Source organism: Lethenteron reissneri, chromosome 3, assembly GCF_015708825.2.
Source record: "Lethenteron reissneri isolate LAM-NWPU_2019-01 chromosome 3, ASM1570882v1, whole genome shotgun sequence".
Classification (NCBI taxonomy): domain Eukaryota; kingdom Metazoa; phylum Chordata; class Hyperoartia; order Petromyzontiformes; family Petromyzontidae; genus Lethenteron; species Lethenteron reissneri.
Genome location: NC_083781.1, coordinates 9,113,863 through 9,174,810, shown reverse-complemented (window position 1 = coordinate 9,174,810; position 60,948 = coordinate 9,113,863). Strand labels below are relative to the sequence as shown.

The 60,948-nt window shown below is 51.4% G+C and overlaps 2 protein-coding genes across 2 annotated transcripts in view; both read right to left on the bottom strand.

Moving 5' to 3' along the window:
* Window positions 1–657: 657 nt before the first annotated feature.
* Window positions 658–52,022, bottom strand: LOC133346090 (cholesterol transporter ABCA5-like). The gene is given in 39 exon segments (XM_061557455.1): window positions 658–3,384; window positions 3,800–3,855; window positions 11,972–12,051; window positions 13,447–13,611; window positions 14,755–14,874; window positions 15,617–15,711; window positions 18,809–18,884; window positions 19,553–19,707; window positions 20,382–20,473; window positions 20,987–21,113; window positions 21,432–21,543; window positions 22,358–22,449; window positions 23,158–23,247; window positions 24,625–24,765; window positions 25,786–25,899; window positions 26,272–26,442; window positions 27,995–28,108; window positions 28,725–28,856; window positions 29,363–29,481; window positions 30,144–30,319; window positions 30,976–31,249; window positions 31,923–32,051; window positions 33,963–34,102; window positions 35,522–35,612; window positions 36,387–36,525; window positions 37,005–37,124; window positions 38,353–38,531; window positions 39,603–39,713; window positions 40,610–40,668; window positions 41,968–42,172; window positions 43,185–43,332; window positions 44,167–44,355; window positions 44,827–44,968; window positions 47,072–47,298; window positions 48,082–48,191; window positions 49,295–49,453; window positions 49,791–49,980; window positions 51,369–51,413; window positions 51,415–52,022. Coding segments are annotated over 39 exon segments (5,043 nt in total). The 5' UTR covers window positions 51,475–52,022; the 3' UTR covers window positions 658–3,285.
* A 3,334-nt stretch (window positions 52,023–55,356) lies between these two features.
* Window positions 55,357–60,948, bottom strand: part of LOC133346470 (collectin-10-like) — a 9,499-nt gene continuing 3,907 nt past the window's right edge. Inside the window, exons 3-6 of the mRNA XM_061558082.1 lie at window positions 60,715–60,813; window positions 58,359–58,448; window positions 57,309–57,395; window positions 55,357–55,812 (exon numbers count right to left, since the gene is read on the bottom strand). Of these exons, the coding sequence (XP_061414066.1) occupies window positions 55,448–55,812; window positions 57,309–57,395; window positions 58,359–58,448; window positions 60,715–60,813 (641 nt within the window). The 3' untranslated portion in view covers window positions 55,357–55,447. The remainder of the gene's footprint in view (window positions 55,813–57,308; window positions 57,396–58,358; window positions 58,449–60,714; window positions 60,814–60,948) is intronic.

Below are 60,948 nucleotides of genomic sequence, written 5' to 3'. Positions count from 1 at the left end.
CAGCTAAAACCTTGAGCCAGCGTCAGACTGCAGCGAGGCCAGATTGCAGGATGTGTGACCCATGGGACAGGCCGCCAGACGATGTCAGACTCGCTGCTGAGCTGCGTGATAGCTGCAGTCAGGGGCACGGTGGCACACACGTGACGCCTCTCCCAGTCCCACTTCTCCCGGCAGTACTCGTTGTCTGACAGCTGCAGAAACTCAACTGTGGCTCATTTGAAGGCCAATGTTGACAAATTATTATCGAGGCTTCACACCGCCCCCCCCCCTCCCCGTTTCCAATGTGTTGGAGAATGAGGCCGTGGAAGTGGGGATCACAGAGCTCGCTCTGAGATCCCATGATCACTGCCTAACCGGCTCCGTATACGAGAGCAATGTTCGTTGCACGCCAGCCCAACCAGGTTGCCTGCCCCCCCCCCCCACGTGTGTGGGTTGCGTGCCCGCCCCCCCGTGGGTTGCGTGCCCCCCCCCCCCCCACGTGTGTGGGTTGCGTGCCCCCCCCCCCCCCGCGTGTGAGTTGTGTGTACTCGGACATTACAGAGCGAGTGAGTCGAGGGTGCCAGGCTCGGGGTGAATCCAGGACGCGCCGATGCTGCAAGGAGCGGACCCGGTGAGCATCGATGACACGGTGCCGTGCAGAATCATTACCAGCAAGGCTATTCGTGAACATTTAATCAGCAATAAATAATTAAGAGACAAACAAAACCGAGGATTTCTGAAAGCCACAAACATTTGATTAATTCCCGCGCCCATAAATCGTTACCTCTGCCGTGTTTTGTTCTCGTGCAGTGCATGCATATTAATAAATAGGTTCAGTCCAGTGCTGTGTGAAGACCTCCCCGCGCCACGTTGCAATTTAAAAAGTAATAATTGACTCTGGAATCGAATTAAGGAGCATGAAATGCGACAATTAATCAAATAGCCAGGGTGATGGGGGGGAGGGCTTCGATCCACCCCCACCCCACCACCTTAAAGTGGAATTCCATTTGATTAATTTCACTCGATCGATGACAGAAGAAGCGCAGGTCAAGTGCATCGTCCGGGCTGTGGGGGAGAGTAGCGGGCTCGAGAGGGGGGGGGGGGGGGGAGGGGGGGAATGAAACTTCCTCGCTAAACGGGGAGACCGAAGGACAGCCGAGACTAATGGTTGAGGTGCGTGAGGATTCATCTTCTTGGTTATTTCGGTAAAGTCGTCACGTAGAAGGGAAATAATAAAACAATACAAATAAAACATAATAAAATAATTCTCACGACGTTTCGGCCACAACGCAAGCAGCCGTCCTCAGGTGAGGAACAGGTCTGTCGGGGAGACAGCTGTCTGAGAATTATTTTATTATGTTTTATTTTTTATTATTTTATTATTTCCCTTCTACGTGACTTTACCGAAAGAACCAAGAAGATGAATCCCTGCAGTCGCGAAAGCTTTAAATCGTGCGTGAGGCTGCCCCCACGCGCGCGGGAGACGGAGCGATGGAATCCGCTCGTGTGCCCAGGTGCAGGGTGGGGACAGGCCGCACCGTGAGGAGGGACGGCGACGTCTTGGGGAGGCCTTCATCCAGCAGTGGATTGATCACTCGACATGTGCAGGATCCCTTTAATCATGCAGCATTCTACACACGGCAGTATTTCATATATATACAAATATCCCCCGTATAGCCCTTAACAGACTTTATGGGTGGGGCGAGCGCTGTTCGCAAGTACCTATGAATCCCGGGACAACACACGAGGGGGGCAAGTGTGGCCAAACACCACGCCCGACCGCCTTTGTCTCCCCAAGCGGCGATGTTTGCACACCGCACCGGGTACCCATTTGAGACCGTGAGCGGGTTCGTAAGCGGTGGTTCGAGCCGGTGACGTGTGTTCGCGGTGCAGCAGCTACCGATGCGAGTGGGGTCGGTGGAGTCGAGAGATTCAATTAGCGGGGGTCTGCCAGCCTGTTTCACAGTGCGGCAGCGAGCCGGGAAATACCGAGTGAGAAACGAAGCCCTGGGGAGAGGGTATTGACCGTCTCACAGCTAGTGCCCTACCCTGAGGTTGTCGGATTCATCGGTGGCAAGGTGCTGCCTGATTACAAAAGGCACCGGACATGAACCGACTCTCCTCCCCAACCACGGTCCCCCCCCCTGTCACCCTCCCCTACTCGTAGAAGCAGATAAACTCAAGAACCTTCAATCCAGACCGGATCAGCCCCCAGCCCAACCGAGACCGTCCCTGGCCCTCAAGGCTTTTTGGAACGCAATTTTTGGAGTTTTCGCACCCAGTTAAAAATTTCCTGGCCTCGTGCTCGACTCATTATGCAGGCAGAGAGAAATCGGTGTAGGCCGGGGGGGGGCTATGAACAAGATGCAGAGGGGGGCTAACATAGGTGAGAATGATGAGGCCACTTGCTCTGTCGGGCGGGCTAGTGAGCTAATAGGCGTGGCTATGTTAAAGTAGGCGGGGATTCGCAGACGGAGGGCGAGGATGAAGATTCAAGTTTTCTGTCTGGCTTAGGACGGAGCCGACGACGCAGCCGCTGCCACCGCGCTCCCTCTCAACCCAACGACTCCACGGTGCGTGCCGTCAAACCGACGCCGAAAAAGACCCGGGGCCGCAGTATCCGGCCTCCGCGAAAACCCGCGGCCACCACGGCGCGGGCAGGAGGAGGAGGAGCGGGAGGTGCGAGCGCGGACGACGGTGGCCCCGGCTCGCACGGGGAGCGGCGTCCGTCCCACCGGCTCCAACCATCGGTAAGGTCCCAAGTCCATTCCGGAGCCGACGCGGCGGTGTAAGAATATTAACGTCGTGTTTTATCAAGGCCCTTTCATATTGAAGTACAGTAAAACCTTTGATTGCGAGCATAATTCGTTCCAGAAATGTGTTTGTAATCCAAAGCACTCGTACATCAAAGCACTCGTACATCAGTTGTGATCACGTGACGCTCGGCAGACAAAGCGTATGCACGTGCTACTCGTATTGCAAGACCTCGCTCGTTTATCAAATTAATATTTATTTAAAAAAATTGCTCGTCGTGCAAAACACTCGCAGACCAAGTTACTCGCAATCAAAGGTGTTACTGTATCTCAAAGCGTAGCTATCGAGCAGGGTCGCAGGCGGTGCAACTTGCACTGCCCCTTCCCCCCCCTCCCCCCCCCCCCCCATTTGATTCCTTGCAACAGGTGCAACAGGTGCTACAGGTGCAACAGGTGCAACAGGTGCAACAGGGGCCCAATGCCAACCGCGCTACGCCGCCACCGAGCTGCCCTGCCGCGAGTCCTGGCGGTCGCCGAGCCGTACCCGGCTCCGTCACGCCCGGCTCGTGTCGCTCCACCGCACCTCCTCCGCCTCGCCCGGCTCCAGGAGCAACTGGGTGTCGCTCTGCTCCTTCACGAACTCCACGAACACCTGTATGCCAGCACATGCGCGCACGCGTGTGCATGTGCATGCGTGTATGCGTGCATACGTGTGTGCGTGATGCAACGTGGAGGGGTGGGGGGTGGGGGGAGTGTAGCGGTTAGTGCACGCTCTGTTACGAACCCGCTGACCCGAATTAGATTTCCGCTCACGGCCAATGTCGTTGACGATTATCTGAATCGGACCTGGGCCTCCCCTGAGTCGACTCAACCTGAAATGAGTACCTGGTGCGGTGTGTAGTAAACATCACCACTGGGGAGACAAAGGCGGCCGGGCGTGGTGCTGGACACCCACCCCTTCGTGTGCCGTGCCGGCCTTCATAGGTGCTCGCTAGCAGCACTTGCCCCGACAGTCTGTTAAGGCTATACGGGGGATCTCTGTCTTTGTGTGTGTGTGTGTATCTCACCTGCTCCAGTGTTGCCTGTGAAAAGCTGTACTCCTCCACCCCGAGCTCCAGCTTGGCTGAGGGGTGGTGGGGAGAGTTGGAGATGCAAACACGAGAGACACATTTTTTTAATTATTCCCCTGTCGCCGAAGTGACATTTGTGTGCAGATCTTAAATTGTTTTTGTTCTAATCCAACAGAACACTGCACGAGAGATGCGGTGATCTCCTACGCCAATAGGCAACTTGTAACAGCTCCCAGCGCGACTGTGGGCCACCGCTCTCAAGCGATTGACCACATAACAACAGCACTCTCAAAGTCTATGGATCTCTGCGTAAGTCAATGGAATTTTATACAAGTCTGTGGGTATCTATGGTAATCTATGAACATATATCTCAAACCGAGGACTACGCAGTCACGTCTATGGGTCGCTACGCAATCGATGGATCCCTAGGTCAGTCACTGGTGACCGGACTCAGACCATCAGCTGGGCGCTACAGTTGAGAACCCAGTTTCATCACAACTCCGTCTACGCGAGTCTGTGGTTCTCTACGCAAGCCTCTGGGGGTCTCCGCGTAAGTCATCGGTAGCCGGGCTGAGACCATTAACTGGCCGCTACAGTTGAGAACCCAGCTTAATGACAGCTGGGCCTACGCGAGTCTGTGGGTCTCTGCGCAAGACATTGGCGACCGGGCGGAGACTATCACCTGCCCCGCCACTACTCTTGAGAGACTCCCATTCAAAACGGTGAGGCCAACACCTCCCCACATTCAAACCCAGGATTGTGAGCGGTGCCGGCTCGGTGGCCCTGACCCCGCGCTCACCGCCCCCACTAAGCCACCGCGGCCAAGCGCACACGAATCCAATATTGGGAGTCGATGCCGGGTGGGGGGTGGGGGGAGGGAGCAAGTTATCAGCGGAGGGGGCGAGTCGGTGTGCGTTCTGTCGCCTTGTTGGATTTAGTTCCATTTCGGTGACGATCCTTCCTAGGACCCTCTGCTGCCCTCGGCATCACCGTGCCGTCGAATTGGTATTCTGCGCCCGTGCCATTTGTACCAGCGCCGGCCAGAATACGCAGACCTCCCCCCGCTCCATCCTCCCCCCCTCCCCCCCCCCCCCGCCACTTCGGCCAATGCACGCCATCCTGGCGAGGGCTCCTGGCAAACACCGACTTAATTAGGGAAAAGGCAACCGTAATGATATTATTTTAATTACTACTACGCTTTGATTTAAAGCTTTCGTGACTGCAGGGATTCATCTTCTTGGTTCTTTCGGTAAAGTCGCGTAGAATGGAAATAATAAAAAAATAAAAAATAAAACATAATAAAATTATTCAGACTCTGTCTTCTCGACAGACCTGTTCTTCACATGAGGACGGCTGCTTGCGTTGTGGCCGAAACGTCGTGAGAAATATTTTATTATGTTTTATTTTTATTCTTTTATTATTTCCATTCTACGTGACTTTACCGAAAGAACCAAGAAGATACTACTACGCTTGTTTACTTACCGAGGAAAGCCTCGCTGGTTCTAAAGACTATTTTTGCATGAGGGTCCTGCTAAGTTTTGCTTGTACAAGGGGGGGGGGGGGGGGGGGGGGTGTTGATCACTACGTGTTTTTTCCCCCCGAGTAAGTAATGTCTAAGACCAAAACAGGAGGAGGATTTCTCCACAATTCTGGCTGTCGCCTGATGAGCTGTTGAGGCTGGTTGTACTTGCTGGCGAAACGTCGTACTCAAATTGTTCATGTTGTGGGTTCTGTCTCCAACACGCCGGTGTGTGTGCTGAACGAGTAACGAATTGGCACGTTTTTGTTTACGTGACGGGTGGTGGCGGGTTTAACAACACATTTATATTCACGCGATCTAACCCAAAACAACCTCGATTATGGATAATATTGTTCGCGAAAGTCTACGTATTAAACTAAGTCATTTGTAAATCGCTCCAACTCAGTCCGTGGACGCGTTCTCGGATGAGTTCCATTCCTTGGCTGACGCTGCGTTGTTATTCTTCACCACCACTCTTCACAACCCCCCCACCCTCCCCCTCTTCTCGACGACAGCGTCGTGAAGCAATGTGATGATGGCTCCTCAATAAGCCACGCATTCCCCTTTCTGTATCTCAGCGTAATTCCAAGCGCGCATCTCCATGCCCCTATTACAAAACGGAATAATTGCCGCATTTTATGAATATTTACACGCAATCAACACTTAGGATGTTTGTTTAGCACTTCATACGTGAATACCAATTAAATACATAATTGGGGGCTGTTTGACCATTTTTCACCACACTGGTCAGTGGCGGTTGAATATTTACAACCGATTTCCATTGGATTTAAAACGATGGAGACATTTTACAATACGGCCCTAAAAAGAATAACAATAATGTATCTTGTTGATTTGCAAACCAATGTAAAATGAACGTGAAACAACGACCGAGTGGGGAGAAGGGCCCGAGCAGAGCGTGTGCATTTCCAAATTCAGAATCAGAATCTTTATTGAAACTGGTGGAATCCGATTACATACAACGGAGAAAAATAGATTTCGTCATAGAAATTCACAACAGTTTTTGTTTGGGTTAAGTTCGCCTAGAAATGTGTGTCGTAAACCCTCCTCCACCTGACGCGGCCAATTAATAAAATTGTCACGTGACTCAAACGTAGCCAATTGCATATCACCATTTCAGAAGCACCAAATGTGTGTCGTAAACCCTCCTCCACCCGACGCGGCCAATTAATAAAATTGTCACGCGACTCAAACGTAGCCAATTGCATATCACCATTTCAGAAGCACCAAATGTGTGTCGTAAACCCTCCTCCACCCGACGCGGCCAATTAATAAAATTGTCACGTGACTCAAATGTAGCCAATTGCATATGACCGTTTCAGAAGCACAAAATGTGTGTCGTAAACCCTCCTCCACCCGACGCGGCCAATTAATAGAATTGTCACGTGACTCAAACGTAGCCAATTGCATATCGCCGTTTCAGAAGCACCACCGGTGTTGTTGTTTTTGTCGGAGAGCGGTCTCGCGACGACGTTTATCAACGGGTGCCGACGATTCGCCGGAGATCACCTTCGGCATCGTCGAGAGCCGTCAAAACAGGAGCTCGCATCGCCGTTGCCCAGTCGCTCGCACGCGCGCACGCACACACTCGCAACGGCGCGCCTAGTAACCCCACACACAAAACTGTGCCCCGCCTGGCCACCGACAATGCGTGAAAGGTCTCGCGTACTCCCCCCCAACCCCCCGCCAGAGACGTCACCCCCCAGGGGGGTGCTGCGTACCACAGGGGGTCGGGAACCGCAGCGGTGGTCCCACAACGCTCAAAAGGTCGACAGAGGCGGCACGGCACGGATTCCACGGCGCGATGGGTTTTCAGTTTTTTGCGTGCGTTTTTTTTTTCTTACGCAAAATTTTGACGAAAATATTTGTCAAGCCTTTTGATTTCATTTAACGACGGCTTGGAGTGGATGAAATTATGACGACGACTGCTGCTGCTGCCGCCCACCAAAGATCAAAGCGTGGCTGGCGATGATGAGAGACGTTACACGCCACCTCCCAGGGGGTAGCGAGTACCGCACGTGGCTGGGAACCGCTGCGGTGACCCACAATGCTCAACGGCACCACAGTGGCGAGATGTTAACTACCTCGCCTGGCATACAGGGGGTCGTGGGTTCAATCCCGATCCTGACGCCTGCTGCTGTGTATTTGGAGTTTGCGTGTCTCTCTCATCATCACGGTGGCTAGGAGATGTTAACTACCTCGCCTGGTATACATGGGATCGTGGGTTCAATCCCGATCCTGACGCCTGCTGCTGTATATTTGGAGTTTGCGTGTCTCTCTCTCATCTTCATCACGGTGGCTAGGAGATGTTAACTACCTCGCCTGGTATACACGGGGTCGTGGGTTCAATCCCGATCCTGGCGCCTGCTGCTGTGTATTTGGAGTTTGCACGTCTCTCTTTCCCCGCGGTCGCGTGGATTTTTCTCCGGGTCCTACGGTTTTTCCCTCCACATTTAGAAACGTGCGTTTATAGAGTATTTGACTGCTATACATTTCTACTTGATAAGCCACTTTGAGCGATAATTTGTGGCCAGGTCGCTTCTAAAAATGAGCTACACAGCTCAGTGTGCCTTATCTGGGAAAATAAACGAAAATGTAATAGTTTATAGAGGTGGCACAGCATGGATTTTATGCACGTTAAGTTTTTACGCTCGGAGTTTACGAAGCGATAATGACGCTGACGACGATGAATGCTGCCCACCAAAGATCAAAAAGGGTGGCTGGCGATGACAAGATGAGACTAACTGCTCTGACTGAAGATGCATACCCGGGCTAATTTAGGGAGTAGTGATGCGTTCACGATTTCAGGATTAATGAGGATAAAAATCCGAAAAAGAAAAATTGTCAGATGATTCGAAACATTTTTAAATCCATTATATTAAGTTCACTTGCGCGCTTGCTTGCTTGCTTACGACCGTGCAAATCTTTCGGTCGTTTTTTAACCCACTTCCCGTGATCCAATTGAGCTGACATTTTCCACACAGACTCGTTGTGCGTGACAATTAATGTTCGTGAACATTTTTTTCCAAAATTTTACACTTTTTAGGACAAAAATATTATATTTAACTACCAATTGCTTAATGGTGCCATGCAATCATCTGACCCATAGGTGGCAGCCATCTCAAGTCAGAGGACGAGAGGACTCGAGCCGCCACGCATATAAACGATTTATAGTGAAAAACTTTTTTTTACGGGTTATACTTGTTATGGATGTGATGGCACAAGAAGAGATATGACGTTCTTGCCTCATCACATCCCGTCCATGCTCATCTTGCAAATTCACGTCACGTGGCGCCAGGTGATGTATCTCTAGCTGGCGCAAAGCCGCGTTTAATTACCGTGCCATGTCACGAATGTTTTCATCTGTGGCACCAATCAAAGGTGGCGATAAAAGGACCGAGGAAGATGCTGGGGAGGAAACCCAAAATGCACTGTGGCATCTGGATTTTCTGGAAATGTCAGGGTTATTGGGAAATGCACGATTGGCTCAAAAATAGCTCCAAAGGCGGAACCGTCTGTTAACCCCACACCAGGACGAAAATGACTGACTTCTGCTATTTTGAGGTCAGGCCTTTGATAAAATCACCCACAATGCACGTGATTCTGGTCAGATATTGGCAGCTAAGCAGGGTTCAGACCGGGTAGTGTCTGGATGAGCGATTATCATGCACAATAGATGTTACACAGGCTGCGGAGAGGGTAGGTTATGGGGCGGCAGAGGACGGCGCAGCAAAATATATTGCAGTGAAATGTACTTCTATGCTCCTACATCTGTGCTCCTCGGTACTTCACCAAGCCACACTCACCAGCACGGTGACGTCATATACCCCTCATGACTGATATATCATAGGGCCACCCTCATCCAGCAGTGGATTGATAAATTACTGCACATGTACATGTTGAGGTTGATTTTAAGCTGTATGCAATTGGTTGTGTGTGTGCCCGAGTATACTGTGAGTGCGTATGTGTCAGAGGTCGCAAACGGGTTTTGATTCCTTACCCGTACCCGGCCGCACCAGGGTTGCAAACGGGTATCTGTACCCGTACCCTACCCGATACCTGGCTACCCATACCCGGCCGGGTATCGGGTAGGGTACGGGTATCCGATTGCGACCTCTGGGATGAAGCATTGTTGCAGGCGCGGGTGGATTGATTCTAGGACAAGACGTTGGGAAATGAGTGACAAACGGTTACTCACCAGTGACTCACGGCCTACCCGTACCCATACCCGGCCATACCAGGGTCGCAAACGGGTACCCGTACCCGGCCGGGTAGGGGTAGCCGGGTATCAGGTAGGGTACGGGTATCGGGTACCCGATTGCGACCTCTGGTGTGTGTGTGTACGTGATAGTGGTTAGTGCACTACGCCACGAACCCAGCAATGTGCTTGCAGTGTTTGATCACGGTTAACGTGGGGAGCGGCGGAGTAGCGGTTCGCGCATTGCGCTACGAACCCGAGTTCGATTCCCGCTCACGGCCAACACCTGGGCCTCCCCTAGGTCAACTCGGCCTCAAATGTGTACCTGGTGCAGTGCGTACACAACGCAAAATGGGGAGGCAAAGGCAGTCGGGCATGGTCCTGGCTACCCACCCCCATGTGTACCGCACCAGTCTTCAATGGCGTTCGCTAACAGCACTTGCCCCAACAGCATGTTGAGGCTATATAGGGGATCTTTGTCTTTGTGGTGGCACAGTGGTTAGTGCACTGCACGCTAAGCCCAGCAACGTGCTTCGCAGTGTCTGACCACGGTTAACGTCGATGGCATGTGGTATCCGAACCGGTCCTGGGCCTCCCCTAGGTAGACTCAACCTTAAATGCGTCCACGGTGTGGCGTGTGCAACACTGGTGAGCCAGGTAATTGGGTGAGGTGCAGGCCGCATCATCCTAACCTGTGCATGTGTGCGAGTATTTGTCCTTGTGTTTGCGTGCGTGTGTAATTGTGTGTGTTCGTGTATATGTGTGAAAGTAAGTTTTTTTGTAAACTGCATTATGCACTGTCAACTCTTGAAATCCAATTTAATTTTGAAAAGCCTATATACTCACAAAAACATATACAAACACACATATCTGTACACAAACCCACACAGTAAACAAAAATCCCCCATATAGCCTTCCAAAGGTTGTTGGGGCAAGTGTTATTAGCGAGCACCTACGAAGGATGGCACGGCACACGAGGGGGTGGGTTGCCAGCACCACGCCCTGCCGCCTTTGTCTCCAGGGTGAAGATGTTTGCACACCGCACCAGGTACTCATTTGAGGCTGAGTCGACGTAAAGAAAGCCCAGGACCGGTTCGAATCTTATCTGTCGTGAGCGGGAATCCAACTCGAGTCGCTGGGTGCCTAGCGCAGTGTGCTAACCGCTACACTGCCGCTCCCCACACACTGTACACACACACCCACACACGGCCAGAAATAGGCCGCGTGTTGTTTTGCAAGTTTTTTTTTCAATTCCTGTAGATCAAGCCTCGCTGGTTTTTCAGTGCGTTCTCCACGTGCGCGCGGCATTTCTCCGTGCACACCACAGCGGCGCAGCGTGGTTGGCATTAGCCCTGGTGCGAATAATTAAATGGGGGGGCGAGGTGGGGGGGGGGGGTGCACTCCACCCCTCTCCCACCTGTTAAATTCCCCCCCTCCTCTTCGTAGCCCGGCGCCTGGGCCCTCCCCTCCCCCCACCCTCTTTGGCACCGGTGCAAGTGCACCGCCTGTGCACTCAATAGCTACGTCCATGCCCATTGGAGACACTGCATAGAGGGGGACATCGCCCATCAGTGCCCGTGGGGGACACGGGAAGCGTCTGCCACCCCCAAGTGGTACAGACCAACACCCCGCTCCCCCCCCTATGGCTCGTGGGCCAATATGCAGGAGAGAAGGTTTGGTTCTGAACAAGGATCAAGGTCTCAGCCGTGTCAGTCGACAGGGTGAGGCAGTTGTAGACATGGAGGAGGAATATAACTCTTGCTAGTTTTTATTTTACCAGTCGAAGCCCACTGAGCGACCTGGCTATCACAAATGATAGCTCAACGGAGTGGCTTGTCGTCGTGTGGACATTTATTGCAGCCAAATGCTCTACAACGCGTAACGTTGATTCTAAATATGGAGGGAAAAACCAGACTGACCCGGAGAAAAATCCACGTGACCATGTGGAGAGAGAGACACACAAACTACAAATATACAGCAGGCATCAGGGTCGGGATCGAACCCACGACCTCCTGTATACCAGGTGAGGTAGTTAACATCTCTACGGGGAGAGAGAGAGACACGCAAACTACAAATATACAGCAGCAGGCGTCAGGGTCGGGATCAAACCCACGACCTCCTGTATACCAGGTGAGGTAGTTAACATCTCTACGGGGAGAGAGAGAGACACGCAAACTACAAATATACAGCAGCAGGCGTCAGGGTCGGGATCAAACCCACGACCTCCTGTATACCAGGTGAGGTAGTTAACATCTCTACGGGGAGAGAGAGAGACACGCAAACTACAAATATACAGCAGCAGGCGTCAGGGTCGGGATCGAACCCACGAACCTCCTCCATACCAGGCATGGTAGTCAACATCTCCTAGCCACCGTGGCAGGAGAGATGGAGCAAGCTCCCATCGAGTGGAGGCTGCCCGGCGCAAGCTCCTCACCTTTCTCCAGCTTGTTGAACACCTCGGCCAGCGATCCCACGTGCTCACGCGGCACCTTGTACACCAGCCTCCCGGCAAACCTGGGCACACGGCACGCGGTCGTTTCACGGGAAACCCGTATCTGGATTCGAATTAACCACGTGCGTCTAGCCACCCTGCAGCGTCCTACAGGATCGCTGTCAGCTGTGTTTAAGGTACACACGAAAACAGGGGGCCACCCGTGAGAAGGCTACTTCTGTCTGTTCCCCCGATAACGCGTGTTTGTTTTTCAGAACGCGAATGGGATATAACGCGATGAATGTATTAGGGAACACATTTTTTTTATAACGTGTATACGAATTGGGATGTAACGCGGTTGAGTGAACGTAACTACGTCGCGCGAACAGGAATAAGCGGTTGTGCGGCTGCCTCGGTGAAGCGTCACACAAGGCGGTGGGATGCTGCTGGATGCTTCTAGATACTACCCACGCGCCTCAGTCTTTGTTCAGCCTGCGTACGCTTCTCACGTGTTATCGCGGACTGTGCTTTATCCCTATATTATAACGAGATTTTTCCATAACGCGGTAATCTTCAGGAACGCAACTACCGCGTTATAGAACAGACTGTATATGGTAAACAAAGGTAAACCACCATGAGGAGGCTACCATATTGTAAAGCACGGTTTGTTTTTGTGCTGCTTCAATGGAGGAATAGCAAAGCGACACCAACTCTCTCTTGAAGCCCTCTCATCATAGCCAGCAGATCTTAACATTAGCATTTAGCTCCCGAACATATTGCCATCAAACGCAAGAATAGAAGAGAATACATGTAAAATTAAGTTTTTTTTTCACCCAGGAAAGCCTCACCGAATCTCGTATTTCTCGTGAGGGTGCTGCCAGGTTGTTGCAATAGGGGGCGATGATTGCTCTGTGCTGTATACAGCAAAACCTTGGATATCAAAGCACTCGTATACGAGTTGTGATCACGTGACGCTCGGCAGACAAAGCGTATACGTACTACTCGTATTGCAAGACCTCGCTCGTTTATCAAATTCATATTTATTTAAAATTTTTGCTCATCTTGCAAAACACTCGCAGACCAAGTTACTTGCAATCAAAGGTTTTACTGTATTCCGTATGAGTCACATCAGTGGTGACTGATATCAGAATCGAATCCTGCGCCTGCATTATTTAAACTCGGCCTTAAACCGAGTACCTGGTGTGACGTGTGATGTGTGTATGTTGAACTTCTTTCGCACCGTACGTAGCCAACCGTGCTCATCGGAGGTGCGGGGGAAAGACAAGAAGCTGAACACAACAAAAAATACCGGCACTGGGAAGACAAAGGTGGCCCGGCGTGGTACTGGCCACCCACCCCCTTCGTGCGCTGTGCCGGCCTTCATAGGGGCTCGCCCACAGCACTTGCCCGTAACAGTCTGTTGAGACTACATGGGGGATCTTTGTCTTTGTACGCGAAGTGTCACGTGCAGCACTCACCCATCTTGCAGCGAGGCCCCGGGGAAGCTGCTCGCCAGGTGAGCCTGCACCTCGGCCACGCGCTGCTCCAGCGACGCGCCGGTCACCGTAGCCTCTCCGACCTTCACCTCCAGGTGGTAGCACCCACCGTACTTACTCTTCAGGTGTTGGATCGAACCAAGGCACCTGCGGGGGTGTGGTGGGACACGGGAGGTTGGGGGTAAAGGGGAGAGGTGTGAAGTGGTGTGTGACGTGGGGTGACGTGGGGTGATGTGGGGTGACGTGGGGTGACATGGCGGTGACGTGGGGTGACGTGGGGTGACGTGGGGTGACGTGGGGTGACGTGGGGTGACGTGGGGTGACATGGCGGTGACGTGGGGTGACGTGGGGTGACGTGGGGTGACGTGGGGTGACGTGGGGTGACATGGCGGTGATGTGGCGGTGACGTGGGGTGACATGGCGGTGACGTGGGGTGACGTGGGGTGACGTGGGGTGACGTGGGGTGACGTGGGGTGACTTGGCGGTGACGTGGCGGTGACGTGGGGTGACGTGGGGTGACGTGGGGTGACGTGGGGTGACGTGGGGTGACTTGGCGGTGACGTGGCGGTGACGTGGGGTGACGTGGGGTGACGTGGGGTGACATGGCAGGTGACGTGGGGTGACGTGGGGTGACGTGGGGTGACGTGAGACTTTGCCAAATTATAAAATGACACCGCCAGTTACTCAAGTGGGATTACACACAGCAGCAATCGTCGCTGGCAGACGAATGCCCGTTTGCTGAGTAAAGCTCTGCCCAGAGACAGCTACTACTGGGGGTGCCCTTTCAAAAACGTGTTTGAGTTGAGACGTGATGTACAACGGTTCTGTGAGGCCCTGGTGCAGAGGAGAGTAACTCTATCAACAACATGAATCGTGATCATTGCCACGATGACGGTGCGGTGCTGCGTGATGCAGTGAGGTGTTGTGTGGCCAGCCATGGCAAGGTAAGGTGAGGTGCGGTGTGGCGTGCCATGGCAAGGTGAGGTGTGGTGCGGTGTGCCCTACCCATGGCAAAGTGAGGTGCGGCGTGGTGAGGAATATCACGGCGAGATGGGGTGCAGTCTGCGGTGGCATAGCATGGGAAGGTGAAGTGTAGCCTAACTAGGTGAGGAGAGGCGTGGTGTGGCCTAGGCATGTCTAGGTGAGGAGAGTGGAGCTGTGTGGCGTGAATAGGCACACACAGCAAGACGAGGTGTGGCACTTCCACGGTGTGGCCCGGCGCGGTGCGGACGGCGTGTGGTGAGGTGCCTGCGTTTGGGGGTGAGGGGAGGGGGGCCTCGCCAGGCTCACCGGAGGCGGCCGGCCACCACGATGGCGACGCGGTGGCACAGCGCCTCCGCCTCCTCCATGTAGTGCGTGGTGAGGACGGCGCCGCGCTGGCTGCTCCGGAATGCAGCGCCGATCGCTCTCCTGGGCGCAGCGATGTGCGTGCGTGCGCACACACACACACGCGCACAAGCACACGCAAACACATACACACACACATGCATGCATGCACACACAGATCCCCCGTATAGCCTTTAATAGACTGTTAGGGCAAGTGCTGTTAGCGAGCACCTATGAAGGCCGGCACGACACACGATAGGGCGGGCGGCCAAAGACAACGATCCTCCGTGTAGCCTTAACAGACTGTAGGGGCAAGTGCTGTTAGTGAGCACCTATGAAGGCCGGCACGGCACATTAGGTGGTAGGTGGCCAAAACCACACCCGACCGCCCTTGTCTCCCCAGTGGCAATGTTTACACACCGCACCAGGTACTCATTTGAGTCGACCTAGGAGAGACCCGGACAGGTTCAGATAATCATCACTGGTGTTAGCCGTGAGCGGGAACTGAACTCGGGTCGCCGAATTCGTAGCGCAGCGCGCTACCCGCTACGCACACACACACGCACACACATAGGTTCTCACCACAAACTCATGGAGGAAAAATAACACATTTCCGCAGGCGACACGCACGTACACACACGTATACGTATACACATGTACATGTACTCACACGTACAAATACACACATGTACACGTACACACGTAAGTACATGCACGTAGGCACACATACACACATGTAGGTGAAGACACACGTAAGTCGATAAAGAAATGGACACGCACGCACAAACGCGTGCACGCATTCAAATAAACCCAAGCTCGCACTCACCACATGAAGCGCTTGGTCTTGGGATCCATGCCCATGGATGGCTCATCCAGCAGCACTTGGCAGGGGCCTCCCAGCATGCTGAGAGCAAAGCATAGCTGCCACAGGCAACCACGAGCAACCACGAGTAACCATTATCACGACTACCGACATCACAACCACTACTACCACATACGTCATCATCACCACCACCGTCATCACCACCACCACCACCGTCATCACCACCACCGCCGACGTCATTACTATCACCACCACCATCGCCACCGCCACCACCACCACCACCAACAACAACAATGTGTCAAACAACCACGGATCCTGTCAAAACTCGCCACATCAAAATCATTGGCCATCATTCAGTGAGTCGGTGGCTCCGAGTAGGAGGTTGAGCTGGCAGATGCCTCTGGTTAAATCAGCGGCTATGTCGGTGAGTGGTTGAATTGGTGGTTGAGTCGATGCGAGTGCCGTGGTGGGGAGATGTTAACTCTCTCGCCAGGTATGCAGACGTCTGCTGTATATATGTATTATGTTTTATTTTTATTATTTTATTATTTCCCTTCTATGTGACTTTACCGAAAGAACCAAGAAGATGTATATATGTAGTTTACATGTTATCCCCGTTGTCTGTGTGGATTTTTCTCCGGGTCCTCCACATTTAGAAACATGCACTTGGCAGTATTTGGCTGCTATACATTTACATATTTAGCTACATAGCTTAGTGGGCCTTGCCTGGTAAAATAAAAAAAATAGTTTAGAAAAGTTTAGATGGTGAGTTAAACAGTGGGTGGTTGTGGGCGGTTGAACTGGTGGTTGTGGGCGGTTGAACTGGTGGTTGTGGGCGGTTGAACTGGTGGTTGTGGGCGGTTGAACTGGTGGTTGTGGGCGGTTGAACTGGTGGTTGTGGGCGGTTGAACTGGTGGTTGTGAGTGGTTGAACTGGTGGTTGTGAGTGGTTGAACTGGTGGTTGTGGGCGGTTGAACTGGTGGTTGTGGGCGGTTGAACTGGTGGTTGTGGGCGGTTGAACTGGTGGTTGTGAGTGGTTGAACTGGTGGTTGTGAGTGGTTGAACTGGTGGTTGTGAGCGGTTGAACTGGTGGTTGTGGGCGGTTGAACTGGTGGTTGTGGGCGGTTGAACTGGTGGTTGTGAGTGGTTGAACTGGTGGTTGTGAGTGGTTGAACTGGTGGTTGTGGGCGGTTGAACTGGTGGTTGTGGGCGGTTGAACTGGTGGTTGTGGGCGGTTGAACTGGTGGTTGTGAGTGGTTGAACTGGTGGTTGTGAGTGGTTGAACTGGTGGTTGTGAGCGGTTGAACTGGTGGTTGTGGGCGGTTGAACTGGTGGTTGTGGGCGGTTGAACTGGTGGTTGTGGGCGGTTGAACTGGTGGTTGTGGGCGGTTGAACTGGTGGTTGTGAGTGGTTGAACTGGTGGTTGTGAGCGGTTGAGCTTGTGGTTATGAGTGGTTGAACTGGTGGTTGTGAGTGGTTGAACTGGTGGTTGTGAGTGGTTGAACTGGTGGTTGTGGGCGGTTGAACTGGTGGTTGTGGGCGGTTGAACTGGTGGTTGTGGGCGGTTGAACTGGTGGTTGTGGGCGGTTGAACTGGTGGTTGTGAGTGGTTGAACTGGTGGTTGTGAGCGGTTGAGCTTGTGGTTATGAGTGGTTGAACTGGTGGTTGTGAGTGGTTGAACTGGTGGTTGTGAGTGGTTGAACTGGTGGTTGTGAGCGATTGAGCTGGTGGTTGTGAGTGGTTGAACTGGTGGTTGTGAGTGGTTGAGCTGGTGGTTGTGAGTGGTTGATCTGGTGGTTGTGAGTGGTTGATCTGGTGGTTGTGAGTGGTTGAACTGGTGGTTGTGGGCGGTTGAACTGGTGGTTGTGAGTGGTTGAACTGGTGGTTGTGAGCGGTTGAACTGGTGGTTGTGAGTGGTTGATCTGGTGGTTGTGAGTGGTTGAACTGGTGGTTGTGGGCGGTTGAACTGGTGGTTGTGGGCGGTTGAACTGGTGGTTGTGGGCGATTGAACTGGTGGTTGTGGGCGGTTGAACTGGTAGTTGTGAGCGGTTGAACTGGTGGTTGTGAGTGGTTGAGCTGGTGGTTGTGAGCGGTTGAACTGGTGGTTGTGGGTGGTTGAACTGGTGGTTGTGAGTGGTTGAACTGGTGGTTGTGGGCGGTTGAACTGGTGGTTGTGGGCGGTTGAACTGGTGGTTGTGGGCGGTTGAACTGGTGGTTGTGGGCGGTTGAACTGGTGGTTGTGAGCGGTTGAACTGGTGGTTGTGAGTGGTTGAGCTGGTGGTTGTGAGTGGTTGAACTGGTGGTTGTGAGCGGTTGAGCTTGTGGTTATGAGTGGTTGAACTGGTGGTTGTGAGTGGTTGAACTGGTGGTTGTGAGCGGTTGAACTGGTGGTTGTGGGCGGTTGAACTGGTGGTTGTGGGCGGTTGAACTGGTGGTTGTGGGCGGTTGAACTGGTGGTTGTGAGTGGTTGAACTGGTGGTTGTGAGCGGTTGAGCTTGTGGTTATGAGTGGTTGAACTGGTGGTTGTGAGCGGTTGAACTGGTGGTTGTGGGCGGTTGAACTGGTGGTTGTGAGTGGTTGAACTGGTGGTTGTGGGCGGTTGAACTGGTGGTTGTGAGTGGTTGAACTGGTGGTTGTGAGCGGTTGAACTGGTGGTTGTGGGCGTTTGAACTGGTGGTTGTGAGTGGTTGAACTGGTGGTTGTGGGCGGTTGAACTGGTGGTTGTGGGCGGTTAAACTGGTGGTTGTGGGCGGTTGAACTGGTGGTTGTGAGCGGTTGAACTGGTGGTTGTGGGCGGTTGAACTGGTGGTTGTGAGCGGTTGAACTGGTGGTTGTGAGTGGTTGAGCTGGTGGTTGTGAGCGGTTGAACTGGTGGTTGTGAGCGGTTGAACTGGTGGTTGTGAGCGGTTGAACTGGTGGTTGTGAGTGGTTGAGCTGGGGGTTGTTGGCGGTTGAACTGGTGGTTGTGGGCGGTTGAACTGGTGGTTGTGGGCGGTTGAACTGGTGGTTGTGGGCGGTTGAACTGGTGGTTGTGAGCGGTTGAGCTGGTGGTTGTTGGCGGTTGAACTGGTGGTTGTGAGTGGTTGAACTGGCGGTTGAACTGGTGGTTGTGAGCGGTTGAGCTGGTGGTTGTGAGTGGTTGAGCTGGGGGTTGTGGGGGTGTAGGCACCGCACAGGGACCCTCCCCCCCCCCACCTTGCGCTTGGTGCCGCCCGACAGCTTCCGCGTCACTTTCTCCGCGTGCTCCTTCAGCGCCAATGCCGATATCATCCTACACAGAGAGCGAGCGCCGCACAGCCACACTCACACCATCATCCAGCAATGCACTGGATCATGGCTGATTGATGCTAATGGATTTAAATAGTTTTGTGATGTATAGATATTATTGTTATTAGCTTGGTATTGGTACATCCTGTGTCTCCAATTGTCTCCCACTTTCTCCACCAGTGCCTCCCAACGTTTCTCAAAGTGTCTTTCAGTGTCTTGCACAGAATCAGCCAGAACACACAATTCTTTCCCAGCATTTTCCAAGCGTCTCCCAATGCCTCCAGACATCTCCCATCATCATGATCATCATCCAGTGTCATCCATCATCTCCCGGTCATAATAAATCCAAACTATAACATATGCTTAGGTTTTTTCGGTAAAGTCACGTAGGTAAAACATTTAAATTAATAAAAGCCTCTGATTTTTATTTTATTTTACTTTTATTAATTAAAATTTTTAACCTACGTGACTTTACCGAAAAAACCTAAGAATATGAATCCTTGCAGTCACGAAAGCTTCAAATCTAGAATTACAACATTGTATTATTCTAATTTACTTGGTATCGGAACCGCCCGAGTTCTCTCTGCGCTGTCCACCATCTCTGCGCGTCTCGCGTGGCGTTACCCCCCCTGCCTTACGTTACCCCCCCGCCCCCCTCCCGCGTGACGTTACCCCTGCGTGGCGGCGCGTGCCTCATCCCGCCGGAGCCCCCGCACGGCCGCGTAGAAGGACAGGTGCTCCGCCAGGGTCAGCTTCTTCCACAGAGGGTTCACCTGGGGGCACAGGCCCAGCTGCGCCCCCCGCGCACAGCCATCTCCCAGCACCACCTGCGGGGGTCGTGACGTCACAGGCAGGGGGTGTGCGCGCCGTCAGTACGAGCGTCTTGTCGCCGTTGGGGATTTACGCGAGGGTCGTTCTCTCTAAACGTTGTGTTGGTGAACGTACAGGGTTAGGGCTAGCAGTGCGGTTTGAGCTATGGTGAATGTACGCTATAGTGAATGGACGCTATGGTGAATGGACGCTATGGTGAATGGACGCTACGGTGAATGGACCTTATGGTGAATGGACGCTACGGTGAATGGACGCTATGGTGAATGGACCTTATGGTGAATGGACCTTATGGTGAATGGACGCTACGGTGAATGGACGCTATGGTGAATGTACGCTATGGTGAATGGACGCTATGGTGAATGGACGCTACGGTGAATGGACGCTACGGTGAATGACGCTATGGTGAATGGACGCTATGGTGAACGGACCCTACGGTGAATGGACGCTATGGTGAATGGACACTATGGTGAATGGACACTATGGTGAACGGACGCTATGGTGAACGGACACTATGGTGAATGGACGCTATGGTGAATGGACCCTATGGTGAACGGACGCTACGGTGAACGACGCCGCTAGGGTGAACGCTGCGTCGAGCCTGTGCCAGGCCTGGTATGGTGCTGGGTAACGCCAAGTCCACGCAGGCTGAAGCAGGAACTGATTGTGGCACCTGTCCAGCGCTGGGCTTCAACTCTCCGGCCAAGAGCTCCACTGTGGTCGTCTTCCCAGCCCCGTTGGGTCCCAGCAGCCCCAGGACCTCCCCTGCGCACAGACAAAGATCCCCCCCAGCCGGGTAACGCACGCAGAATGTTCGGGCGCAGTGCTTGTTTGTGAGCACCCATCAAGTTCAGGAACTGAACACGTGGGGGGGTGATGCGGCGAAAAAACACGCTCGGTTGACACCATCTCACCTGTGCTGATGTTTATACACAAGAGTACCAGGTACAGGGACTCCTATACTTACGAACAAGTAAGGCCCACTGAGATATATAACTCTTTTTCAGAAGCGACATGGCAACAAATGATAGCTCAACGAAATGGCTTATCATGTGGAAATTTATAGCAGCCAAACACTCTAAACGCATCATCCTAAATATGGAGGGAAAAACCGGAGAACCCGGAGAAAAATCCACGCGACCACAGGGAGACACGCCATCTCCAAATATACAGCAGGTGTCAGGCTCGGGATTGAACCCACGACCTCCTGTATACCAGGCGAGGTAGTTAACATCTGGCCACCGCGGCGCCTCATGTGGCTGTGGTTGTGGCACCCACCTCGCTCCACCATGAAGGAGAGGTTCCTGACGGCAACGCACGCCTTCCCACGGCCGCTGCGGCAGTGGCAGCCACTCTGACTCTTTCCAAACTCCTTGCGCAGCGAGTGAACCAGCATCGCGGGGCTCTGCGAGGCACAAAGAACAAGTGCTGTCAGCGAGTAACAACTACAAAGGCCGCACCTCCGATTAGCACGGTTGACTACGTACGGTGCAAAATAAGTTCAACATACATAGATACATACAAGACCGGCATGGCACATGAGGGGGTGGGTGGCCAGCTCCATGCCCGGCCGCCTTTGTCTCCCCAGTGTTGATGTTAACACAACACAACTATCACGGTGTCTCATGCACTGTTGTGTTCCCGTCGTGTTCCCGCTGTGCTCCCGTTGTGTTCCCGTCGTGTGCCCGTCGTCGTGTTCCCGTCATCGCACCACCGCACGCACCTCGTGGTTGTGCAGCGCGCGTTTCACGCGCTCCCTTTCCCACGCCACGTCCTCGTCCTCCCCCTCGGGCCGCTCGGTGTTGGCCACCAAGCGGCGCCGGCGCCCGGAGATGCTGTCGGACACGCAAGCGCGAGCGAGAATCGTCGACGCACGGTGATGAAGGACGTCTCGTACGGGGCACGGGTGGGACACGCGTAATGACATCACGCCGTCGTCATCATCATCATCATCAGCACGTGGGACGTAACGATTACAACACACATGGCACGCGAGACATCGAAGCGAAGAGAGAAAACAACAACAACAGCCACACACAGGGCGTGCAGGACATGAGCAGGACACAAGGTTCACGGCAGGTGCGATGACAGAGACAAACAAGGTAAGCAGAACGCATGACAGAGAATGGTGGGACGTGTGCAGGACAAATACATCGGACAGATGTGAAACAATAGAAACAAATTGGACACACTGGGCAGAGGAGCATCAGACCTATGGCAGGACATCATCACCAGCAGCACCACCACGATTATACTAAGACCATCAATATAGCACCACCATCTACCGTCACTAAAACCACCACCGTCACCAACAGACGAGAGACACCACCACCACTATCACCCCCATGATACACACCAATGACAAACACCCCCTGTATGCCATTAACACATTGTTGGGGCAAGTGCTGTTTGCGATCACCTATGAAGGCTGGCATGGCACACGAGGTTGTGGGTGGCCAGCACCACGCCTGGCCGCCTTTGTCTCCCGAGTTGTGATCTTTACACACGGCACCAGGTACTTATTTGAGGCCGAGTCGACCTCGCCGAGGCCCAGGATTAGTTCAAATAATATTCACTGTTGTTGGCCACGAGATCCACCAGCACCCACTAGACCAAGACCCCCCCACACCCCCCGTCGCCCCTCCTCACCAGAAGACGGGGTCGTGAACGTCCCTGTGCCCCATTGGTCTCCTCTCAAGAAACATGAGCGCCAGCCACAATGCGCCCACCATCACGTACGGCTGCGGCGGCGGGCAGGTTGAGGGCGGCAGCATGGGGGGAGGAGAAACATTGAGGGGCAGATGCGGTCAGAGGGGAGGTGCGATGGTATGTGTAAATGTGTAAAAAGAAGTGGACGTCTATTTTTTTTTTACGCGGAGCGCCAGGTAAGGGAAGTAGTTGAATGTTCTACTCATCTACTTTGTAAGTGAATAAGTTCAGCGTGCGCTGCGACACGGGAGGGTCAATGCGTGTGAGATGCTGCATACTGGAGGACAGTATGAAACAACAATGGGTGCCGCGGTGGTGAGATGTTAACTACCTCGCCTGGTATACAGGAGGTCGTGGGGTCGATCCCGACCCTGACGCCTGTATATTTGGAGTTTGCGTGTTCTCCCCCTGGTAGCGTAGATTTTTCTCTAGGTCCTCCGGCTTTGCTCTCCACATTTAAGAACATGCGTTTAGAGCATTGGGCTGCAATAAATTACCACATGATAAGCCGCTTCTGAAATAAGCTATATAGCTCAGTGGGCCTTATCCGGTAAAATCAATAAATCATAGTTTAGTTTTAGTCTCTCTCTTTCCTCTGCAGTAGTAATAATCAAAATAGATGCTCGCTAATAATGCAACTGCGTGCATGTAGATTTGTTTTTCTTGAATCCCTCGGGGGTTTTGTACTCTGAACAAATATTCCGCAAGCCCCCCCCCCCTACACCCGAGCGAGGCCTCACCGCCAGCAAAGTGATGGGGATGTTGGAGTCCCAGGCGAAGTAGTCGGAGAGGGTGGGCTGTGCTCCCCTCTGCTTGCCCCGCAAGTAAACCTGATGAGTCGACCACACGCACACACACGCACACACACACGTACCACACGCACGCACACAAAGATCAAAGATCCCCCATATAGCCTTAACAGACTGTAGGGGCAAGTGCTGTTAGCGAGCACCTATGAAGGCCGGAACGGTACACGAGGGGGTGGGTGGCCAGCGCCACGCCCGACCGCCTTTGTCTCCCTAGCGGCGATGTTTACACATCGCACCAGGTACTCATTTGAGGCTGAGTCGACCTAGGGGAGGCCCAGGACCGGTTCAGATAATCGTCACTGGAGTTTGCCGTGAGCGAGCGGGAATCGAACCCGGGTCGCCAGGTTCGCAGTGCAGCGCACACACACGCACACACACACACGCACACACACACACACACGCACACACACACACGCACACACACGTACACACGCGCAACGTTCTGTCGCGCCTACGGCGAACATCCTCTACATTGCTGGCGGACCAGGGTAGGTGGGCAACATGGGTAACAGTCACAGCCACGGCGAGGGGTACAGCAGACGTGGTGTGCCGGGTGCGTAAACACGTTATGTTCCGGGCGGCAAGACTGGAAAAGCACAGTCCTTGAAAGACGTATTGACCATGTAAACAAGACCTGGCGACGATGAGAGACTTCCAAAAGTAGTGCTTGAAGAACCGTGAACCACGCGCGCAAGGAGGAAGACCTACTTCTGATGGGAGCTCGGGAGACTGTAAGATTGGATTTGAAGAACATTAACCACGTAATTAAGAGCTAGAGGGTGGCGGTGATGTGACACTGCGTGAGCAGGCTCTGCAAAGATGGGCAGCTGTGGAATTTACAAACCATCACGTGAACTCTGGTCATCCTCGCAGCAGCAGCGGCGGCTTTTGGATAACCATCGAATAAAGACGGCCACTGCATCGCGCGCTTTCACGTGTGCTTCTGCGGCCGTCTGGAAAGCTCTTCCTTCCAATATTAGGAAACCACTGGAGCTTTGCACTTTGAACTCGTCTGGATTGAAAACGAATTTCTTTGCAACTGCTTTTGTGTTAAGTTTGTTGTCCTTCACTCGCAACCTCCAATTATCACGATTAGCTACGTACGGTGCGAAAGAAGTTCAACATACATAATACAGGAAGACTTCTTCACAATTGTGGAAAATTGCCTGATGAAGCAGGTCATAATCACCAGCAAAACGTGGTACTCGAATTGCAAATGTTGTGGGTTTACTCTCCAACAAACCGGTGTGCTGAAGTAGTAACTAATTGGCGGTTTTAACGACACGTTTATATTTACGCGATCTACATAAGACTGGTCGCGAAAGCCTACGTGTTAAACATACAAACGGCGGCGGGATCTGGCAGAAGGAAGGAAGCGAAGTGTGCACGGCGGCGCACCTGGAGTACGTAGTAAATGTTGCCTATGAGGACGTAGAGAGGGTCGCAGAGGGCGAAGACGTGGTGCAGCGCGGTGGCCAGGCCGTACAGCTCGCCGGCGCTCTCAAGCAGGGTCACCACCAGGTACGGGGCCAGCGCCAACTGCGGGAGATCAGAGTGTGTGATGAGTGTGTGATGAGTGTGGCAGGTGTGTGATGAGTGTGGCAGGTGTGTGATGAGTGTGGCAGGTGTGTGATGAGTGTGATGAGTGTGTGATAAGTGTGTGATGTGCGTGATAAGTGTGTGATAAGTGTGTGATGAGTGTGGCAGGTGTGTGATGAGTGTGGCAGGTGTGTGATGAGTGTGGCAGGTGTGTTATGAGTGTGGCAGGTGTGTGATGAGTGTGGCAGGTGTGTCGTGTTTGGCAGGTGTGTGATGAGTGTGATGAGTGTGATGAGTGTTTGGCAGGTGTGTGATGAGTGTGATGAGTGTGATGAGTGTGGCAGGTGTGTGATGAGTGTGGCAAGTGAGTGATGAGTGTGGCAGGTGTCTGATGAGTGTGATGAGTGTGAGATGTGTGCGGCAAGTGCGTGATGAGTGTTTGGCAGGTGTGTGATGTGTGCGGCAAGTGAGTGATGAGTGTGGCAGGTGTGTCGTGTTTGGCAAGTGTGTGATGAGTGTGAAGAGCGTGTGATGTGTGCGGAAAGTGTGTGATGAGTGTGGCAGGTGTGTGATGAGTGTGGCAGGTGTGTGATGAGTGTGTGATGCGTGCGGCAAGTGTGTGATGAGAGTGGCAGGTGTGTGATGAGTGTGGCAGGTGTGTCGTGTTTTGCAGGTGTGTGATGAGAGTGATGAGTGTGTGATATGTGCGGCAAGTGAGTGATGAGTGTGGCAGGTGTGTGATGAGTGTGGCAGGTGTGTGATGAGTGTGTGATGTGTGCGGCAAGTGAGTGATGAGTTGCGGCAGGTGTGTCGCGTTTGCGATGAGTGTGGCAGGTGTGTGATGAGAGTGATGAGTGTGTGATGTGTGCGACAAGTGTGTGATGTGCGTGGCAGGTGTGTCGCGTGTGCAATGAGTATGGCCTGTGCGTGACGAGTGTGTGCATGGGTGTGCGGCATTCGTTAAGATGGCACAAGTGCGCACCAGCCACAAAGAGTGCGGGGGTGGTGGGGGGGCCCTACCAGCATGGCAATGAGGGGCCACGCGGTCTGCACACTCTCCATCTTGGAGAAGAGGAAGGAGCAGACGTAGGTGAAGAGCAAAGTGGCTGGGGCAGAGCCCACCAGGCAGATGATCTGCACGCGACACACAAGTCACCCGGTGATGCTGCTGCTGCTGCTTTAGCAGCGACGCACAAAGTACAAACAACAACAACTCAACACATTCACCAGTAAGACTGCAGCCCTAAATGGACTCCAGCTCGTTCACAATGCAGCTGCTAGAGTCCTTACGAGCACATCACACCTGCTCTCTTGTCTTTACACCGGCTACCAGTCAAGTATTGAGTGGACTATAAGATCCTGCTGCTGACCTACACCACCACGACTGCCACCGCCGCCACCAGCGCCACCACCACCACCGCCACCAGCGCCACCGCCACCAGCGCCACCACCACCACCGCCGCCACCAGCGCCACCACCACCGCCACGACTCGTAGCACGACGCACCAGCGCGAGGGCGGCGCCGGGCTGAGTGAGCGACCCCACGCCGATGCCAAACGCCGTCGCCAGCAGCGCCAGCAGCAGGAGGCTGTAGGAGGCGAGGTCCACGGAGGCCAGGCCCAGCCAGTAGGCCGAGGGCGCCAGTCCGCTGATGCGCATGAGCGAGCGCGCCTGCAGCTGCTCGCACACGAACGCAAGCTCTGCGTTACGTCAGTGGGACGCACGTTTTGTTGGTGGTAGTTGCCTCGCGTTTTACGTGTTCATGTAACGCGATTTTGAAAGAGCAAGATTAACTTACACGTATTTTTGTTATGCGCGCACTGTTATTGAAAGAATGCGCTCCAGCGCGTGGGCCAGGGTGTACAGAACGCGCTGCGAGCTAATCGTCAGTCAGGCAGCAAAGTTCAGCGGGTGCATTACGACAACCACAAAGCGCGGGCAGCATCAGCATCTCCTTCTTGGGTGCCACTTTGAAAATCTAGTCCACGTGAAATTTGGCTTGTGCACACATTTGCCTTACCCATACATCTGGTAAGCATCTCACTACGTGGTTTTATTTCTTTAAATAGGCTGTTACTATCTTTCATAAATTTATGGTAGTATTTTCAATATAATATGTACTCTAACTAGTGAACTATGTAGACGTAAGAATGAGGTTCGATAGTGTGTTCTCTCTAACCCCTTTCGAATGGGAAAATTACATTTAATTTACGCGATTTTGAGTTCTGTGCCGTTTTTGAAGAACACAACCCCCGTGTAAAACGAGAGGAAGATGGAGATGCCCGTGCCATACAGCGAAGGATTCTGGAATCGATGTGTGCGGAGTTTTTAATTAAAATCCTTAGCCTGCTAGGTTGTGACGTGGCCAGGATGTGGCAGTGCAGCAAGTGGGTTCGTGAACCCATGGGTGAGGACCCTTCGAGTATTATACTGCGTCGCATACATGGCGGATTTCTCTGGGGTCTCCGGTTTTCCACCACGCCAAGCCAAACACTCATTTGTGCACCACCATTGGAACCTCCTTTGCCAGTAGCAAAATATGATAATTGTTTTTTTTACCCTTTTATCTGCCAACAAAACTGACACCTTTTTTTTTACAAGGAGTCATGTTTGCATTGACCACAATACCTGCAGTTGGAATGCAAAAAAAACCACAACTCTGATAATGTATGCACTGTCCTCGAAGTTGATTGGTCCACACCCGAGACAGCTTTCCTTAGAGCCAAGTCTCACATGGTGTTGGACCAGATGACGCCATCGTCGAATTAACCAAACATCTTATTGAACCAGGACCCTCCTGAAAAAGAGTCTTTTGAGATTTTCCTAGAAAAAGGATTACATTTTTTTTTATTTGTGAAAAATAAGGCTGGGATATATTAAATAAATAAAATATTTAACGCTCCATTTATTTAAACTATCCAGAAAAGTCTCACCGAGTCTCTAAACTCATCTTCACGAGGGTCCTGCTACACGGATGTTTTTCCAATTCCTTTTTAAATACGGAGTGGTTTTGCTTGGTTGTCGGAGGAAACTGGAAAACCTCCACACACAATGTTTAAATTGTAATTCATGCTCGTGCAGTCTCCCCTGCTTGAGTTCCAAATGGGCTCCTCACCTCACAACACGATGCCCAACAACTGATCGCCACAACGGTTCACCACAACGGTTCACCACAACGGTTCGCACCACAACGGCTCACCACAACAATCTGAAATTGTCGACGTCTTACCTCTCGGTCGCGAACGATGTCGAAAATGAAGTAGCAGGGAAGCCAGTTGGCCCCGAGGCCGATGAACATGGCTAACGGCACCAGCGTGGCGTCGGTGAAACCCGAGCTGTTCATCTAGTAAACAGAGAGCAGGCGCTGTAAGTGAGCAAATATTCAGGCCGGCACACGGTGGCCCTCGAGTGCGTGGTGTGGCCGGAATCCTCACCCGGCCGCCTTTGTCTCCCCAATGCTGATGCTTACACATTGCACCGGGCTCCAAGCCGACTCAGCGGAGGCCCAGTAACGGTTCAGATAATCGTCACTGGTGGTGACGCGAGCGGGAATCAAACTCGGGTCACCGGAATTGTAGCGCAGCGCGCTAATCGCTAAACTACTGCTCACCACACGCAAAGACAAAGCAGAGAGCCTCAACAGACTGTTGGGGCAAGTGCTGTTAGAGAGCACCTATGAGAAGGCCAGCACGGCACATGAGGGGGTGAGCGGCCAGCACCACGCCCGGCTGCATTTGTCTCCCTATTCGCAATGTTGACACATCGCACCAGGTACTCATTTGAGGCTGAGTCGACCTAGGAGAGGCCCAGGACCGATTCAGATAATTGTCATTGGTGTTAGCCGTGAGTGGGAATCGAGCGCAGTGCGCTAACCGCTGCACTACCGCTCCTCACACACAGATACACACCTACAGGCAAACCCACGCACGCACACGGAGGTGTGTGCTGACGGTGGTTACCCTAGGCAGGGGCTGGCTCCACGTTGTGATGACCCCAGTGCCGTTGAGGCTGCGCAGAACCCAGTTGCTGAGGAGGTTGACAAGCACTGGCAGGGAGTGCAGGGCAGTGCTGTTGTATTGGCCAGTTACACCCTGCACAACCACACAGACACAAACGTGTACACACATGGATACTACAACAAGAACAACCGCGACTCGTCACAATGCTGCGGCGTTGTTACCACAGAGATTTATGCCAGGCTAGGTGCACTTCGAAGCCACGTGAAGTGTCGAAGGCTCGAAGGTGACAGGAGGTCACGGGACAAAGCCAGGTGCCATGGGTTGACTGCGATGACTGGCAGATACAACAGCTGTGCTCTCTACCGCTACATGTACAATCCAATAATCCCAATATCATCCACAAAGTGTCGGTGACGTCACCACGGCACCTGTGCCAGGCCAGGTGCACGGGCACACTCGTCTATGAAGGCCGAAACAGCGCACGAGGGCGTGGTGTGGCCAACACCACACCCAGCCACCTTTGTCTCCCCATTCCCTGATGTTTACAAACGGACACCAGGTAACTGCATAGGGTATATCATAGTTCAGTCATGTCACGGCACCCTGCTACAAATCCGGTACAAAACCTGGAGTCCCACCTGTGGGCCTTGCTGTGTGAGGTTGAGGGCGAGGTTGTGGGAACGAGACCCGGGACTCAGATCCAACTGCACCTCCAGACTCTGCAGGGATCCAATGGTCGCCTCGCTCAACCCGCTCTCTGTGTCGGAGGAAGGTCAAGGTCAGGAGGTCAAGAGGTCATTGAGGTTGGTGTCTGAATTTCGACCGCCCGTGATTAAACTGGGTTCTCTATTTTCGAGTCGAGAGTCTCAGCCCGGTCACCAGTGACTCACACAGAGACCCATAGACTCACATAGAGCCTCATAGACTCGCATAGAGACCCATAGAGTTGGATAAAAGACCGCGATCAGAGATACAGTCAACCCCTCCATTTATCTGGGGTAATTGGGAGGATGGGGTGGCTCACATAAAGAACACACACACGGATAATGCTAAACATTGTGAATTGGGCTCTGGCAGCGTGTTTATTGTTCACCTACGTAGAACGGGGTGAACGCGTCGAATGCGTGTGTCTTTATTGGTTCGTAATCGGTACGCTTGCCGATGAGCTAGCGGTCACCTGGGCACCAACACGCATAGACCGAGTTTGCGGTAAAAACGGGTTCTCAAGTGCGAATTGATGGTCTCAGCCCGGTCACCAATGAGTTTTTAAAGAAACCCATCGACGGCGAAGGTGGGGAAAACTGGACAGGGCCCTCCCAGCTCCCGTCTCATCCCCTGACCCGGCGCTCGAGCCAACCGCATGACGCCGTCGGTGGCGGCGGTGCGACGCGGGTAAACAGCGGCAGACGGAAAACCAACCTGCGGAAGTTAGCACGAGGAGACGCGTGCGGGCGGCCGTCTCCATGCCACCCTTCGTGCCCAGGAGGTAGAGGCCGGGCCACAGCCTCAACGCCGCCGGCTGGTGGGCATCCATGCGGTCGCCCAACCAGGCCAACCAGATCGCAAAGCCGATGAAGATGGCGGGCGTAACCACACTGCGCGAAAAGACAACGAACCGATGGTCAACCGGTGACCCTGATCCTAGCCCCAACATTAGAAAGTAGCCAGCTAGATACTTGTCCTAACCAGAACCAAAACCCTATCCAACCAGACGCTCATCCTAACGTGAACGATAACAATCTGGCCAACCTACCCAGACCCCAACCGTAACTATCCGACAAGCTCCTAATCGTACCTACTCCTAACAGTAGCCCAAATACTAGCAAATTAGCCAAGCCACTCCCAGCCATACCCTTACCCCATTCTTAACCAGCCAGCCATGTCTAACTTTAACCATGGCACTCACAAACTATCCACACAGCTTACAGCCCTAAGCCCCGACGCTACTAAACAGGCCAGCCAGACACTGGCACCATCCCTGACCATGCTCCTAACGGTGACCCCATCTCAGCGGTCGGCAACCAAAATAATGAGAGCAATGTTTTGTTTGAATTCTGTAAAAGCTCAATATTTTTAAGAGCCACAATGCACGTTAGTAACGTCACGAAGCAGCCCTCAGAGAGCCGCGTGCGGCTTCGGAGCCGCAGGCTGACGACCCCTGACCCTCACGCTTAGCTCCGCGTCCCTCTACCAGGACCCCGCGTCGCGTTCCTCTCTCTCGGCTCCCCCGAGGGTAGCGGACGGCGCTCACAGGTAGACGAGCGAGGAGTACTCGCGCAGGTAGCTGATGACGCGCAGCCACGCCACGGCGCGCAGCTGCTGGCACCACAGCGGCCAGCCGGTCAGAGGGCCGGGTCGCGGTGCCTCGCCGCTGTTGCCGGGATCGTAGGTCAGGAGGTGCAGGCTGCCCAGGTCGGACGTCGAATCGTCTTCAGAGGTCGACGCGATGCCGTCGCCGTTGGCGATGTCCCCCCTCGCCCCCTGGCCGTCGCCGGCGGTCTCCGCGTCCGCAAACACGCTGTAATCTGAGAGGGATGCGCGGAGTGAACAAAACTTCCCGCACAACGACAAAGATCCCACCGCCCCCCCGTATACCCTGACCAGAATGTAGGGGCAAGTACTGTTAGCGAGCACCTATGAAGCCCGATACGGCACAAGCTGGGGTGGGTGGGCCAGCACCAGTTCTTATCGAGGTAAAAAAAAAAAACTGAAAAACACAAAACAGCTGCCATTTCCCACCAAATGAAGGCGATGTCACCGCAGCGCTTCAGCCACGTGAAGTGCCAAAGGCTCACTGGCTGGAGGTCACGGGACAGACCCAGGTGCTACGGGTTAACTGAGATACACTGGCAGATGCATCACCTGTACGCCCCACTCAGACCCCTTGTTGTGTCTCCAAAGGCAAATACTGTACCCCAAAACCCATTGCACTGTCTCACTTGCGAAGGAAGGTGAGACCCGGTATTTACCATTGGATTGTGTGCCTCTGTGTATCGGCCCTTGTAGCTGTTAACATATTGTTGGGGCATGTGCTGTTTAGTGGCTGCTAGTGGTGCCGTCCACACCGCACGCTCGCGCGCCGTGCCAGCCGCCTGAATCGGCGCTCGCTAACAGCACTTTCCCCAACAGCCTGCGTAGGCCATAGGGGCTCACACGGCATCTCCCCCACACCCCCCCCCCCCCCGTCCTTGCAGGCACCTGCCAGTACTGGCTGCTCCATCTCGGACTCCTCCCAGAGTCGGAGGAACACCTCCTCCAGGGTCGTCATGGAGACGCCGTAGCTGTGCACGCACAGATCGGTACGCGTGTCCAGCACGGAGAATAGACCTTCACGTGCACACACACACACACACGTCTACAAATTAACACATTCGTGTACACGTGCAAAGATCCTTAGTATAGCTTTTAACAGACCGTTGGGGCATGTGCTGTTTACGAGTAGCACCTAGGAAAGCTGGTCGAGCACCATGCCTGTCCATGCCTGTCCGCCTTTGTCTCACCAGGGCTGATATTTACACACTGAGCACCATGCAGCAGGCATTTATTTGAGTCGACTTAGGGGAGGCACAGGATCAGTTTAAATAATCATCACTGGTGTTGGCCGTCAGCGGGAATCGAACTCTTGAAGTCGGGTTTGTAGCGCAGCGTGCAAACTGTGACACGACCGTTCCCCACTTATAAACATGCACATACACCATATGCGCGAGTACAAAGTTGTCTTAATGAAGTGGTACATGACAAATAATTTGGTGATGTTGTTGCTGCTGCGATGGCAGTGGTGGTGCACAAGCACAATTGACGACAAACTCACATTCCGTCAATAATACTGCCTTACACCGGAGAAAATTTATAATCGGGCGAAGTGTCTAGGAATGGCCCATCTGCTTCACAGCACATGAATCAACGAATAATTTACGTGGCCATGGAGGGCCACTTTCACAAACGTCACCTTCTCTACGTATTTTTTTGGCCTTTTAAGGCGCGGTTTGATGTTCTCCAAGGGACGGACTTCCTGTTATGACGTTGGACACTCATGTAGGGACAATCGTCACCGCGTAAAAAAACAAAAACGTTACCAGGTAAGGGCCCACACTGAGCTGTATAATCCGTGCTAAGTTCGGCAATAATGATCGGTGTGAAGCCGAGTTTGTTTAGTGTTAAAGCTACAAATGGTCAGTCATAAAACTAAGAGTGGCACTCTCATATGCAGAGCATGGGTAGGAAATCGCTGCCCCCTACTGTGTGGACCGGCAGTCACTTGACAGGATTTCAGTGGTAGCTCTGCGGAATCCGCTTCTGCGGGCCGTTCTCTTACATGAAGGGTCGCACTGCACTGGGAGAAATCCGAGTGCATCTTGAGACAACGTGGGAAAATAGAACTGTTGCTCTGTGCCGGGTAATGCTGTGCCGTTTGCCCTACGTGTGGTGTAATTGCACATTTTTGAAAGCGAGTTTGGTAAGATACCAAAAAATATTTCGATTTCAAGGCCCACTGAGCAATATAGTACTTTTTCAGAAGCGACCTGGCCACAAATGATAGCTCAACGAAGTGGCTTATCATCACGTGGAAATTTATAGCAGCCAAAAGAATCTAAACGTTTGAGGGAAAAACCAGAGGACGCGGTGAAAATCCACGCTACCTGGGGTAGCGGGCATGTAACAAAAACGCTGGTCACCCCACCCTTGACCGAGTGGCTCATGCCTGAGCACGATCATTTCTGAATCTTCGGACGCTTTCAGATGAGGTCATGTATAGCATATACCTCCACCATACCGCTCAAGTGTGCCTGGGGTCAAGGGCCAGCAACCCTTGATCCCTACTCTCAATTGATACGTGAAACAAAGCCAAGCACCACATGCCTTTTAGGACTGAGTCTTTGAGCTGCAGTGTACCAATGATTATGCCGATTAGATGTACTGTCTGATACGGCTATTGTTCACAATTGCACCCAATAAAAACATGCACACTCCAAGTATATAAGCATCAGGGTTTTAATCAAAACCCACGACTTCCCACCTACCAGGCGAGGTAGCTAACATCTCGAGTCAACTAAGAAATGGAACGCATCCAAGAGTGCATCTACGGACGGAGATGGAGCGATCATAACTTTTTTACTTGGAGAAAAAACACAGAGCTCGACGCCGCCACCCCCCCCTACAATTAAAACTTAACAGGACCCTCCTGCAAATAGTCGGTAGAGGGGGTGATGGGGGGGGGGGGGTGGGGGTGAGGAGTACCAGTGAAGCTGCGCACGTCATTGAAGGGCAGCGTGTAGGCGAGTTCTGCGCCGAATCTCCGTGCGAGGCGCGCGGACGGCACGTGGGACAACACCAGCGCCGTGACCTCCTCGGGGTTGCACTCTTCGCCCACGCACATCCTACATGCAGCAGCAGTAACAACAAAAGTAAAAAATCCCCCCCCACAACACCCACCCCGCCCCCAATGTATAGCCTTTAAGAGGATGTTGGGGAAAGTGGTGTTCGCGAGTAGCAGCGCCTGTGAAGGACGGCACAGTGCCACAGGCAACTGGGTGGTCAGCAGCTTTATTGCATCCCAATGCGGCCTCGAGGAGGCCCAGGACCGGTTCAACTATTTGTCGCTGATATTAGCCGTGAGCGGGAATCGAACTCGGATCATCGGGTTTATGCTGCAGTGCGCCAACCGTTGCGCTACCATTCCCCAATTACCGGGGCTCCTTGAAATATTCATATGAACACAAGAGCACATACTCATACGTGCGTACACAATAACAACAACCGCCATTCGCCAATAAGCGATGCCGTTAGCGAGCACATTTTAAGGCCGGCACGCCACTTGAGGGGAAAATGGTTCGGCAAGTGCCACGCCAGGCCGCATGTGTTACCCGTGCTTACGAAAAAAAAATAAACAAAATTACAATTACACATTCTGCTTCTCACTCATCGAGGGTCAGTGACTCGGTGCCCGGGTGACCGCTCAAGTCGTTGGCAAGCGAATCGATTACTCTACGAACCAATCTTCACAATAAACGCGCTGCCAGGGGCCCCAATTCACTACGTCTGGTGTGTGTGTGTTTTGTGTGGGCCACCCCATCCTCCCAATTACCCCAGATCCTGACCCAGCGGCGGAAATTCCACCGCAACTTTAAGGGGCGGGAAGCTTAGCGCCCCATTTAGTCAACAGCTGGCTGACGATGACGATGACGTCACCGAGCACTCAGCCCATCCAGCGGCACCAAAGTGAACAGAGGTTTGTTTTGATTTAAAGCTTTCGTGACTGCAGGGATTCATATTCTTGGTTCTTTCAGTAAAGTCACGTAGAAGGGAAATATTAAAATAATGCAAATATAAAAAATAAAATTTCTCACGACGTTTCGACTGCAACACAAGCAATCGTCATCAGGTGTGAAATCCACACCTACGTGACTTTACCGAAAGAACCAAGAATATAGACGTTTGTTTGTTTCCAACTTTGCTTTCGTTTCGTCTGATCGGTTGAGTGACCGAATCGATAATTATCGGTAATCAATTACTGCAGTGGTCGTCCAATGGATGGACAGACTTGCGCCATAGGAACGTGGAGTACCCACGAACCACCTGAATCGGGGTGCTGTAAAGCAGGAGACGAGCACGGACTCAAGTGTTCGTTTGAGCGGGAAATCGATTCTAAAACCATTGCTAAAACCGCGGGAGAGCCTGGCCCGGGTGACTCGCAATCTGGCTGTGATTGGAGGAGCTTGGCACCAGCTTGGGAGCGAGGGAACCGCCACCAACGGGTCTCATCTCCCGAGTCTGTGGGATGCGTCCGCAGTGCGTACGTGAGACGGTAACCGACTCCGAACTTGGTTTTGAGGAAGAGCGAGGAGCCCGCGCACTTGAGACGCCCTTGAGACAGAACGGCTTTCCAGTCTGCGGCGCGACACGGAACACGCGGAGGGGCGAGGGGGGCGCACACGCATGGAGAGCGTGCGCACACGCACAAGCACGGATGGACGCACACGAAGCTGCTTATAGACTTTTAAAATAAAAAAAAGGAAACAAAAGTCGAAATGGGGAACGTCTCAGATTATTTTAAAGTGTTATCGGCGCTTTTACGATGAATTTCACTTTTACAGAGCCCGACTTGGCAGCAAGCCCGGCCACCAGCATTGCGAACACGCACAAAGACCCACCGTAAAGCTTTAGCAGACTGTAGGAGCACGTGCTGTTAGCGAGTAACACCTAAGAAGGCCGGCACGGCACAAGAACCATCACTACTATACCCCCCCCGCCCTGGCCGCCTTTGTCTCCCCAGTGGCGATGTTTACACTATCGCACCAGGTACATATTTGAAGCCGAGTCAACCAACGGCAGGCCAAGGACCGGTTAAGATTTTTGCCATCAATGTTGGTCGCGTGCCGGAATTGAATTTGCGTCGCTGAGTTCGTAGCGCCGAGCGCTCCAACCCCTGTGCCACCAAAGACAAAGATCCCCCGTGTAGCCTAAACAGACCGTTGGGGCAAGCGCTTTTCGCAGGTGGCACGTATAAAGGCTGGAACAGTACACGAGGGGGTGGATGGCCAGCACCATGCCCGACCGCCTGTCTCCCCAATGGCGTTGTGCGCTAACCGCTACACTACTGCTCCGCCACCGCACATACACAAACACACAGTCTCATGCACGCACACACACGCGCGCACGCACCGGCGAGCGCGTCGGCCTCTTCCATGGAGTGCGTGCTGAGCAGCGTGACGCACTCTCGCTTCCCTCCCAGCAGCAGACTCCACACGCGGCGACGCGACACGGGGTCCATGCCGGACGTCGGCTCGTCCAGGATCAACAACTGAAGCATGAGAGCAAGCACAGGTGAACGCGCTCGCACAGGTGAATACGTACGCAACAGGTCAACGCGCACGCAAAGATGAACACGCACGCGGCGGGTGCACACGTACACACGCACATGACCACAGCAGTTCGCTATTCGTCACTAAGTGACGGTGATGTCACCATCGCGCTTGAGGCCCAATAAGTGTTGAATGCTCGCTGGCAGGTCACGGGCCAGACCCAGGTGTTGACTAAGATGACCTGTGCTCCCCGCTGTGCCAACATGCTGTATATTAGCCGTCAGATGCTCCGCTCGTTGTTGTGAGCGTCGCTCCTCCGTCCCCTGCTGCTGATTGGGCGACTGCCTCAAACTGCCCGGTAGCGTCCTTCACGAGCCTCCAAAGATCCTCCCGTAAGCGCACAGAGCGCACGGGAACACGCAGAGCACGCGGGGACACGCATGATGTGTGGGACACAGATGACGCGTGGGTCACGCACCCTGGGGTTGCCCAGCAGGGCGGCCGCCAGGGAGAGCTTCCTCTTTTGGCCCCCGCTCAGATCCTGCACCTGTTTGTCAGCCGCTTTCTCCAGGCCGGTGGACGAGAGAACGCGAGACACCTGCGTGGGGCCAAGACAACCAAATAAAACACACGCATGCACAATTAGACACACACGCATGCACAATTAGACACACACGCATGCACAATTAGACACACACGCATGCACATTTAGACACACACGCATGCACAATTAGACACACACGCATGCACAATTAGACACACGCGCATGCACAATTAGACACACGCGCATGCACAATTAGACACACACGCATGCACAATTAGACACACACGCATGCACATTTAGACACACACGCATGCACAATTAGACACACACGCATGCACAATTAGACACACGCGCATGCACAATTAGACACACACGCATGCACAATTAGACACACGCGCACGCACAATTAGACTTTTACAGACTATTGGGGCAAGTGCTGTTTAGCGAACACCTATTAAAGCCAGCATGGAGCAAGAGGGAGCGGCGAGGCTAGCACCTGGCCCAGAGCCACCTTTGTCTCCCCAATGCAGATGTGTACACATCGCGTCAGGTACTTGCTTTAAGGGAGGGAGTCGGCCTAGGGGTGGCCCAGGACCGGTTCACACATCACTTGACACAGATATTTGTCGTGGTCGGGAATCGAACTCCGGTCGCTGTGTTTGTTGTGGAATGTGCTACCCACTGTGCCAGCATTCCTCCCACTACCACATCGACTCACGCAGAGTGATGGAGAGGAGAGATGATGTCATGATGATAGTGCTGGTCATTACAATAGTGATGGAAATCATAATGAGGATGGCAGTGGTGGTGATGATGATGATTGGTAGAAAGGATAGTAAGATAACGATAATGATGATACAAATTGTAACGGGTAGGTGAGTGGGTGGGTTGGTGAGCGAGCGAGCGATTGGCTGGGTAGCTGAGTATGAGATTCGGTGAGAAAGTGAGCTGAGTGGGTGGGCGGATGAGTGGGTGGGTGTGTGGCTGAGTGAGCGAATCAGTCAGTGACTAGGTGAATGGGTGTGCAAGCGGGTGTAGGTATGTATGTTGAACCTCTTTTACACCATACTTAGCCAACCGTGCTAATCGGAGGGGCGGGGTGAATGAGCGCGAGTGAGCGAGGGATCGGCTGGGTGGCTGAGTACGTGAGTCAGTGAGCGAGTGAGCCGAGTGTGTGGGTGGATGAGTGGGTGGGTGATGTGGCCGAGTGGGCAAATGAGTCGGTGACTAGGTGGACGTGTGAATGAGCGCGAGCGAGCGAACGCGAGCGGTCATCACGAGCCTCCGCCTCTGTCTCCGCGGCCGCCACGGACGGCTTGAGGAGCGCGAACACGCGCAGCTGCTCCCGCGCCGTCAGCCCCGAGAAGAGGATGTCGCTCTGCGGGCAGAACCCGCAGCTGGTGCGCAACGCGGACAGCTCGTCCCGATCGTCCACCCGCAGCCCGAAGATGGTCACTGAGCCTGCGGGAGGGTGGGGGGGGGTAGGGGGGGGTAGACGACGACACCATCGCCGTCACAACGTCCCGGTCACCGTCACCGCCGTGGCAGCCCGAGTCCCCGTCTGCGAGATGCGGTGGTTGTCGTTTATAGCTCGGAAAGCGCTTCCGAGACAACCCCGCCCCCCCTGTCCACCCCGCTCCCGGCCCGGCATAAAGAAATCTCCGTCAAAAGACAAATATTTGATTTATTATGATAACGGGGGAGCATGATAGTGCTCGTAAAGATTATACAGTCATGGCGTGCGACGCCACCGCTTCGGCCGGTGAGGTCAATGCATTTAGCATTGTTTTTTTTTATAGTATATGTTGTTTGTTTCTTAATTATTATTCTTAAATATGTTGATTTTAATGAAAGGTGAGTAAGTCTGTGCTCTCCATTTGCCTGGATGTAAAGTTGGCTGGTTTTTTCCAATCCTGACTAGCCGGCTCAGAAAAGTAATAAATGAATGATTGATCAATGCTGGCGGTGAAGGCAAGTCTCGAAGATCAACCAAACCTTTTAATGCACTACCATTTGGTTTCTACTAGAAAACCTTTACAAGCTACAGATGGACAGATGAATCGACAGAGCTAATGCATCAACACTTTCAACTTTGGTTGCCAAGTGTAAAAAAAAAAACTGTTGTGCTACTGAACACAGTGTGCCCGTGTGTGCACGTGCGTGCGTCTGTGTGTAAGTGGAGAATGGTCGTGTAGTGGTTCGCACACTGCGCTACGAACCCGGTGACCCGAGTTCAATTCCCTCTCCCGGCCAAAATCTATTATGTTTATCTTAAAATTTCCCCTTAAACGAGTACCCTGTGCGGTGTGTAACCATCTGCATTCAGGAGACAAAGGCGGCCGGGCATGGTTCTGGCCACCCACCCCTTCGTATGCCGTGTCGGCCTTCATAGGTGTATGTATGTTGAACTTATTTGCACCGTACGTAGCCAACCGTGCTCATCAGAGGTGCTGGTTTGCCAACAGTCTGTTAAGGGCTATTCGGGGGCTCTCCGTATCTGGTGTTGTGTGTGTGCGTGCGTGTGCGTGGCACCGGCGGAGGGGGTGATGAGCCCGGTGAGGATGTTGATGAGCGTTGTTTTGCCGGCTCCATTGTGTCCCAGCAGGGCCGTGATCTGGCCCTCGTAAATGTTCAGGGAGAGGCCTGCGGGAGGAACCGACGTCCCAACACCAACGTTACCCCTCCGGGTCTCTCGGTCAACCCACGCTGCTGCGGCAGACCCGTTATCACACTGCACTGGCAATCCACCGGCAATCCATTCTTGAAAAAATCACTGAGGATGTGTCTTCGCGCAGCCATTCTTAGAACACACGCGCCGGTGCCGCTCTGCGAAATTTCGGAATGGATTCATCGTCAAATCTCCTTCTTCTATCGTATGGCCGATGTAGATGCAAATCCACAACTACAATTAAAAATGTAGATGGTCAAGCATCAAGAGCAGCGGAGTTTATCGCCGTAATGTCTCCTTCGTGTTTGTGGATTGGGCATTGCGTCGTTATACGTTGTACGGCATGTCCTGGATGATCACAGTCGCACACTACTGGGTGAGTTATATATTTTCCATTTGTGCATCAGGTATCAGCATCTATCATGGTTTGTACGGATCCGATTTAAGAATTATAAATTGTGTTCTTGGTTCTTTCGGTAAAGTCACGTAGAAGGAAAATAATAAAATAATAAAAATAAAACATAATAAAATAATTTTCACGACGTTTCGGCCACAACGCAAGCAGCCGTCCTCAGGTGAAGACCAGGTCTGTCGGGCATTTCAGACGCTGTCTCCCCGACAGACCTGGTTTTCACCTGAAGACGGCTGCTTGCGTTGTGGCCGAAACGTCATGAGAATTATTTTATTATGTTTTATTTTTATTATTTTATTACTTCCGGTTCTACGTGACTTTACCGAAAGAACCAAGAAGATGAATCCCTGCAGTCACGAAAGCTTTACATCGAAATCGCCCACAGTGATTGTGCGCCCGCGAACTATCCAACAGCGCAGCGGTCGCTCAGCGCAAACCGTTGAGGTGGGAAAAACGCACCTCTCAAGGCCATGACGTCAGTTCCTTTCAGCCGGTACGTCTTGCTGACATTACGAATCCTAAAAATGGCACAGAAAAAGGCAACCTTTATTCAAGTGCACCGAAACGTACATTTATTTTGAGGAAATTCTATGAAAAATTTATTTTAATATTCAACTGAAAAGTAAAAAAATTGGGCCTGGACAAAAAAATTACATTTTGGACAATCCGAAAAAACATGTCACAGGAAACGATGTCACCTTTTGTGAAGTCACATTCGCAATCCCCGCCCCCCCCCCCCAAAAAAATGGCGTCACACACTTGACATTAACATGAAGTTCGAAGTTACCATGGGAGTCCAGTTTACAATTGGAGTCCAGTTTACCATGGGAGTCCAGTTCATATTGTTCATGAACCAAATGAGACATGGATAAGTCTCATTTGCCCGAGTGCCTTTAGTCATCGCAATGAGAAAAGTCCTTGCTGAACGCGTGGCGGCGTTCACACAATAACGCATTTTCGCTGTAAACGCGGTTCCTCCATTTGGGAACACTGTTCGCACAATGCAGAACACGCACCGTTACGACGTGGATCGCGCGCCGTTATCACGCGGGATGCGCTCGTTACAATGTGGTTTCCGAGTGGCCAATTCCGATCTACTTTCTTGAGCTGCGCAAATGAGTGGTGCGATATATACTCTTAGGTTTTTTCGGTAAAGTCACGTAGGTAAAAATAATAATAATAAAATAATAAATAACCAAATTAAATCACGAAGTTTCAGAGGCAACACAAGTCTCCGTCTTCAGGTGGGACCGTCACAGCCAAATTTACTGTATCACGTGAAGAGAAATTCAAGAGACAAGATTTCTCTCTCACTTGATACAGTAAATTTGGCTATGACGGTCCCACCTGAAGACGGAGACTTGTGTTGCCTCCGAAACGTCGTGATTGAATTTAGTTATTTATTATTATTATTTTTACCTACGTGACTTTACCGAAAAAACCTAAGAGTATGAATCCTTGCAGTCACGAAAGCTTCAAATCTAGAATTGGTGCGATATAGTTCGTGTAATGCTACAATCGCCTCAGTTATCTGTCCCATCATCTCACTGCATGTGCGGAGTACATCGTATCCCGTTCAACTCTATCGTTACATTATTTACGGCGAAACCGCCTCCGCTCGGCGTGCTTTCCGCTGGACGCGGAACTTTTCAGGAACGCATCGGCTCGTGCGTTCAACGAGGAGGGACCTCCTGTACACCTGTTAAGAATCACTGCACGTCAGTGATCGGAAAAATCCAAAGGAAGATGTGAAATTGTCTTTTTAAAAACCTGCGTGCCCCCACTGCGCCGTGGCACCCCCCCCACCCCGTGGTCACCTAATGGCTTCGCTCCCCAGCATCTCGCTGGGCACCGCCTCGCAGATCCCGTCTCCCTCGCGGCCTTCACCGCCGCCGTGCCCCGGGCCCCCCAACGCCACGTCGTCCAAAACGTCCAGAGGCGGGTGCCCCCCCCCGCCGTTTGCCGCGCTACGACGCCAGCGCGGCAGCCGGAAGAAGGACGGGCGGCACGATGCGGGTGCCTCTGTTGGGCGGGGGTGAGGGGTGATGAGAGATTCTGATTCAACATACATACATCAGGAAGACTTCTTCACAATTCTGGCAAATCGCCTGATGAAGCGAAACGTCGTATTGAAAAATTGTAAATGCTGTGGGTTGACTCTCCAACAAACTTGTGTGCTGAAGTAGTGACTAATGGGCACGGTTTGTGTCGGGTGGTGGCAGGTTTAACGACGCATTTATATTTACGCGAATCGCCCAACTTTATCATGGAGATTCTGATGGCTGAGATGGGGATTGGTTTATTACGTGGCATGTTGACGGAAGAGTTTACCAGCTCATCAGTAATCTGATTGATATTCATATTTATAGTCCATATATATTTGTCACATTGTAACTTTTTATACCGATACAGATTATAGATTCACTGCTGCTGTAGATTCCACAAATTGACACCAGTGTAGACTCACTCTGGTGAAGATTCCACGCATTCTGCACACAACTGCAGCGACGTAAAAAAATAAAAACAATTCCTGAATAAAATCATGACCTCCCCCCCCCCAATTGTGACGATCCAAGTAATCGCATAAGAACACGAATCGCCCGACTCGTAACCCCAAGGTCACGAGTTCAAATCCCCGTGTAGGGTCTCAACGGGCCCCTACCGGCCTCGCTCACCTGGCGGCTCATCAGTCATCTGATTGATATTCATATTTATAGTCCATATATATTTGTCACATTGTAACTTTTTATACCGATACAGATTATAGATTCACTGCTGCTGTAGATTCCACAAATTGACACCAGTGTAGACTCACTCTGGTGAAGATTCCACGCATTCTGCACACAACTGCAGCGACGTAAAAAAATAAAAACAATTCCTGAATAAAATCATGACCTCCCCCCCCCCCCCCCCCCCCCAATTGTGACGATCCAAGTAATCGCATAAGAACACGAATCGCCCGACTCGTAACCCCAAGGTCACGAGTTCAAATCCCCGTGCAGGGTCTCAACGGGCCCCTACCGGCCTCGCTCACCTGGCAGCAGGCGATGCAACGCGGCGGCGAGGCCTACGTAGATGGCGATGTCGAGCAGCAGCATCGTGAGGGGTACGGCGAGTGGGTTGGGGCCCTCCAGCAGGTTGGAGAAGTGGGCGCCACTCCCTCCGGCCTCTAGCGCCACCACCTGGTGACAGGAAGCCGTTGGATCAAACCGCCTGACGTTTTCAGTTCAACCGAATCGTAATAATAATCCGTGCTAAGTTCGGCAAATAATGATCGGTGTGAAGCCGAGTTTGTTTAGTGTTAAAGCTACAAATTGTCAGTCATAAAACTAAGAGTGGCACTCTCATATGCAGAGCGTGGGTAGGAAATCGTTGCCCCCCACTGTGTGGACCGGCAGTCACTTGACAGGATTTCAGTGGTAGCTCTGCGGTATCCGCTTCTGCGGGCCGTTCTCTAACATGAAGGGTCGCACTGCACTGGGAGAAATCCGAGTGCATCTTGAGACAACGTGGGAAAATGTTACGGAAGTAAAAATATTAATGGTAACTAGCTCTGCGTCCAACTGTATAACTGTTGCTCTGTGCCGTGTAATGCTGTGCCGTTTGCCCTAAGTACGGTGTAATTGCACATTTTTGAAAGTGAGTTTGGTTAAATGAAAAAAATATATATTTAGATTTCAAGGCCCATTGAGCTATACAGCTCTTTTTCAGAAGCGACCTGGCCACAAATGATCGCTCAACGAAGTGGCTTATCGTGTGGAAATGTACAGCAGCAGCCAAATACTCTAAACGCATGTGTCTAAATGTGGAGGGAAAAACCAGAGGACCAGGAGAAAAATCAACGTGACCACGGGGAGAGAGAAACAGACACGCAAACTCCAAATATACAACAGGCGTCAGGATCAAACCCACGACCTCCTGTATACCAGGCAAGGTAGTTAACATCTTGCCACCGTGGCCCCCTTATTAGCAACGCCCCCGATACTTGCCCCCACATGACCCCGCGACCCCCGGACCTGTGCAACGGCGAGGGCAAAGGCCGCGGGAGAGAAGAGGCTGAGGAGCCAGTGCAGCACGGCGTTCGAGTTCCACAGCAGCAGGACGGGAATGTTTAGCAGGCAGAAGATCAGCGCAAGCAGAGAGCCCACGGAGCTCGCCGTCTTGGCCTTGCGGAAGAACGCCATGAGCACCAGCGCCATCGCCACCTGCACAGCAGCAACGACATCAACAACAACAACAACAAGGCACGCGACACAGGACATGAACGACGGCTACGATGGCGATGACAAAAATGATGACAAGAATGACAATAACAATCACTGCAACAATTACAACATTGACAATAATAATCACTACAACAACAATGACAACCACAACAACAGGGACCCAATGTTGAGGGCTGCAGAGAATATTAAAATGTTAACCTCCAGAGAACTATAACCCCATTGTTTTCCTAAACCTGTAGTTATGTCGTGAGTTGGTCCTAACCATAACCCCGTTGTGATCCAGGGGGAGAGGTGGTGGGGATATTGTTCTAGGGGGTAGTCATATCGCTATAACAATGTTTGTACCCGGGGGTTCAACTGACACGCAGTATTCTGACCCCATGATCAGAATTCTACGAGGGGGGGGGGGCGGTTGGGGTGGTCAAAGCGCGACACCACGCTGGGACTCACCAGCGAGAGGCCGTAGAGCAGGAACAGGAGGAACATGAGGATCGTGTTGCTCGTGTCGAAGATGTGCGTGACGCGCGTCACCACGGCGAGCACCAGCGACACGAGGCAAATCATGGCGCCGTACACCAACGCCCACGACAGCCTGCGCCGACAAGAAGGGGCGGCTCGGCAAGATCCCAAACACGAGATTTGTTCAACACGCATGCATCAGTAACGCCGTGGAATTAAAAGGAAATATATATAAAGTCATGTTTTGGCCAATGGCCCTTCATCATGCACGTCAGTGAGCACGTAATTTAATGTGCTATGAAAAAGGGCCATCCAAAAGTCACCTATTGTAATTCAGTCCCTAAAATCTGATGGGGCAAGTGCTGTTAGTGAGAACGTATTAAGGCCAGAATGCTTCACATAATAGGCGGTGTGGCCAGCACCAATTCTGGATGCTTTTGTCACCCCAGTGCCGATAGCCACATAAAGCACTGGGTACTTAGTTATTGATGAGTCAACCGAGGGAGGCCCAGGACCAGTTCAGATAATTTCCACTGATGTTAACGAGGAATTGAACTCAGGCGGCCGGGTTCATGGCATAATGTACTAACCACTAGGCCACTACTCCCCATAGCATATACTTTACATTAACAATAACATGTACACACGCCGACAAAATAATAGATAACAGGCTGTTGGCGCAAATGCTATTCGCGAGCACCGATGAATGCTGGCACAGCACACGAGGGGTGGGTGGCCAGCACCACGCCCAGCCACCTTTGTCTCCCCAGTGGCGGTGTTTATACATCGCACCAGGTACTCATTTGAGACCGAGTCGACCTACAAGAGGCCCAAGACCGATTCAGATAATCGTCACTGGTGTGGTCCATGAGCAGGAATCGAAATTGGGATGCCGGGTTTGTAGCGCAGTGCGCTACCCCACTACACTACCGCTCCCTACATACATTACGCACACATGCTTACACACAAAGACAGCGACCTCTCGTATAACCTATACAGGATGTTAGCGAGCACCTATTTAGGCCGGCACACACATACATGCACATATATGTAACCACACAACGTTCCGAACTCAATTGCCGGCGTCTCCGGTTACCCCGCTCCTCCACTCGTCAATAGCGATCGGTGCATGTGAGCTGGCAGGTGCTGCCACTGACAGAGTGATCGCATCTCTACTGGACATTCTCCGGCTTTGTTCATCATTCGTCAATTTACTTATTTATAATGAGGCCTCTGACCGCCGCTCAAATGTCAGCAGGGACTTGCGGCCAATTCTCGATTGCCTGTGGTAACAGGGGCGACCCTGATAGAACGAAACACACAATTATAACACATATGTGAAGGTGCAGCCCTGAAATTGACTGGCTCACACCACTGCTAACAGAAGGGCCTGTGATGCAGCTCTAGAGAGCCAATTAATCGGGGGTGATTGGTCTACTCTTCCACGCTGGCCAGAAGTCTAGGAAGACATGCCAGTGCCCACACATTATCCTACCAGCCAGCAATTTTTTTTTTATACAGTAAATTTAACACGTAGGCTTTGCGCGACCAATATCATCCATAACACGTTTGTTGGATTAGATCAGGTATATATATATAAATGTGTCGTTAAACCCGCCACCAACCTACACAGCTAATTAGTAAGGTTTTTCACATAAACAGAACATGCCAAATCGTTACTAGTACGGCACTACTGGCCAAGACTAAATAGAGAATCTATCTAAATTGAGAATCTATTGAAATTGAGAGAAAATACAAATAATTTTAACTGTTCGGATAGCTACAGACTTAGTGCTGCTGGAAGCAAATAATAAAATAATACAGTGTTTAAATGCATGCCTATACAGGTCACCATACTTCAATGGAGATTACCTGTGAACAGACAATAACAGGTACTGATATTTTAGTGCACACAATCGACAGGAGGCACAAGAATAATGGGCGTACATAATGTACATGCATAATGTGCCTTCATTACCATATAATTAACCCAACCAGCAATTTATACCAATTGTCCTTTATATGCAAGGCCGTAGCCATGGAGTCAACATTGGGGGGGGGGGGAATCTTCCAGGGGGGTCTGAATTTGCTTTACGAGGACATTTTCAGGAATGCAACTCCTGCGTTAAAAGCCGGCGCTCGCTGCGCAGTACAATGAATAACAACGCACGCGCGGTGGGCGTACCGCGGTGGGCATACCAGAGCGGGTTTACCAACGCACACACGGCGGACATACCAGAGCGCCGGCGTGCGGAGGCCCATGGTGCGCATGAGGTCACGGGAGCCCTGCTCCTTCTCCAGCACCAGGTTGAGCAGCAGGAAGGAGAGGAAGGGGGCGAAGGCGCCGGCCAGGTAGATGGAGGCCAGCAACTGTGGCCAGGTGCGCACGACCGTGTGACGGCTGCGGCCCATGCGTTGCACCATGGCGCTGGTCAGGGCGTGAGCGGAGACGTTTGTTTGCAACTACACGAGCGGGGAGAGGGAACACGGTAAACGGACAATTAAACTAAACCATTTTTTTTTATTTTACCAGGTAAGGCCCATTGAGCTGCACAGCTCTATTTCAGAAGAGACCTGGCAACAAATGATAACTCAAATAAGTGGCTTATCGTGTGGAAATTTATAGTAGCTGCAAAATACTCTTGAGTTTAAATGTGGAGGGAGAAACCGGAGGACCTCAGAGAAAAACCCACGCGCATGGGGAGAACATGAAAACTCCAAATATACAACAGGCATTAAGGTCGGGATCAAACCCATGACCTCCTGTATACTAGGCGAGGTAGTTAACATCAAATTATTTACTTGTACGGCCCCTCCGTGAAGCTCGTTCCGGTCAGGTGGCTCAGCGGTAGAGAGAGCTGCCCGAAACTAAAAGGTTGCGAGAGTTCAAATCTTGATTGAGCGTTGACTCAACCCATCATCCCTCCAGGGTTGATAAAAAAAATACCACTTTGTAGGGAAGCGAACAGTGGTTATCATGTGGATAGACTCGCAACCCCCCTCCACCCCTCCGTTCACAAAAGATATCTGAAAGTCTTATTCGGCCCGCATTAAGGAAAGGGGTTCTCACATCTAACTTGCCTTGTGATGCATCCATTTTGAGCGCAGGAATCGCTTCAGAATCGCTGAATCAATTAACTGCTACATATGGACTCAAGACAGCAAATACATGATCCAGATAGGATTCATAACGCTGGTTATATTTTGTGGAACAGTGGGAGGCTGGGGCGGGTGATGGGGGCTCACCTGTATGAGCGCAGAGTCGATGGCCAACTGCAGCGACACGAAACCAGACTCCAGGTAGTCGTTTACGGGACATCTGGTCGAGTGCACCTCGTCCATGGACCGGCAGTGCACTACCGAAAACCACCACAGTGACCACAATGAACCACGACTCCGATTGGCACGGTTGGCTACGTACGGTGAAAAAGAAGTTCAACATACAGACAATTACAAATCACACACGAATCACTGCCGCCAAATGACGGCAACCACAAATCGCATGAATAGTAACCGCAAAGCCACGTGAGTCACTACCAACATCTGCAGCTGCCACGGGAACAAATCACATCAATCACAACTACAGATCTCCTTACTCCACCCTCCAGACCCCCCGTTCTATCAGCACAATAATTGGAGGTGGATTAAGGGCTACCATCAAGACCATTAGCTCATTACGCAGGATGTCACGCGCCGAGCAAAAACAAGAAAAACCATGCACATGCAGGAATTCTGCCGTCGTGCCAGGTACTCAAGAAGCAGCACGTTCGTATGTATGTATGTTGAACTTCTTTCGTACCGTACGTAGCCAACCGTGCTAATCGGAGGTACGGGGGAAGGGCAACAAACTAAACACAAAAAGCTATTTTAAAGAAATTCGTTTTCAATCCAAAATTAGTTTTCAATCTAGGGCACGGGTGAGACCACGTGGGTCGCATAGCGGCTCTGCCAGGGGAGGGCATTCCACGGCAGCCAGGACCGTGATGGCGAGGCAGAGATCGCAATCGGGTACCCGATACCCGTACCCTACCCGATACCCGGCTACCCGTACCCGGCCGGGTACTGGTACGGGTACCCGTTTGCGACCCTGGTGCGGCCGGGTACGGGTAGGCCGTGAGTCACTGGTGAGTAACCGTTTGTCACTCATTTCCCAACGTCTTGTCTCTTCTCACAATTCAAGTTCCTAGAATCAACCCACCCGCGCCTGCAACGTGGCTTCATCCCAGAGGTCGCAATCGGGTACCCGATACCCGTACCCTACCCGATACCCGGCTACCCGTACCCAGCCGGGTACGGGTAAGGAATCAAAACCCGTTTGCGACCTCTGTGGCGAGGGCAGGACCCTTTAGCGCTGGTTTGTGACTCCAAGTTTCGTGGCACCTTTTCGATCAACACAACCTTTTACACTCGTACACTCAAGTCTCGTTTCCGAGATATTGTTGCGTCGCGCGAGGCTCACTCTCCATCTGGTCGAACGCCACGTCGGTGCTCGGCACGGTGTTGTACGGGAAGAGCAGGCGGTACTCCATGCTGCCGTTGAACACCACGCCGCACGAGTGTAAGGTGGCGACATCTTCCCTCAATGTGCTCTCGGTGGGGAACTCTTGCACCGGCTTGGCTTCAGGGATTGGGAAGAAATCACGCGCAGAATGGATTATGCAAACACCCCTCCGACATGAGTTTATCTCCAGAAGAGTTATTGTTGTTGCTGTTGTTGTTGGAACAAATGCATGCTAGGCGCTGCGACAAACGGTTCAGAAACGTCAACGTTAACACGGATGTGGAATCGGCAGCTCAGAGTTTGCGCATCAAGAAGCGCGGAGAGGTGTGCGCTCGAATTGCATTGGCTCACAGAAAGAGATGCGCAGGGATGAGAGAAAAAGCTCGGCTAGCCGGTGTTAATAGCCTGGGGGGGGGGGTCCCTGGCACGCGGTAATTTGGAGAACACGCCGTACCGAGCTGAGCGGCCACCAGGTACATGACCCGGCGCGCGTGGTCCGAGTCCGCCACGTATCCGACGTCGTGGTCGAACTCGAGGGGCAAGGGAACGGCGGGTGGCGGGGGCGACTCGGAGAGCTCCACATGCCTGTTCATCTCGCTGATGAGCACGAGCAGCAGCACGAAGCAGAGGGGGATCAGCAGCTCCTGCACCGCCGACTCAAACACACACGCGGGAGACGTCGGGTTATGGCGCGGGGCTTTTCCCGAAAAGTGGAATGAGGGTATTTGTTAGTACTGGACGAATCCGATGAGCTATGAAGCTCTTTTACGCAGATGTCCAGTAGGGGCGGGGAATAACGTTACAGCACAAGGTATACAAATCACCCAAACACATACAAATAAAACTAAACCATCGCCACCCTACCACCAGGCAAAGCCCACTGAGGTATTAACTCATTTGTCTGAAGCGACCTGGCCACATCGTGGCTCTCAATCTTTTGAACAAATGAACAGCACGGTTAATGTGTTTCTTCTTCCTCTGTTCAGTACGAAGAATGTTTTGACAAACATGACGCCGATATACAGCGGGGGTCAGGGTCGGGATCAAACCCGACGACCTCCTCCTGTATACCTGGCGAGGTAGTCAACATCTCGGGCACCGTGGCGCCTAACAACTATGGGGTGGTGTGGTGTTTGCACCACAAGCTTTGATGACGGTCGTTCATGAGGTGTTTGTTAATATATATTTAAAACAAAAACTCAATCGCCTAGGAGTAGGGCTTTAGCCTTTAAACTGGTACAAAACTGACACCTTTATACAAGGCATCATGTTTGCAATAACCACAACACAAGTAGTCAAAATGCAAACAAAAATAAACAACTCTGATAATGATAATACTATGCACTGTCCTTGAAGTTGATTGGTCCACACCCGAGACAGCTTTCCTTAGAGCCTAGTCTCCATTGGTGTTGGACCAGATGACACCAAAAGGCGTACAACTCAAAAGGCGTACAACTTATCAGAGTTGTTTCTTTTTGTTTGCATTTTGACTGCTTGTGTTGTGGTTATTGCAAACATGATGCCTTGTATATAGGTGTCAGTTTTTGTACCAGTTTAAAGGGTAAAAACCTACTACTATATTTTGCCACTGCTAAAGAAGGCCTGCGTGTAAATACTCAATCGCCTGTGAACACATCTGCGCTCAGATAGTACAGCGCCTCGACAGATGGTGTGTGACAGGCTGCGGCCGGGCAGCAGAGGACTTAGTGCAAGCAACATCCATCGTACAACTCACAGTAACTCTTCTATCCTAGAACAACAACGTCCATGCCTGCCCCCCCCTCCTCCTACTACCGCCGCGGTGAAGTATGGTCACGACAAACCACCCACGAGGCCACATCATCATCAGGGGGAGGGTGACAGGCAAAACTAACGCCGTACATTCGTATCGTTTGTCTATTTACGTCCAAATAGCGCTGTCGCTTTCTCGATTCGCGTCGAAATGCGAGCGGGGCACCACCGCGCACTGTACGCGGATGTCCGTCGCGATAACGAAGAGAGAGAGAGGCGATGGGGCCATGCTCGGACTCGCCTGCAGGGTCTGCTGTTTGTTGCGCACTTTGATGAGGCCGTTCCTAGTAGACGAGGGCCTTCGTCTGGCCCCAAATGCCCACGGCAGGTCGCGCTTCGGGTCCCATGGCCTCCTCCTCTCTTCCTCGTTCGTTCGTTCGACCGCCACCGCCGCCGCGGCCGCCGCCTTCCCGCCAAACCCTCCCCTCAACACGCGCGCGCGTCTCTCAACAACAACAACAACAAAGTAAAAAAAAATCGTCGGAAACACAAACGGATGCAATTTCTGAGGGGAAATGAAACTAAATAATGTCAATGACCGCCTCGTCTGCCTCTTTCGTGACGCGAAAAAGTGGACCGATTTGTCGAGTCTGTGAGGAGAACTCAAACGCAGCATTCACTTCGGAGTTAAAGCCGGCACACTTAATGGTTGTGTCGGCCGTACCACCACGAGTTACGCACTGAGACGACCACAACTATTATGAGAAATTCATGAGGTAACAAACCCCAGGGTGGGAACAGTGCTAAGTGATGGGGGTGAGGGGGGTTTATGCGTGAGAGGCAAGGAAGAAGTCTGGTATTGTACTGCCCCCAAGTGGTATATAGGCGCTTAGTGTGCATTGTACTGGGAGGAATCACCCTGGTTACACCAGCCCACAGGGGATTATTGTGTCCGTCCGTCCGTCGTGCATCCAGAAATGGGAGGGGTGGGGCTGGGTGGTGAGGGGCTGGGTGGGGAGGGGCTGGGTGGGGAGGGTGGGGCTGGGTGGGGGGGCTGGGTGGAAAGGGTGGGAGGAGTGGGGCTGTGTGGGGAGAATGGGGAGGGGAGGGGTTGGGTGGGGAGGGTGGGGCTGGGTGGGGGGTGGGACTGGGTGGGGAGGGGCTGGGTGGAAAGGGTGGGGGGGGGCTGGGTGGGGAGGGTGGGACTGGGTGGGGGGGTGTAAGGGGTGGGGCTGGGTGGGGAGGGTGGGGAGTGGTTGGGTGGGGAGGGTGGGGAGGGGTTGGGTGGGGGGTGGGAGGGGAGGGGCTGGGTGGGGAGGGGCTGGTCACCCCGTGGTGCCCTTATAAAACTCAACGTTTAACCTACTCACGCCGGCTTGTGCCCACCCTCACAGTCGGGCATATTTGCGGAATACACCACGCTGCCGTTGACCCTGCAGGCCATTGATCGAACAACTCAACGTTCCTACCAGCTCCCTCCGCAGGACAATGTGTTTTATGTTAAACTTCTTTGGCACCGTACGCAAATCGGAGGTGCGTAGGGTGGGGGGAGCACAACAAACTTCAACACACAAGGAGCAGTTGTAAAGAAAAATGAGTTTTTAGTTGAGAAGGAAATGAGTTTTAGATGTATTTTGAGGGCAATCTGCCGTCGCAAAGACACGAGTCGCCAACGCTGTGAATTTGTCGCTAGACTTCGGAGAATGAACGAGGAAGAGTTAGCGTGTAAAATAGTCATTGGTGAATCAGTGCCACTCAAGGAGAAGATCCACGGAGGATGATAAAAACGCCGACTGCACTGAACTCGTGCCAGTCAAGTCACAAGCTGTAGTTTCAACTATGAAGCCAGATAAAAGGGTAAAAAAACAATTATCACATTAAACTTTTTCTATATATGTTTTATTTTAGCAGGTAAGGTCCGCTGAGCTTTAGAACTCTTTTTTTCAGAAGCGACCTGGCCACAAATGATAGCTCAACGAAGTGGCTTATCGTGTGAAAATGTATCGCCGCAGCCAATTCTAACATTCTGTTGGACATCTGTGAAAAATAGATGTAGAGTAGAGCTCATCGGATTCCTCCAGCATAAATAAATATTCTGATTCTAAAATACTCAAAAAACGCATGTTTCTAAATGTAGAAGGAAAACCGGAGGACCCGGAGAAAAAAATCCACACCACCATGGAGAGAGACACGCAAACTCCAAATATAAAGCAGGCGTCAAGGTCGGGATCTAACCCACGACGTCCTGTATACCAGGCGAGGTAGTTACCATCTCCTAGCCACCGTGATGATGATGAGAGAGACACAAACTCCAAATATACAGCAGCAGGCGTCAGGGTTGGGATCTAACCCACGACCTCCTGTATACCAGGCGAGGTAGTTAACATCTCCTAGCCACCGTGATTGATGATGAGAGAGACACAAACTCCAAATATACAGCAGGCGTCAGGATTGGGATCTAACCCACGACCCCCTGTATACCAGGCGAGGTAGTTAACATCTCCTAGCCACTGTCGCGCTTTCCTTATGCAGGGTTTCCATTGAGGATCCTGGATCTCTGTATCATGCTCAACGCTTAAAAACGCGTCCCGTTCGTCGAAATCAACGCCGTGTGGCCTTGAACGAAAACAAATATGTTTCGGGAAATTACCCTTTTCGTTCCAATTTGTATCCGTCAATGATTTTGGGTGTTTCGTTGTTCTAGGAATCTAGGGCATATTTGATTGACAAATTTGACAGTAACCCAATGGAACTGGATGCAACTGAATGGTTTGAACACAGTGGAAAAACCACGCACACGGGACACGGGACTTTCGCGCAAGCAGGCGTCTTCTTTATTCAAGGCCAGAATACCGGTCATTAATATGCAACCGGCGTTCGGTACATCTTTATGATACAGATGCTATTTCGATTTAAAGCTTTCGTGACTGCAGGGATTCATCTTCTTAGTTCTTTCGGTAAAGTCACGTAGAAGGGAAGTAATAAAATAATAAAAATAAAACATAAAACAATTCTCACGACGTTTCGGCCACAACGCAAGCAGCCGTTCTCAGGTGAAAACCAGGTCTGTCGAGGCGACAGGCTGTTTTTCCTGATGAAGCTGGTTGTAATTACTGGCTGAAACGTCGTACTCAGATTGTAAATGTTGTGGCTTGGCTCTCCAACACACCGGTGTGCTGTACTAGTACACTACACTATACACTACACTATACACTACACTATAGGGGCCGTCCATAAATGACGTCACGCGATTTTGGACGATTTTTGACCCCCCCCCCCCCATCGTCACACGGCGTCACAAAAAGTCAGACCCCCCCTCAAATATGACGTCACAAAGCTCTGCCCCCCCCCCAAAAAAAAAACATGCTTTAAATCGCTTTAAACTGTTGTAATTGTAGTGCGTATTTAATGTGGCGCTGCACTCTGATGTTGTAGGAGAAAACATTTATTAAAAGTCTATTTAATTAAGTAGAACGTGTTGTCTATATTTATTTAAAGTTGCGCATTTTGATGTGACGTCACATTTCTCAACCCCCCCCCCCCTCGTCACGCATCGTCACAAATGTCTGACCCCTCCTCCCCCTAGGTGCGTGACGTCATTTATGGACGGCCCCAAAGCTTATCCTAGAGGGCACACCCCCTAACATGTATATTTTAGATAAAATGCGTTAAGAGTATTTGGTTGCTGCTATACATTCCAACGTGATAAGCCACTTTCGTTGAGCTTATCATTCGTGGTCAGGTCGGTTTTGGAGAAAAAAACTGCTACATAGCTAAGTGGGCCTTACCTGGTGAAATAAAAAAAACAAATAGTTACATTTACGTACCTTCAATAAAAAAACAACCTGAAAATCTTCAGATATGCTTTTAAAAAAACGCCACTGCTGTATCATTCTTTCAAAACAGCTTCAACAAATGAAAAAAAAACGACAGTAAAAATGATACAATACATAATCCTCCGCCCCTATACCGCGGGTTTTTGAGGTCCACCAAAATAGTAACCCATCGGGTTAACAAAAATCTTAAATTATAATCCAAGTGCAGTTACTTTTAAATCCTTTATATTAAGTTCATTTGCTTGCTTGCGCGCTTACGACCGTGCAAATCTTTCGGGCGTTTTTTAACCCACTTCCCGTGATCCAATCGAGCTGACATTTTGCACACAGACTCGTTGTGCGTGACAATTTATTTTCGTGAAAAAATTTTTTCCTAAATTTTACACTTTTTAGGAAAAAATAAGTTATATTTAATTACCAATTGCTTAATGGTGGCAGGCAATCATCTGACCCATAGGTGGCAGCCATCTCAAGCCAGAGGACGAGAGGACTCTAGCCGCCACGCATATAAAGGATTTATAGTGAAAAACTTTGTTTTTACGGGTTAATCTTTTTTAAACTTCTGACAGAGGAATTGTAAACCCCAAGTACATGGTACATCATTCCAAAGTCCGTCAGTTCGCATTTCAACACATTCTTCCTTACCATTGTATGCGTTAGGTTCACCCGATTTCCAGTTTGTGTAGTTACCCAGTGGAGTCTCATTTACATACCGGAATATTTTTTCATTTGTAATGTTATTCATCCCAATAAACATCGTGTCGTTACAAATGTAGTTGTGTAATCGTTTGTTCAGGATGCTGGACGTTGGCATGGCTAAGTCTCCGCCATACTTTTTGCAATGAGCACGTGCCATCTCAAAAGTCTTCTTCTCATACACCGGCCAATAGACAATGTGCAGAATATATTCTGTCCAGGGAAGAAGCATGGTTCTGGTGTTAGGTGGAGGAAGATGTTACTTGTTGCATTTCTTAGGGCATGCCCCACGGCATGTGGACCCTGGTTTGGCTCAACATTGACCCCGACGTTCCATGTTTACTGAGGAGTGGCAGCGATGAAGTTAAATCAAATATCGTGTTACTTATTAGAAGAAAAAAAAAACACAAGGGTTGGTTAGGTATTGTGTGTGTGCGTGACTGTGTAAAAGTGATGTAGTGGTTACGCACTGCACTCTGAACGAGCTGCAAACCCAGAGACCCAAGTTTGATTCCCGCTCCTGTCTAACATCCTGGTCATCCTCGAGGTCCACTCAGCCTTAAACGTGTACCTGATGTGCTGTGTAAACATCGGCACTGTTGAGATAAAGGCGGGCGTGCTGCTTGCCAAACCACTCCCTCGTGTGCCGTGTTGGCCTTCAAAGGTGCTCCCAAATAGCATTTGCCTCAATAGTCTGTTATGGGGGGATTTGTTTTCTCTCACAAAGGCGTGAAGCTTGCCAGTAAGGTGACACTGAGACACCACCGGTGTCCAGTATGAACAGCACTGGCAATGTTCGTGGCCTGTTGGCAACTCCACCAACGTGGACGGTGAAGCATCAGCCGCTCAGCATATCCGTGACAAGTCCAAGGGTGGCACAGTCGGGTGTTTTACAATCGGGTTTAATTGTCTTTTTATATTAAACCCGATCATCTGAGATTGGGAGAAATCCGGTTTCATTGGTTCTAATTGCAGAACCGCACTTCGCCAACTTCGCCAACGATGGGCTTCATCCATTCCAAGCTAAGGAACTCACTGGCGCCCACGATTGTGGAGGAGAAGCTCGTGTTCATCAAGACCAACCTGCCCGCCGCATTCTACAACTACCCCGTGCCCGACGGCCCCCCCGAGTACGATAGCAGCACCGACGAGGAAGCAGCCTAAGCCTTGGATCAGAGTTTCTATTCATTAAACCAGGTTTTAATTCCCCGAAATCGGGTTTAATTGTATTAAAGAAAAAACCCGATGCCTGCCGCTGGAAAAATCGGGTTTTTTCCACCCATGGACAAGTCTGATCCTCGGGCAACATGGCAGACCTGTCGCAAATCCTCAGGAGGAGGACCTTCTGCCGTACGGTATCATGACTCGTGCATATCTCGTTGCTGATGAATTTGGTTGTGAAGATTTGCTGTGCAACCCCACCGGATGAGTGAGCTGAAACAATAACTGGTGGATCAGCAAAGGCTTGTGCACCTCGTGACACATTTTTGTTAATCATTGTTTTTGGTTGCGTCGGGTGGTGGACACGTGATTTGGTCAGCTCATTCGGTGGCCTGACCCAAACATCTATTTCGAATCGTACTAATAATGGCTATGTTCATTGAAAGAGGTGTATGGTCAGTTTATTAGCAATGGCGTGTTGAGTGCAAGCATTTATTACGTGAATGTATATTTTTTATTAGTGACATATAAGAATTACGCTTTCTCACCAATCTTTTCAGACAATTTGAGCAGATCATTTTTCATCTCCTGCTTCATGACAGACATGTTCGAATCGATCTTGTCCAGGCGATTATCTGGGATTTGTAATAAAAGAGAGAGAGATTGAGATTTCGACAGAGCGATGTAAAGCACAGGCGCATCTCAACCAGTGGCGGAATGTATGTACCGCATGCACTGCATGTTGAACTTCTTTCGCACCGTACGTAGCCAACCCCGCTAATCGGATGTGCGGAGGGCAAGGGTAAATAACCCGTAAAAACAAAGTTTTTCACTATAAATCCTTTATATGGGTGGCATCGGTTTTATTTTATTATTCATTTCTGTTTTTCTTGAGTAAGAGTTTCATTTTTATCACATTGGTATTTTAAATTAAATATGAAAAAAAATTTTTCCTAAAAAGTGGAAAATTTTGGAAAAAATTTTCACGAAAATAAATTGTCACGCACAACGAGTCTGTGTGCAAAATCTCAGCTCGATTGGATCACGGGAAGTGGGTTTAAAAAAACGACCGAAAGATTTGCACGGTCGTAAGCGTGCAAGCAAGCAAGCAAGTGAACTTAATATAAAGGATTTAAAAACTTCGCCAGAGAATCACCTTTCTGAAACACGTGGTTCTCAACGACCCCAACTAACCTACGTGTGCTCTGGGCTCGCTTATAGCGCTCGCCGCTCGGCACGACGTCCTTGGTTTGGCTCCGACACGCACCGGGAGCATCTCCACTTTCGCTCTTCCGGGAAGGGTCCCAGCGTGTGCGGCGACACGTTGAACGCCGTCGTGACAAACAGCACGCGCTCCAGGCACCGAACTCACGTCGGAGAATTACTGGCGAAACGTCGTACTCAGATTGTAAATGTCGTGGCTTGGACACTCCAACACACTGACCGGTTAGTGCTGTACGAGTGACGAATTGGCCACGTTCTGTTTACGTGACAACCCTTGCTAGTTGGTTTTATCAGCAATGACGTGTTGAGTGCAAGCATTTATTATGTAAATGTATCTTTTTTATTAGTGACGTATAAGAATTACGCTTTCTCACCAATCTTTTCAGACAATTTGAGCAGATCATTTTTCATCTCCTGCTTCATGACAGACATGTTCGAATCGATCTTCTTGTCCAGGCGATCACCTGGGATTTGTAATACAAGAGAGAGAGAAATCGAGATTTCGACAGAGCGATGTAAAACACAGGCGCATCTCAACCAGTGGCGGAATGTATGTACCGCATGCATTGCATGTTGAACTTCTTTCGCACCGCACCGTACGTAGCCAACCTCGCTAATCGGAGGTGCGGAGGGCAAGGGTAACAAACTTCGCCAGTGAATCATCTTCCTGAAACACGTGGTTCTCAACGACCCAAACTAACGAACGTGTGTTCTGGGCTTGCTTATAGCGCTCGCCGCTCGGCACGACGTCCGACGTTTCGATCGCAACACAAGCGCTGTTGCGATCGCAACGTTGTGATTTGTTTTATTTTATTTCTACCCACGTGACTTTACGAACCAAAGAGTATGGATTCCTGCAGTCACGAAAGCTTCAAATCAAGATCGAACCACGCCTGTTTTCAGGAAAACAAAGGGGGTGATTTCGATTTAAAGCTTTCGTGACTGCAGGGATTCATCTTCTTGGTTCTTTCGGTAAAGTCACGTAGAAGGGAGATAATAAAATAATAAAAATAAAACATAATAAAATAATACAATTCTCACGACGTTTCGGTCACAACGCAAGCAGCCGTCCTCAGGTGAAGAACAGGTTTGTCGGAAAGACCCGGCCGCACGGAAAGACCCGGCCGCACCAGGGTCGCAAATGGGTACCCGTACACGGTCGGGTACAGGTACCCGTTCCCTACCCGTACCCGTACCCTACCCGAAATGAGTGACAAACGGTTACTCACCAGTGACTCACGGCCTACCCATACCCGGCCGCACCAAATTCGCAAACGGGTACCCGTACCCGGCTGGGTAGTTTAGTGTTGAGGTGAAATAAAAAAAAATAAAGAGCGTACACAGACAGTAAACGGGGAGCGACTCAACATCTTTTAGTACAATGAAAGGGTCATTTTCCCAATAAGGTCTATTCAAAATCATAATATTTTCTTACGCTTATATTTATTTATAATAACAAACTGATGGGTATTATCGATTCATTTAATAATAAATACAATGTCTCTATAAATAGAAATGATTTATTACATCATTTGTTTCCAATAAATTATATGTATTCATATTATAGCTTATCAGAGAGAGAGAGACACGGCAATCAAAGTGATAGTTTGAATACTCAGAGGTGGAATTGAGCCCAATGAATTGCAGAACCAAACTTCAAGTGTGAGCTTTTTGTTTACGTGCAGGAACTGCCTTGCAAACCACATCTCTTTCTCCGATGCATGTTCCATGCCAGCCAACCTCAGGCACATTCTCACAGGGTGTAAAACAAGCCTCACCCAAGGACGCTACACTTGGCGTCACAACCAAGTCCTTAAAAACCTTGCGTCCGCCCTGGAGGACAAGCGAGCTGCCACCAACTCCCTACCACCCCCAGCAGCATCACACCCCTTACGGACGACCTTTGTCCGCGAAGGGGCTAAACCACCGAAGAGCGGCTCTACACCAATAGAGCGAGACCAGCTGCGCTTGGCCCGCGACTGGAAAATGCTAGCTGACATTGGCCGGCAACTTGTGTTTCCTCCGGAGATCGCAACCACCACCCTAAGACCTGACGTGGTGTTCTGGTCCCGTTCGCTCAAGAAGGTCTTCATCATTGAGCTCACAGTACCCTGGGAGGACTCAGTAGATGAGGCTTATGAGCGAAAACATCTGCGCTATGCCGATCTAGCTGCCGAAGCACGGCATCATGGCTGGAACACAGAAGTCCGACCAGTGGAGGTGGGCTGCAGAGGTTTTGTGGCAACATCTACAACCAGACTGCTTAGAGACCTGGGAATTAAGGGCCAGAGCCAGCGTTCGGCAATCAAAGCTGTATCGGAGGCGGCAGAAGGCAGCAGTCAGTGGCTCTGGATGAAGAGGAAAGACCCCAGCTGGGCCCCAAAGTGAGAGGGCCAGGAGGTATGCAGTCAACAATGCTTGACTCAGGGAGGAGGACGCCCCTGCCATGCATAGTCCCATGGGATGTTGGCTACCAACAACAAGGCAACTCCTATGACTAATTGGGAATGGGACGCAAGCGTAGGATTGATCACTCTGTCGCTGGCCGCCTTTGGGGAGGGTGTATAGTATGAAAGGCCGAAACACCCTAGGAACCAAAGGGTCATTACGGACGATGCGCTCCCCAAATTTCACCAGGCTCACTGTTCATGAACTCTTGGAAGTGCTTGCACAAAGGATAGTAACATCTCATCCTGTGTTCTTTGGAATCTGGGTAATACGTGGACTCACCCATTTTCACCAAATCTTCATTTAAAACATCCAGATGATCCACGATCAACATCCCTTCTTCTGTGGAAGTGGTGGCGCTGTATTGAATTGCGTGGAAATCTGAAAGAAAAATTAAATTCTTACTGTATTATAATATCCGTACTGTGCCACGATTTTAACACCCGGTTTGAATAAGAATAAGAAGGGAAAAAAAATTAACCCGTAAAAACAAAGTTTTTCACTATAAACCATTTA